We start from the raw sequence: 71,184 nt of genomic DNA, 5'->3' as shown, positions 1-71,184 counted from the left end.
CATCCCGAGACGTGGCCCTTTGAGACTTGGCCCAGCCCCGCAGGAGAGGCACAGGTTGCCCACAGCAATCTCCACGGGGGAAGCTGCCAGCAGGAGCCAGCCCCGAGGGAGACTCCCCAAATAGGAGGACCTGCCCTGTGGCTGCTTTCTTCCCAGATGGTGCACTAATGGATGAGCACTCAAACTACTGATGTGCACCAGCAAATGCCAAAGGCCACGGTGGGTAAGGAGAGAAGTTGCGTACAGCCTTGCTGCTCCTCCCTCTCTGCTCTCCCTTCTGGCAATTGAGAGGTCTGCAAAGAGCAGCAGACACCAGGACAGACACTCTGCTCCTCACGTAGCCTCCTTTGCCACCAGACAGGAGCATGACACAGCCCGTCACAGCTCCACTACAGCAGGCAGTGAGTACCATCGCTGGGCTGCATCTCGGCTCTTGGCCTGCCATCCTGCCCCGCCGATGGATGCGGGAAGGGTGGGGAGGCGTTCCTCTACCGCAGGAAGAGCCTGGCATTTGCTGCGCCTGAGCAAAGCTGAGGCAGCAGGAGAGGGCCCGTGCATCCACCTGCCTCAGCAAGTGTGTGGTAACACCTGAGGGCAGGAAACGGACAGCACAGGCCCATCCTTGCTCTGCAAAATGCCTTCTGCTTTGAACCGCAGCCACAAGAGGACGTGTCCTTCCCAGGGCTGCCAAGGCAACCAAAAGTGAAAAGCACCCTCAGTCAAATGCCTGTGAGTTTACTCCTCAGCCACCTTGAGGCCACCCAGCACCCTTGGGGCTGAACTACGCACTCTGAGAACGAGAATTCTGAGAATGAGAATGGACAGATTTCCATAGAAGACGACCTTCTTCTTCCCCCCTCCCCTTCCCCTTTTTTCCTTTGGTTTGAGGCCACCACAGACCTTCCTGGCCACCTCTAGGAATGGTCCCAGTGCCCCCATCCCTTCACACAGCGGTGCTTCTCTCCATCGCACAGAGGGTCCTTCTTTGGCCTTCACCTTCCAACCACCTGTGGGGATGTGAGTCCCCTCCTTTCCGTGTCCCTCAGCCAGACAGGCGTCCAGCCGGGGCTTGGCTGATTGCTGAACCCTTCCACGGCCCTGCAGGGCCTTGTGTTTCTCCGGGTCAGCCTCAGCCCTTCAACAGGAGACCCACGTGAGTGCCCTTCATCAGCAGTGCTCCACAGCTGAAGGCCTGACTGAGAGCGGTAGTCACGTTCCCCAGCAAGGATGTGCACAACCCACACACAGGGCCTGGAGCTACTGAAACCCTTTTCTGGGAACTGGCATGGGACCTCAAATGACCGTTGCTTTGAGGAGCCAGCATCTAGTGCATCACTGCACTCTCACCCAACAGGGAAATGCAAGCCAGACCTTTCAGATGAAAGAGACAAGCTCTTCATCTCTTGGCTGTGCTATGCAAGCCTCAAATTGCTGCTTGTTGACGTGCTTCACAAAGAAGGCGTGTTCCAGGTCTCCTGAGGCGCTGGCTCACCATATAAAAACGACTGTGCCACTCCAGGCCCTTCCATCCACATCTCTTCCCTTGCTCTCCACGGTGAACTTGGTAAGTCAGAACTCACTCCTTCTCTTCCCGCTGATAGGATTTCTGTCAGGGGGACTGCTTCCCTTCTGCGCGTAGTCCTTCTGATACGTGGTCCAGGCTTGAAAATACACTCTGCTTCCCTCTCCCGGGAGGTGAGGTGGCGAGGGAAGAGGGAAGGCTTTGTTCCCTTCCAAGAGGGAGTCGCTTGGGCTCTTTTGTAGCAGTGTCTCTGCTGAACTCTGAGGCTGGACGATCAGTACCGTCTAACCGGTCACCAGGTGCTTCCTCACCCATCCATAGTGCAGCGACCTGCCTTGGTCACTCTTGCCTCGGAAGGGAACTTGCCGGGGACATCTGGCCCTACCCAGACACCGTTTGTTCTCAGAGGAGCCAAGCTCGGGGTCTGAAATGGCCCGACAGCTAATGCCCTCTGCCGGGCCCAATCCTCAGCTCCTTCCCGCAGAGCACAGCCGTGGGATCCACCGCGTCGGCTGCCCTGGGGAGCTCTCTCAGCGCTGGCAGTGTGCCCATCGCTTCTGGGGGCTCCCTGGGGCTTGGGGGCTTTGGGTGGTCCGGTCTGGGCCGTGGGCTCTGCGGGCCTCTGGGACGGGGCAATCTCTTCTGCTGAAGCCCGTGGATTGCCTGCCCGTGGTTGAGCACCAGAAGCCTCGAGGGAAGCCCTGGAGCCAACCCTGAGAGCGCGGCCACGGTCCACAGAGGAGCCGAGCTCCCACCACTCCGCCTGAAGGAAGAAGGGGCCTGCGCTGGCCTCCCGTCTCTTCCCGGGGAGCCTCTCTCTTTCCCCCTCTTGCTCTGCTTTACCTTATGCTCCCCATGAAATACCTCCTCCTTCCTTCTGTTGCAGCGGGTCTAGGTGATACATGATTGCCAGAGCCTTGAAGGGGAATTGGAAAAGGAGCATCGCTGGCGTGGAGGTTTTCCTTCAGATGGCAGCGCTGCTCTGAGCTTTACTCAGCCTCCAAAATGCATTGCTTAACATCTCGCCTTTTCCATTTTCCTCTGATTTTCTCATTAAAGACATTGGGCATCAGCTTTGCAAGAGAGTCATGTTTCATTCTCTCCTCTTCTCCCATCCCAACCAGCTGAGTATCCAAAAGAGCTCCTCCCTTGGCAAAACTACGGGCTTCTCCGTAGTTCCTGGGCTTGAGAGCGCCTCGTCTTCCGTCCCTGACATCCCATAGCAACGGAGACAAGGCCAGTTTGGCGCGAGAGCTCTTGTGGAAGGAGCCCCACTACGCATCGGCACACCTCGAAAGCCACAAAACAAAGTGTGAAGGAAGCCCGAATCTTCATAGAATCATAGAATCACTCCGATTGGTCAGGACCTCGAGAGATCCTCTGGTCCAACCTTTTGTGGGAAAGGGAGCCTAGATGAGATTATCTAGCACCCTGTCCAATTGCATCTTGAAAACCTCCAGTCATGGGGACTCTACCACTCTACCTGGGGAGGTTGTTGCAGTGACTGATTGTTCTCACTGTAAAAAATGTCTTTCTTTTATCGAGGCGAAACCCCTCCCGGTTGCTCCCTTGCCTCTCCACGTGGCTCTTTGTGAAGAGCGAGTCTCCGTCCTCTTTGTAGCGGCCTTTAAGTACTGGAAAACTGTGATGAGTGCAGGGGAAGAGCATCACAGGACAGCACGAGACTCAGTATGGGATGTTTTGGGGGAGGAACCAGAGGTATGGGAAGGGTGGCTTCAGGGTGGTACCGGGAGGAAGAAACATGACAAAACTAGAGGGAAGATGGGGTAGCATGGCTGTCACTCAAGAATTGGTTGCTGTTCAGGATGTTGCCTGGGCATACTCTGCTTCTGACGAGTGCAGCCTCCCCTGTCTTCTTCTTAAGTTCTATTCCTAACTATTTTCCCTGCCAAGGGGCTCTCCGTTCTGTGTGTATGTGGGTGTACGGCAGTCTAGGGGCCAGCGACTGGAGTCAAACCACAGGTTGCCGTGGTTCCTGTCTCGGTGGTGCCAGTCACTGAGTGGGACCAGAGGTCACTGGGACTGTTTGTCTGGGGTGCTGGCACCTGGACAGACCAGGGTGAGTGGAAATAATGTGCCAGCAAGTGGAGTGTGTGAGGGCATGCAAGTCAGTGTGTGATTGCTCTCAAGTATCAAGCCAGATGATGCAGCGAGTTGGTAAAGTGGCTTGGGAGCCACGTACGGGTGTGTGCCTCTAAGGGTGAGGTCACAGAAGGAGTTGGCTACAGGAGGCACCAGAGGGTCCTGGCCAACTGCCAGAGACACCGTAGGGGCTGTTTGTGTCTGTGTGCGAGTCTCTAGGGTCGAGAGAACCGGAGGAGCTGGCTACCAGAAGGACCAGGGTTTCCAGGCCAACTGGAGCCAGGGACCAGCTACAGGGTAGGTGGGGTGTCTCAGCCCAGCTGATGGAGGGATCCACGTTGTACATGTGTGTGATATTTTCCCACTCACAGACCTTCATTGTGCTCCCCAGACAGGGGACCTGGACGAGGCCCTCAGTGCCCTTTGTTGAGTGCTGAATGTTTCTGCCTGGGTGGATCGGTGTGGTCAGCCGTGTGATTATGGGTTGTATACGTGGACTTATGTGTGTGTGTGTGTGTGTGTGTGCCTCCCGGGAGGCACGCTCAGCCTCGCTGCTGGCTGGGCCTGGGGGTGTGGAGCTGTGGCAGCCTGAGCTCTGCTGGGCTCCTGGGTTCAGCAGCCACCGAACAGAAGGGGATCCTTCTGGGCTGTGCAAACCACCAAGCTCGTCTGTCGATGAGAAAGAGTCCTGCTCTTCTTCTCTTCCCTGAGGCTGGCCAGGTGAGATTAAGGTGCCGATGAAGAAGCTGACCTCTCCGCAGCAGGCAGCCCCTTTCTCATCTCCCACAGACTCTCCCGCTGGATTCAGACCCAGCTGGGCTGGCAGTGGGGGCAGAGGTCCCCTTTACCTGGCTCACAGGCCTTAGGGATATGCAAGGCTGGCGGCGGGGTGGGTAGGGGGGTGGGGTCAGCAGCATTCTGAGCTCTGAGCCCCTTGGCCAAACCCCACTCTCTTCTCCTCGCATCTTGTTTGCATGCTGGTGTGTCCAGGCACGCTGCTCACAGGCGCTGATCACCATGAGCCACGAGGCATCCTTGGAAGTGCAAAACTACTGGGAAGTGCGCCCAGAGGAGAGCAGGGTGGAGAGAGCGAGAGGCCCACGGTCGTGGGGTAGAGATATCCCAAGGAAATGTCCAGGGATTGGGAGAGGGAGGCAGGTGGCCAGAGAGGGAGAAGTGCAAATGTGTGCACGAGAGGGGAGGTCGTGTGGGCAGGAAGAGGCTCCAGCTACCTCTGTGCCTTTCGTACCCACGATGGATCGTCCCTGTCCCTCTGACTCCTGCCAAGTCGCTCGTGACCACCCGGGACAGCACATCCCTTGGTGGTGCGGCTGGCTGCTGGCTACTCCTGCCTCCACACGCCTCATCCCTGCAGATCCCTGCTTTGTTGAAAAAACTGGTTAAGGGCTTGGTGTGTTTGAAATACGAGGGGAGGCTGTGAGAGCTGGGATTCTTCCCATACCTGACGGAAGGGGATGAAGAGGGAGCCAGACTCTTCTCATTAGTACCAGCTGGCAGCGCAAGAGGCACATGGGCACAAATTAGAACACATGAAATTCCGTCTCAAGGCAAGAAACCACTTTCTTACAGTGGACCGGGTTGCCCAGAGAGGTTGTGGAGTCTCCGTCCTTGGAGATACTATGTCCTAAGCAACCAGCTCAAGTTGACCCTGCTGGAGCAGTTGGCTTGCACTAAAGTTTCTCAGGAGGTCCCTTCCAACCCCAGCGATTCTGAGATTCTGTGAACAGACAAGAGCAATGTCTCCCAGAAAAAAAAAAATCTTACTTGAAATGTTCTGTGACAGAAAGTGGTTTACACGTATTTTGTTTTTCGTTCCCGTGGCTGGCTGAGCCATACTGAAGGCAAGGTAAACAGCATCCACTGCTCTTCCCTTCTCCACCAAGCCAGTCAGCTCACCGGAGAAGGCTACTAGCTTGGTTAAGCATGACTTCTGCTTCGTAAATCCATGCTTACTACTCCCAACCACCTTCCTGTGCTTAGCTATGTTTGGAAACTGCTTCCAGGATGTTTTGCGCTATCATCTTCCCAGGGACTGAGGAGAGGCTGACCGTCCTGTGAGTTCCCTGGATCTTCCTTCATTCCCTTCTTGTTCCTCTTGCCTATGTGGAGACAGAAGAGGTTGAGGTGTGTCCTGAGCCACTTCAAAACCTTGCAAGTTCTTTCCAGGCAACTCTCATCTCAAAACAAAGTCTTGCTTGGGGGCACACAACGAGCTCCTCACACTCAGAATCTCTGACCATTGTTGGGCTGACCGACGAGGATGGGATTCGAACCCATGCGTGCAGAGCACAATGGATTAGCAGTCCATCGCCTTCACCACTCGGCCACCTCGTCAGCATGCTGCTCCTGCCGCTGCCACTGCTCCTGCTGCTGTTTCTCCGGCTCCTGCCGCTGCCGCTGCCGCTGCCGCTGCCACTGCTGCCACTGCTCCTGATCTTGCTGCTCCTGCTCCTGTTCCTGACGCCTACACCGTTTTATACTCTTTGACATGGGAGAGAAGGAGCCAGCCTCCAGCTTTTGCCTTTGGGAGTGGTCCACTCTCCCAACAGCTGGGCTGAGCTGCGGGAACCTTTGGGATCTAGGTCTCGGTGTTCACATCAGAAAATGACTGAACAGCAAAGCCCCACGCTCCTTCCCAGGAAGGAACACGGGAGAGTCACCCTGGAGTGCTCAGCACCTCCAAATGACTTGAGCCTGACTTTGAGACTAATTTGTCACCAGCCACGTCCCCCTCACGTTCTGGAAGGATACCACCAGCTCATATGGACAGGAGTCACTCACACTTGGCTGGAGGACTTTTCACCAGGACAGAGCATGTGCCTCAGGCTTGGCCGTGGCGTCTCTGTTCTGTTCTCCCTGGCGCTCACCCAGCATCTCATCACAGGCTGCTTCTCTCCCAGCACAGCTACCAGTCAGGAATGAAGAGGGAGCTGAGGGGCACCAGCCCCACTGCACACAACCCCTCTTTTCACCTGCCAGAGCTCCAGTGCTGCACAGAGTTGAAACGACTGCACTGCTCCCCTGAGCCCAGACCTCTCTGTGCCTTGAAGGTCAGACCTTGAGCTGGGGGAAATGGTGCAGAGGCCAGGCTTGCTGCCCCTGGTGGGTATGGGATTGCGCACCGTGGGATGGACACTGATGGCAGGGCTCTGGGAGCCCCTCTTTCTCCTCCGCCTGCTTCATTCCTGTCTTGGATAAGGGGAGCAGTGCACAGCCTTGGGGGCTAAGACCAGAACCACTTGCACCCTGATCATTCGGAGTGGTTTCTCCAGCTCCAGCCCACCCCGTGGCCGTGTAATTGCAAAGACATGTGAACAAGGAGGACTGGCAGATTCACAATTGCCTCCGGGGCAGGAGCCCACGGTCAGAGGGAGGACTGGCCTGGGAAACGCTATGCTCTGCCGAGCTCCTTCCCCAGACTGCTGGCACTGCCCGCTGTGGATATGAAAAATTCCTGGGATTCACTTTGTGGGTTCTTAACAAAGACTATCCTAACAAAGTAGCCAGGGCCATCATTGGCTCTCATTCATCCAGCGCTCTGTTGAGTCCCCGATGAAATCAATGCAGCACAAGGGCAGTCAACAGAAATTTTGGGCTTCCTTCATACTTTGTTTTGTGGCTTTCGAGGTGTGCCGATGCGTAGTGGGGCTCCTTCCACAAGAGCTCTCGCGCCAAACTGGCCTTGTCTCCGTTGCTATGGGATGTCAGGGACGGAAGACGAGGCGCTCTCAAGCCCAGGAACTACGGAGAAGCCCGTAGTTTTTCCAAGGGAGGAACTCTTTTGGATACTCAGCTGGTTGGGATGGGAGAAGAGGAGAGAATGAAACATGACTCTCTTGCAAAGCTGATGCCCAATGTCTTTAATGAGAAAATCAGAGGAAAATGGAAAAGGCGAGATGTTAAGCAATGCATTTTGGAGGCTGAGTAAAGCTCAGAGCAGCGCTGCCATCTGAAGGAAAACCTCCACGCCAGCGATGCTCCTTTTCCAATTCCCCTTCAAGGCTCTGGCAATCATGTATCACCTAGACCCGCTGCAACAGAAGGAAGGAGGAGGTATTTCATGGGGAGCATAAGGTAAAGCAGAGCAAGAGGGGGAAAGAGAGAGGCTCCCCGGGAAGAGACGGGAGGCCAGCGCAGGCCCCTTCTTCCTCCAGGCGGTGTGGTTGGAGCTCGGCTCCTCTGTGGACCGTGGCCGCGCTCTCAGGGTTGGCTCCAGGGCTTCCCTCGAGGCTCCTGGTGCTCAACCACGGGCACGCAATCCACGGGCTTCAGCGGAAGAGATTGCCCCGTCCTAGAGGCCCGCAGAGCCCACGGCCCAGACCAGACCACCCAAAGCCCCCAAGCCCCAGGGAGCCCCCAGAAGCGATGGGCACACTGCCAGCGCTGAGAGAGCTCCCCACGGCAGCCGACGCGGTGGATCCCACGGCTGTGCTCTGCGGGAAGGAGCTGAGGATTGGGCCCGGCAGCGTCACTGTCACTGGCGAGGGCTGGATCGCAACGCTGGAGTCGGCACACCGCATGATGCACGGCTCGTTGCAGCTGTTGGCAAGCGGGGTTGGGCCACAGGCGGCTGGCAGGCACGAGCTGTAGCACGACATGTCTTGCGGAGGGAGGCGACCCTGCAAGACCGGGAGGGAGCAGAGGGCATTAGCTGTCGGGCCCTTTCAGACCCCCAGCTTGGCTCCTCTGAGAACAAACAGTGCTTGGGAGCTCAGTGGAGAGAGCTGAGTAGTTGGGATGGGGCACGAGTCATGAAAACTGTGTTCAGCGGGAAGGCCCGCAACGGTGCCCTGCTGGGCTTTTGGCAGGACACACAATGCACCCTCCTCTCCGCCGCCCTAACCTGCCTGGTCACACCCTGCCGTATCTCTTCTCTCGCCAACCTGGGATGTCTCGCCCACAGGGATCTAGCCTAACCTGGCCAGAGTTACTTGCAACGCCCTCGTGAATGCAGGGTCTCACTTGGTAAACATTCTCAAAGGCGGAAGCAGTGGCATGGCCCAACAGTTGATGGACCTCCAGTGTGTGCAGGGAGGGGGTTTCTGAGCATTTTGGTGGGCCTGCGGTGGGTATTTGTAATTGAAGGGTGATCTGAGAGGATCCGTCCAAACGCAAGGAAGCTCCACCTGTCCAAGTCAAGCTCCTTCGCAGCCTATGCCTCAGCTGGCCTTGCCACTCCCAGGCATGCGTGCCGCACGGAGGCACTCTGCTACCTCCAGTTGCTCCATTACCAAGGGTACGTCTGCAGGCTGCGGGGATATTTCACAACAATCCTTTGCTCAGCCTTGAAGGCTGCCGTTGAAAATCGGGTAGGGCAGGCGTCCCAGAGAGAGAGTTCTCAGTAAGCCCCCTCCCAGCATGAGGAAAGGGATGCCAGGTTTTTCAGACGGGTTGAGCGTAGCCTTGATGCTGTGGCCTCAGTCAGGGAAAGATTTTCTACAGCAGACCAAGAGGCTCCCTCTTCTTGGCATCGGGCTGTGTACTTCCTGATCATCAGCCCCTGTACCAGCATCAACTTGTTCACTCAGCCAAACGGGTCTCCTTCTCCCCACCCCCCGCCCACGAGACCCCTGGTCTTGTCAGCTCAGGCTCCTCTCACCCACTTCTCTCCAGAGGGGACGTGTCTGAGTAAAACTCAACAGGGCCTCTGAAGACAGCAGCCCCTATGGAAGAAGACGTCTGTGGTGGGACTAGCTCTCCTGAGGAAGCTCCTCGTCATGTCAAGAATGCAAAAGGAGCATTGCTGACCTGCGAATGGTGGAGGAAGTGCCCAGCTGTTGGTTAGAGAGTGCTGGCCGTACGTCCTGAGCCTTGGAAAGAACCACGGCTGGCAAAGAAACCAACCAATGCCCTGCTTCACATCCTAGACCATTCACCAAGGACAAGGGAGGCAAAACGCATGCAGCCCTCTCCACGAAAACTGTCCTGCCAACGGAGGAGACGAGAGGCAAAATGAACTGAGACTTACCGACTTCACAGAGCAGAGGAAGGCACGAGGAGAGGATAGAGGAGCTGGGAGTTGGGCACACTTTTATACTGCGGCCCAGAGCCCCAGGGGAGCTGAGAAATGACACAAACATGAAGCATGTTGAGAAACAGCAATTTTGGCTTCTCAGAGCTCTGCTGGCAGATGAAAGACATGCCTCCTTCGCCTGAAATGCTTGGCTCCCTTCTCATCCTGGGTAGCACTGAAGTGATTTTGTAGATAGCAATTATGTTTCTTCCCCAGACCAACGCTCGCTTGAGGTCTCATTCCAGTTGCTGGTGAAGCCTTGCAGCAGATTCAGGCCATGAGCAGGTGTTGTGTGCATCCTGCCCTTCCTGGGGAACATGGCCACCACTTACTTAGGACTTTGCCCGTGGAGCATGCCTGAAGGCCACTCAGAAGGGTCTCTCTTTGACGGGCTGAGGCCGACCCTGGGCAACACCAGTGCCTGCAGGCTACGCAGTTGCTCAGAGCCCAGCCAAGCCTCTGCAGGATGGCTGTTCTGATGAGGGACAGAGAACGGACGAGACTCAGATCCCCAGGGTGATTGGAAGGGGATGGTCAAACAAGGCCCTCCTGCGGTCTGGAGAGAAACCCCGTTGTGTGCAGGGATGGGGACACTGAGGCCATTGCTGGGGTGGATCAGGCTACTCGGTGGCAGATCTCTGCTCCCCTCGGCCCGTGGTGATGCACACACTTTCCAGCCATGCAAAGGGAGCCCAGCAGTTCAGCTGTCGTCTTCAGTCAGGAAAGGCCAGAGTGTTTTCTTTGGGAACTGCACAGCCCTTGCCTTGCCTGCCCGGACTTCACTCATTACTCTCCTGAGGAGAAGCAACGGCTCAACGTGGCCCTGGAGAGCGATGAAGGAGCCTGCTGACTCATGCCCAAAAGTGAGCCATCACCCAGTGCACCTGTTTGCTTTGGCGCAGTCTTCCCAAACAACACTCATCTTTGCGTCATTGCCCGGTGGCTTGTTCAGGGTCACCGACCCAAGAGGGTCTGGCTTGTTTTCCCTGGCTCAGGGACGGATTGGCACATTCAGGGCCCTTTAATTGCAAGGTGGCACCAGCAGACCACCTCGGAGTCACCTGTGAGTCACCAAAAAGTGCTGAGGCAGTACGAGAGACCTCAGCTCCACCTCGGTGCGAATCATCCGTGCACTGGCATCAGGGGCTCTGGGGGAAATGGATTCAGACCTGCAGAGGACCCTAGGCGCAACCTCATGTCCACATTCCTGCAGAAATGCAGCTTTTTGTACAGTGTTGTCATGGCGGTTAGCATCTTGCCCAACCACTTGGTGACTCCTTGAAATCCTGTCATGCTCCTTGGTGAAAGAGCAGCCAGAGGAGGACAGCATGGACATGCCCTGACCTTCCCACTCCCGGACATTTCTGGAGCACAGACCAAATTGAGGAAAGTTGCCACCCCTATGTGTCCAGGGCCTGGGGAGCCTGCTCTTTTGACAGACCGGTGTGACAGACCACTGGACAGAGGCTGCAGCCGCTGAGTGGCACCAGATGGTGCTCCCTGCTACCCTGGGAGACATAGAGGAGACTGTGCCTGTCTGGAAAGGTCTGGGGGGAGGTCAAAGGCCAGGCGCGTGTCGCCAGCCCTGAGAGCTGCCTGGAAAAAGCCTCTGACTGCCCGTGCTGCTTGGGATGCTGGGCCACGCTCTCAGCCAGGGGGCCATGCCGTTTCTGGGAAGGGTCTTGGCCAGGGGGCTCTTGTCTTCTCCTGCAAAGGACTGATGGCTCTGTCTCACTTCTGCCATCGTTTCCAGCAGGGCCGTGCTCTGGGGCTGTTGTGCCACCCTGCCGGGACGGTCGACCCAGTGAAACAGCTCACAGCAGAAACGTGCTCACTCCATACAGCAGAAACAGGTCCCAGGAGTCAGTATGGCGCCAGCGTGGCAGGCAGCCACCCGTGCCTCTTTTGCAGGTGGAACTAGCAGTGCACTGACAAAGCAGCCGGTGATGCTCCCTCCTGAAAGGCTCTGAGGCTCTGTGAGGAACTTGTGAGGCACTCGACCCCCAGCGTGTCCTCAACTGAAGGGCAGGGAAGTGGCTGCCTACCTCTTCCAGCCCCCAACGTCCCGAGACGTGGCCCTTTGAGACGTGGCCCAGCCCCGCAGGAGAGGCACAGGTTGCCCACAGCAATCTCCACGGGGGAAGCTGCCAGCAGGAGCCAGCCCCGAGGGAGACTCCCCAAATAGGAGGACCTGCCCTGTGGCTGCTTTCTTCCCAGATGGTGCACTAATGGATGAGCACTCAAACTACTGATGTGCACCAGCAAATGCCAAAGGCCACGGTGGGTAAGGAGAGAAGTTGCGTACAGCCTTGCTGCTCCTCCCTCTCTGCTCTCCCTTCTGGCAATTGAGAGGTCTGCAAAGAGCAGCAGACACCAGGACAGACACTCTGCTCCTCACGTAGCCTCCTTTGCCACCAGACAGGAGCATGACACAGCCCGTCACAGCTCCACTACAGCAGGCAGTGAGTACCATCGCTGGGCTGCATCTCGGCTCTTGGCCTGCCATCCTGCCCCGCCGATGGATGCGGGAAGGGTGGGGAGGCGTTCCTCTACCGCAGGAAGAGCCTGGCATTTGCTGCGCCTGAGCAAAGCTGAGGCAGCAGGAGAGGGCCGTGCATCCACCTGCCTCAGCAAGTGTGTGGTAACACCTGAGGGCAGGAAACGGACAGCACAGGCCCATCCTTGCTCTGCAAAATGCCTTCTGCTTTGAACCGCAGCCACAAGAGGACGTGTCCTTCCCAGGGCTGCCAAGGCAACCAAAAGTGAAAAGCACCCTCAGTCAAATGCCTGTGAGTTTACTCCTCAGCCAACCTTGAGGCCACCCAGCACCCTTGGGGCTGAACTACGCACTCTGAGAACGAGAATTCTGAGAATGAGAATGGACAGATTTCCATAGAAGACGACCTTCTTCTTCCCCCCTCCCCTTCCCCTTTTTTCCTTTGGTTTGAGGCCACCACAGACCTTCCTGGCCACCTCTAGGAATGGTCCCAGTGCCCCCATCCCTTCACACAGCGGTGCTTCTCTCCATCGCACAGAGGGTCCTTCTTTGGCCTTCACCTTCCAACCACCTGTGGGGATGTGAGTCCCCTCCTTTCCGTGTCCCTCAGCCAGACAGGCGTCCAGCCGGGGCTTGGCTGATTGCTGAACCCTTCCACGGCCCTGCAGGGCCTTGTGTTTCTCCGGGTCAGACCTCAGCCCTTCAACAGGAGACCCACGTGAGTGCCCTTCATCAGCAGTGCTCCACAGCTGAAGGCCTGACTGAGAGCGGTAGTCACGTTCCCCCAGCAAGGATGTGCACAACCCACACACAGGGCCTGGAGCTACTGAAACCCTTTCCTGGGAACTGGCATGGGACCTCAAATGACCGTTGCTTTGAGGAGCCAGCATTTAGTGCATCACTGCACTCTCACCCAACAGGGAAATGCAAGCCAGACCTTTCAGATGAAAGAGACAAGCTCTTCATCTCTTGGCTGTGCTATGCAAGCCTCAAATTGCTGCTTGTTGACGTGCTTCACAAAGAAGGCGTGTTCCAGGTCTCCTGAGGTGCTGGCTCACCATATAAAAACGACTGTGCCACTCCAGGCCCTTCCATCCACATCTCTTCCCTTGCTCTCCACGGTGAACTTGGTAAGTCAGAACTCACTCCTTCTCTTCCCGCTGATAGGATTTCTGTCAGGGGGACTGCTTCCCTTCTGCGCGTAGTCCTTCTGATACGTGGTCCAGGCTTGAAAATACACTGTGCTTCCCTCTCCCCGGGAGGTGAGGTGGCGAGGGAAGAGGGAAGGCTTTGTTCCCTTCCAAGAGGGAGTCGCTTGGGCTCTTTTGTAGCAGTGTCTCTGCTGAACTCTGAGGCTGGACGATCAGTACCGTCTAACCGGTCACCAGGTGCTTCCTCACCCATCCATAGTGCAGCGACCTGCCTTGGTCACTCTTGCCTCGGAAGGGAACTTGCCGGGGACATCTGGCCCTACCCAGACACCGTTTGTTCTCAGAGGAGCCAAGCTGGGGGTCTGAAAGGGCCTGACAGCTAATGCCCTCTGCTCCCTCCCGGTCTTGCAGGGTCGCCTCCCTCCGCAAGACATGTCGTGCTACAGCTCGTGCCTGCCAGCCCGCCTGTGGCCCAACCCCGCTTGCCAACAGCTGCAACGAGCCGTGCATCATGCGGTGTGCCGACTCCAGCGTTGCGATCCAGCCCTCGCCAGTGACGGTGACGCTGCCGGGCCCAATCCTCAGCTCCTTCCCGCAGAGCACAGCCGTGGGATCCACCGCGTCGGCTGCCGTGGGGAGCTCTCTCAGCGCTGGCAGTGTGCCCATCGCTTCTGGGGGCTCCCTGGGGCTTGGGGGGCTTTGGGTGGTCCGGTCTGGGCCGTGGGCTCTGCGGGCCTCTGGGACGGGGCAATCTCTTCTGCTGAAGCCCGTGGATTGCCTGCCCATGGTTGAGCACCAGGAGCCTCGAGGGAAGCCCTGGAGCCAACCCTGAGAGCGCGGCCACGGTCCACAGAGGAGCCGAGCTCCCACCACTCCGCCTGGAGGAAGAAGGGGCCTGCGCTGGCCTCTCCGTCTCTTCCCGGGGAGCCTCTCTCTTTCCCCCTCTTGCTCTGCTTTACCTTACGCTCCCCACGAAATACCTCCTCCTTCCTTCTGTTGCAGCGGGTCTAGGTGATACATGATTGCCAGAGCCTTGAAGGGGAATTGGAAAAGGAGCATCGCTGGCGTGGAGGTTTTCCTTCAGATGGCAGCGCTGCTCTGAGCTTTACTCAGCCTCCAAAATGCATTGCTTAACATCTCGCCTTTTCCATTTTCCTCTGATTTTCTCATTAAAGACATTGGGCATCAGCTTTGCAAGAGAGTCATGTTTCATTCTCTCCTCTTCTCCCATCCCAACCAGCTGAGTATCCAAAAGAGCTCCTCCCTTGGAAAAACTACGGGCTTCTCCGTAGTTCCTGGGCTTGAGAGCGCCTCGTCTTCCGTCCCTGACATCCCATAGCAACGGAGACAAGGCCAGTTTGGCACGAGAGCTCTTGTGGAAGGAGCCCCACTACGCATCGGCACACCTCGAAAGCCACAAAACAAAGTGTGAAGGAAGCCCGAATCTTCATAGAATCATAGAATCACTCCGATTGGTCAGGACCTCGAGAGATCCTCTGGTCCAACCTTTTGTGGGAAAGGGAGCCTAGATGAGATTATCTAGCACCCCTGTCCAATTGCATCTTGAAAACCTCCAGTCATGGGGACTCTACCACTCTACCTGGGGAGGTTGTTGCAGTGACTGATTGTTCTCACTGTAAAAAATGTCTTTCTTTTATCGAGGCGAAACCCCTCCGGTTGCTCCCTTGCCTCTCCACGTGGCTCTTTGTGAAGAGCGAGTCTCCGTCCTCTTTGTAGCGGCCTTTAAGTACTGGAAAACTGTGATGAGTGCAGGGGAAGAGCATCACAGGACAGCACGAGACTCAGTATGGGATGTTTTGGGGGAGGAACCAGAGGTGTGGGAAGGGTGGCTTCAGGGTGGTACCGAGAAACATGACAAAACTAGAGGGAAGATGGGGTAGCATGGCTGTCACTCAAGAATTGGTTGCTGTTCAGGATGTTGCCTGGGCATACTCTGCTTCTGACGAGTGCAGCCTCCCCTGTCTTCTTCTTAAGTTCTATTCCTAACTATTTTCCCTGCCAAGGGGCTCTCCGTTCTGTGTGTATGTGGGTGTACGGCAGTCTAGGGGCCAGCGACTGGAGTCAAACCACAGGTTGCCGTGGTTCCTGTCTCGGTGGTGCCAGTCACTGAGTGGGACCAGAGGTCACTGGGACTGTTTGTCTGGGGTGCTGGCACCTGGACAGACCAGGGTGAGTGGAAATAACGTGCCAGCAAGTGGAGTGTGTGAGGGCATTCAAGTCAGTGTGTGATTGCTCTCAAGTATCAAGCCAGATGATGCAGCGAGTTGGTAAAGTGGCTTGGGAGCCACGTACGGGTGTGTGCCTCTAAGGGTGAGGTCACAGAAGGAGTTGGCTACAGGAGGCACCAGAGGGTCCTGGCCAACTGCCAGAGACACCGTAGGGGCTGTTTGTGTCTGCGTGCGAGTCTCTAGGGTCGAGAGAACCGGAGGAGCTGGCTACCAGAAGGACCAGGGTTTCCAGGCCAACTGGAGCCAGGGACCAGCTACAGGGTAGGTGGGGTGTCTCAGCCCAGCTGATGGAGGGATCCACGTTGTACATGTGTGTGATATTTTCCCACTCACAGACCTTCATTGTGCTCCCCAGACAGGGGACCTGGACGAGGCCCTCAGTGCCCTTTGTTGAGTGCTGAATGTTTCTGCCTGGGTGGATCGGTGTGGTCAGCCGTGTGATTATGGGTTGTATACGTGGACTTGTGTGTGTGTGTGTGTGTGTGTGTGCCTCCCGGGAGGCACGCTCAGCCTCGCTGCTGGCTGGGCCTGGGGGTGTGGAGCTGTGGCAGCCTGAGCTCTGCTGGGCTCCTGGGTTCAGCAGCCACCGAACAGAAGGGGATCCTTCTGGGCTGTGCAAACCACCAAGCTCGTCTGTCGATGAGAAAGAGTCCTGCTCTTCTTCTCTTCCCTGAGGCTGGCCAGGTGAGATTAAGGTGCCGATGAAGAAGCTGACCTCTCCGCAGCAGGCAGCCCCTTTCTCATCTCCCACAGACTCTCCCGCTGGATTCAGACCCAGCTGGGCTGGCAGTGGGGGCAGAGGTCCCCTTTACCTGGCTCACAGGCCTTAGGGATATGCAAGGCTGGCGGCGGGGTGGGTAGGGGGGTGGGGTCAGCAGCATTCTGAGCTCTGAGCCCCTTGGCCAAACCCCACTCTCTTCTCCTCGCATCTTGTTTGCATGCTGGTGTGTCCAGGCACGCTGCTCACAGGTGCTGATCACCATGAGCCACGAGGCATCCTTGGAAGTGCAAAACTACTGGGAAGTGCGCCCAGAGGAGAGCAGGGTGGAGAGAGCGAGAGGCCCACGGTCGTGGGGTAGAGATATCCCAAGGAAATGTCCAGGGATTGGGAGAGGGAGGCAGGTGGCCAGAGAGGGAGAAGTGCAAATGTGTGCACGAGAGGGGAGGTCGTGTGGGCAGGAAGAGGCTCCAGCCACCTCTGTGCCTTTCGTACCCACGATGGATCGTCCCTGTCCCTCTGACTCCTGCCAAGTCGCTCGTGACCACCCGGGACAGCACATCCCTTGGTGGCGCGGCTGGCTGCTGGCTACTCCTGCCTCCACACGCCTCATCCCTGCAGATCCCTGCTTTGTTAAAAAAACTGGTTAAGGGCTTGGTGTGTTTGAAATACGAGGGGAGGCTGTGAGAGCTGGGATTCTTCCCATACCTGACGGAAGGGGATGAAGAGGGAGCCAGACTCTTCTCATTAGTACCAGCTGGCAGCGCAAGAGGCACATGGGCACAAATTGGAACACATGAAATTCCGTCTCAAGGCAAGAAACCACTTTCTTACAGTGGACCGGGTTGCCCAGAGAGGTTGTGGAGTCTCCGTCCTTGGAGATACTATGTCCTAAGCAACCAGCTCAAGTTGACCCTGCTGGAGCAGTTGGCTTGCACTAAAGTTTCTCAGGAGGTCCCTTCCAACCCCAGCGATTCTGAGATTCTGTGAACAGACAAGAGCAATGTCTCCCAGAAAAAAAAAAATCTTACTTGAAATGTTCTGTGACAGAAAGTGGTTTACACGTATTTTGTTTTTCGTTCCCGTGGCTGGCTGAGCCATACTGAAGGCAAGGTAAACAGCATCCACTGCTCTTCCCTTCTCCACCAAGCCAGTCAGCTCACCGGAGAAGGCTACTAGCTTGGTTAAGCATGACTTCTGCTTCGTAAATCCATGCTTACTACTCCCAACCACCTTCCTGTGCTTAGCTATGTTTGGAAACTGCTTCCAGGATGTTTTGCGCTATCATCTTCCCAGGGACTGAGGAGAGGCTGACCGTCGTGTGAGTTCCCTGGATCTTCCTTCATTCCCTTCTTGTTCCTCTTGCCTATGTGGAGACAGAAGAGGTTGAGGTGTGTCCTGAGCCACTTCAAAACCTTGCAAGTTCTTTCCAGGCAACTCTCATCTCAAAACAAAGTCTTGCTTGGGGGCACACAACGAGCTCCTCACACTCAGAATCTCTGACCATTGTTGGGCTGACCGACGAGGATGGGATTCGAACCCACGCGTGCAGAGCACAATGGATTAGCAGTCCATCGCCTTCACCACTCGGCCACCTCGTCAGCATGCTGCTCCTGCCGCTGCCACTGCTCCTGCTGCTGTTTCTCCGGCTCCTGCCGCTGCCGCTGCCGCTGCCGCTGCCACTGCTGCCACTGCTCCTGATCTTGCTGCTCCTGCTCCTGTTCCTGACGCCTACACCGTTTTATACTCTTTGACATGGGAGAGAAGGAGCCAGCCTCCAGCTTTTGCCTTTGGGAGTGGTCCACTCTCCCAACAGCTGGGCTGAGCTGCGGGAACCTTTGGGATCTAGGTCTCGGTGTTCACATCAGAAAATGACTGAACAGCAAAGCCCCACGCTCCTTCCCAGGAAGGAACACGGGAGAGTCACCCTGGAGTGCTCAGCACCTCCAAATGACTTGAGCCTGACTTTGAGACTAATTTGTCACCAGCCACGTCCCCCTCACGTTCTGGAAGGATACCACCAGCTCATATGGACAGGAGTCACTCACACTTGGCTGGAGGACTTTTCACCAGGACAGAGCATGTGCCTCAGGCTTGGCCGTGGCGTCTCTGTTCTGTTCTCCCTGGCGCTCACCCAGCATCTCATCACAGGCTGCTTCTCTCCCAGCACAGCTACCAGTCAGGAATGAAGAGGGAGCTGAGGGGCACCAGCCCCACTGCACACAACCCCTCTTTTCACCTGCCAGAGCTCCAGTGCTGCACAGAGTTGAAACGACTGCACTGCTCCCCTGAGCCCAGACCTCTCTGTGCCTTGAAGGTCAGACCTTGAGCTGGGGGAAATGGTGCAGAGGCCAGGCTTGCTGCCCCTGGTGGGTATGGGATTGCGCACCGTGGGATGGACACTGATGGCAGGGCTCTGGGAGCCCCTCTTTCTCCTCCGCCTGCTTCATTCCTGTCTTGGATAAGGGGAGCAGTGCACAGCCTTGGGGGCTAAGACCAGAACCACTTGCACCCTGATCATTCGGAGTGGTTTCTCCAGCTCCAGCCCACCCCGTGGCCGTGTAATTGCAAAGACATGTGAACAAGGAGGACTGGCAGATTCACAATTGCCTCCGGGGCAGGAGCCCACGGTCAGAGGGAGGACTGGCCTGGGAAACGCTATGCTCTGCCGAGCTCCTTCCCCAGACTGCTGGCACTGCCCGCTGTGGATATGAAAAATTCCTGGGATTCACTTTGTGGGTTCTTAACAAAGACTATCCTAACAAAGTAGCCAGGGCCATCATTGGCTCTCATTCATCCAGCGCTCTGTTGAGTCCCCGATGAAATCAATGCAGCACAAGGGCAGTCAACAGAAATTTTGGGCTTCCTTCATACTTTGTTTTGTGGCTTTCGAGGTGTGCCGATGCGTAGTGGGGCTCCTTCCACAAGAGCTCTCGCGCCAAACTGGCCTTGTCTCCGTTGCTATGGGATGTCAGGGACGGAAGACGAGGCGCTCTCAAGCCCAGGAACTACGGAGAAGCCCGTAGTTTTTCCAAGGGAGGAGCTCTTTTGGATACTCAGCTGGTTGGGATGGGAGAAGAGGAGAGAATGAAACATGACTCTCTTGCAAAGCTGATGCCCAATGTCTTTAATGAGAAAATCAGAGGAAAATGGAAAAGGCGAGACATTAAGCAATGCATTTTGGAGGCTGAGTAAAGCTCAGAGCAGCGCTGCCATCTGAAGGAAAACCTCCACGCCAGCGATGCTCCTTTTCCAATTCCCCTTCAAGGCTCTGGCAATCATGTATCACCTAGACCCGCTGCAACAGAAGGAAGGAGGAGGTATTTCATGGGGAGCATAAGGTAAAGCAGAGCAAGAGGGGGAAAGAGAGAGGCTCCCCGGGAAGAGACGGAAGGCCAGCGCAGGCCCCTTCTTCCTCCAGGCGGAGTGGTGGGAGCTCGGCTCCTCTGTGGACCGTGGCCGCGCTCTCAGGGTTGGCTCCAGGGCTTCCCTCGAGGCTCCTGGTGCTCAACCACGGGCAGGCAATCCACGGGCTTCAGCGGAAGAGATTGCCCCGTCCCAGAGGCCCGCAGAGCCCACGGCCCAGACCGGACCACCCAAAGCCCCCAAGCCCCAGGGAGCCCCCAGAAGCGATGGGCACACTGCCAGCGCTGAGAGAGCTCCCCACGGCAGCCGACGCGGTGGATCCCACGGCTGTGCTCTGCGGGAAGGAGCTGAGGATTGGGCCCGGCAGCGTCACTGTCACTGGCGAGGGCTGGATCGCAACGCTGGAGTTGGCACACCGCATGATGCACGGCTCGTTGCAGCTGTTGGCAAGCGGGGTTGGGCCACAGGCGGCTGGCAGGCACGAGCTGTAGCACGACATGTCTTGCGGAGGGAGGCGACCCTGCAAGACCGGGAGGGAGCAGAGGGCATTAGCTGTCGGGCCCTTTCAGACCCCCAGCTTGGCTCCTCTGAGAACAAACAGTGCTTGGGAGCTCAGTGGAGAGAGCTGAGTAGTTGGGATGGGGCACGAGTCATGAAAACTGTGTTCAGCGGGAAGGCCCGCAACGGTGCCCTGCTGGGCTTTTGGCAGGACACACAATGCACCCTCCTCTCCGCCGCCCTAACCTGCCTGGTCACACCCTGCCGTATCTCTTCTCTCGCCAACCTGGGATGTCTCGCCCACAGGGATCTAGCCTAACCTGGCCAGAGTTACTTGCAACGCCCTCGTGAATGCAGGGTCTCACTTGGTAAACATTCTCAAAGGCGGAAGCAGTGGCATGGCCCAACAGTTGATGGACCTCCAGTGTGTGCAGGGAGGGGGTTTCTGAGCATTTTGGTGGGCCTGCGGTGGGTATTTGTTTGTAATTGAAGGGTGATCTGAGAGGATCCGTCCAAACGCAAGGAAGCTCCACCTGTCCAAGTCAAGCTCCTTCGCAGCCTATGCCTCAGCTGGCCTTGCCACTCCCAGGCATGCGTGCCGCACGGAGGCACTCTGCTACCTCCAGTTGCTCCATTACCAAGGGTACGTCTGCAGGCTGCGGGGATATTTCACAACAATCCTTTGCTCAGCCTTGAAGGCTGCCGTTGAAAATCGGGTAGGGCAGGCGTCCCAGAGAGAGAGTTCTCAGTAAGCCCCCTCCCAGCATGAGGAAAGGGATGCCAGGTTTTTCAGACGGGTTGAGCGTAGCCTTGATGCTGTGGCCTCAGTCAGGGAAAGATTTTCTACAGCAGACCAAGAGGCTCCCTCTTCTTGGCATCGGGCTGTGTACTTCCTGATCATCAGCCCCTGTACCAGCATCAACTTGTTCACTCAGCCAAACGGGTCTCCTTCTCCCCACCCCCCGCCCACGAGACCCCTGGTCTTGTCAGCTCAGGCTCCTCTCACCCACTTCTCTCCAGAGGGGACGTGTCTGAGTAAAACTCAACAGGGCCTCTGAAGACAGCAGCCCCTATGGAAGAAGACGTCTGTGGTGGGACTAGCTCTCCTGAGGAAGCTCCTCGTCATGTCAAGAATGCAAAAGGAGCATTGCTGACCTGCGAATGGTGGAGGAAGTGCCCAGCTGTTGGTTAGAGAGTGCTGGCCGTACGTCCTGAGCCTTGGAAAGAACCACGGCTGGCAAAGAAACCAACCAATGCCCTGCTTCACATCCTAGACCATTCACCAAGGACAAGGGAGGCAAAACGCATGCAGCCCTCTCCACGAAAACTGTCCTGCCAACGGAGGAGACGAGAGGCAAAATGAACTGAGACTTACCGACTTCACAGAGCAGAGGAAGGCACGAGGAGAGGATAGAGGAGCTGGGAGTTGGGCACACTTTTATACTGCGGCCCAGAGCCCCAGGGGAGCTGAGAAATGACACAAACATGAAGCATGTTGAGAAACAGCAATTTTGGCTTCTCAGAGCTCTGCTGGCAGATGAAAGACATGCCTCCTTCGCCTGAAATGCTTGGCTCCCTTCTCATCCTGGGTAGCACTGAAGTGATTTTGTAGATAGCAATTATGTTTCTTCCCCAGACCAACGCTCGCTTGAGGTCTCATTCCAGTTGCTGGTGAAGCCTTGCAGCAGATTCAGGCCATGAGCAGGTGTTGTGTGCATCCTGCCCTTCCTGGGGAACATGGCCACCACTTACTTAGGACTTTGCCCGTGGAGCATGCCTGAAGGCCACTCAGAAGGGTCTCTCTTTGACGGGCTGAGGCCGACCCTGGGCAACACCAGTGCCTGCAGGCTACGCAGTTGCTCAGAGCCCAGCCAAGCCTCTGCAGGATGGCTGTTCTGATGAGGGACAGAGAACGGACGAGACTCAGATCCCCAGGGTGATTGGAAGGGGATGGTCAAACAAGGCCCTCCTGCGGTCTGGAGAGAAACCCCGTTGTGTGCAGGGATGGGGACACTGAGGCCATTGCTGGGGTGGATCAGGCTACTCGGTGGCAGATCTCTGCTCCCCTCGGCCCGTGGTGATGCACACACTTTCCAGCCATGCAAAGGGAGCCCAGCAGTTCAGCTGTCGTCTTCAGTCAGGAAAGGCCAGAGTGTTTTCTTTGGGAACTGCACAGCCCTTGCCTTGCCTGCCCGGACTTCACTCATTACTCTCCTGAGGAGAAGCAACGGCTCAACGTGGCCCTGGAGAGTGATGAAGGAGCCTGCTGACTCATGCCCAAAAGTGAGCCATCACCCAGTGCACCTGTTTGCTTTGGCGCAGTCTTCCCAAACAACACTCATCTTTGCGTCATTGCCCGGTGGCTTGTTCAGGGTCACCGACCCAAGAGGGTCTGGCTTGTTTTCCCTGGCTCAGGGACGGATTGGCACATTCAGGGCCCTTTAATTGCAAGGTGGCACCAGCAGACCACCTCGGAGTCACCTGTGAGTCACCAAAAAGTGCTGAGGCAGTACGAGAGACCTCAGCTCCACCTCGGTGCGAATCATCCGTGCACTGGCATCAGGGGCTCTGGGGGAAATGGATTCAGACCTGCAGAGGACCCTAGGCGCAACCTCATGTCCACATTCCTGCAGAAATGCAGCTTTTTGTACAGTGTTGTCATGGCGGTTAGCATCTTGCCCAACCACTTGGTGACTCCTTGAAATCCTGTCATGCTCCTTGGTGAAAGAACAGCCAGAGGAGGACAGCACGGACATGCCCTGACCTTCCCACTCCCGGACATTTCTGGAGCACAGACCAAATTGAGGAAAGTTGCCACCCCTATGTGTCCAGGGCCTGGGGAGCCTGCTCTTTTGACAGACCGGTGTGACAGACCACTGGACGGAGGCTGCAGCCACTGAGTGGCACCAGATGGTGCTCCCTGCTACCCTGGGAGACATAGAGGAGACTGTGCCAGTCTGGAAAGGTCTGGGGGGAGGTCAAAGGCCAGGCGTGTGTCGCCAGCCCTGAGAACTGCCTCGAAAAAGCCTCTGACTGCCCGTGCTGCTTGGGATGCTGGGCCACGCTCTCAGGTGGGGGGCTGTGCCGATTAGGGGAAGGGTCTTGGTAGGGGGCTGTTGTCTTCTCCTGCAAAGCGTTCATGGCTCTGTCTCACTTCAGAGGTGGGGGAAAGTCGGCTTCAGGGTGGTACCGGGAGGAAGAAATGTGACAAAACTAGAGGGAAGTTGTGATGCTCCTCTACTCGAAGGCTCAAGTCCTTACTTGAGATAGTGGCAGACTAGGGCACTTTGGGCTACGATGCATGGCCATTCTCAGATTTTTTTGCTTTTGCGAAAGGGAACAGCCCTTTCATAGGTCCTTGCTATTAGGGAATCTAGCACGCATCTCCTACAGCACCGGTGGGACACACACCGCTGTGCTCCCCAGGAGAGACCTGAGAGGATCTGTTGTTCACCCATGCACAGTCCAGCCAAGGGCAGGTCAGAGGTGCTGGCCTAAGGTCAAAGTCTCTCAGGGGGGTTGTTTTGAATCACACCCGTGACAAGGACTGAAAGCAGATAAGCCTGGAGACCTTCATTTTTGCTGTGAACATTTCTGTTCACAAAGGATTTCTGGTGCCTGGGAACACGGGTAAAAACACATGGGAGGTTAGAGGGCAGGACACAAAAGCCTAGTGCCCTTCTGCACTCCTTTACCAGAGCTCATTAAGGAGACACAGGCAGGCTGGAGGAGGAGGAGAGAAGTCCGCGTCTTTCCCGGTAACTTAGAGCCTGCAGCACAGAGGGGTGGCACCAGGACCTATTTAGTGAGGCAGGCACCGCTCACAGAGGAGAAGGGTGAAATCCTGCATGGCAAAAGGACCCTTTTCCCTGGCTGGGACTGAAGTTCAGGTTGGTGCAGAGGGAGGGCAAATCCTGAGCACTGGAGCACCAAGATGGGGTGGGGAGACCAGACCTTCCCACACCCAGGGGTGGAGAGCCACCCAGCCCCAGGAGGACAGACCCCTGGAAAAACACATGCCAGGAGAAGCTGAAAAGGGACGAGTGCCAGTGCCTTTCTAGAGCACTCAGCAGTGACTCAGATCACAGCCTGAGAGCACCAGAGGGGGAAGAGCGCTCCTGCCTGGGGAGCTCAGGAGCCTGCTTGAGGGGGAAGGACATGGGCACCACAGGCGTGTAGACACTCACAGCAAATGGTACTGAGCCCTGCCCTGGGCTTGGAGACTCACTCCCTGAGTGCCCAAAGGAAGTAGGGAAGGAGGACTGAGGATGGTACAGGGAATGCCTGGCTGCCCTGTCCCCGCAATTGAGCTGCGACTCTGCCACAATCGGGGCTGTGTCAGCTCCTCCTGTAACCACCCTCCCATCTCCTTTCCTGCTTCCAGGAATCACGAGTGTGGCCCAGGGAGGGCTGGGACTCTCATTCTTGAGAGTCGGATCACTGTTCCAAAAAAACCCAGATGTGCCGTCTCCTCTTGCTCTCCCCACAGAGGCCTCTGGCCCCCACAGCAACCTGCAGGGAGCAGTTCCACAGGTGCCTTGTGCATGGAGTGACTCTGTCTGATGATCTCACCAGCTGCCCTGAGACACTGGGGCTGGCTACTGCTGCTGCACTTCTGCACACCATTCCAGCTTTCCAGGCCAAGTTACAAGTGTCATTCCTCAGGTGTCGAGTCTGATGCTGATCATTTTTGTGTCTCCGTCAGCAGCCTGGACAGTGGGGCAAACAACACTCTCAGCAAGTTCATGGGCAACAGCAAGCTGGGGCAGATCCCAAGGGGCAGAAGATATGCTGGAGGGGAGGGCTTTGAGAATCCAAAAGAGAGGGCTGACAGGGCACCTGCAAAGTTCAACAACACAGATGTGACATCCTGCAGTCTACTTAGAGCAACCCCATGGAATGGTACAGGACAAAGCCAGACTGGCCAGGCTGCAGCCCCACAGGAAAGGATCTGAGTTGTCCTGGTGAACACGGAGATGAGCCGAAGTCAGCAGTGCAGCCTCACAGCAATGAAGGCCACTCACGGAGTGGCTGCAAAAGGGAGAGCAAAACCAGCAGGTCAAGGGAGCTGATCATTAGCCCCTTCTGCCGCTCTGGGTTTTCGCAACGTGACATTCAGTGTCTTGTGTCTGCTCTGTTACCACCAGTTTAAGAAGGACACTGACAAAGTGGTCAGTGACTAGAGGAGGCCATCAAGATGGCTAAGGGTCTGGAGCACATGGCATGCAACAAGAGGCTGTTTGGACAGACCCTCTGGGATCACCCTTAAGTTACAAACACCCACCAGGGTATTTGTTGAGCCTTGAAAAGAGAAAACTGAGGAGAGGACACTGTGGTTTCCCTCAGGTGCCCACAGGGAGGCAGAGAGAAGGTGGAACCTGATTCTTCTCCAATATGCACAGCAAAGGGACAGAAGGCAATGATTACAAGCTGCAGGAAGAGCATGAGAAAATAAGTGCTCTTACCACAAGGGATGATCAAAAGGAGCACAAGCTTCCCAGACAGACTGCAGCGCCTCCATCCTGGGAAACATTCACAGCTCAGCTGGACAAGGCCTTCGGCAACCTGATCAAGCTTTGCCTTTGAGCAGGACTGGTGTCCAGATGACCTCCAGAGGCCACTGCCAATCTGACTTCTGCTCTCATTGCTGTGTTACGCAGGTGCCAGTTCACGCTTTGGCTGGAGCGCAGAATTTTGTCTCCTCCCTTTCCCTGTCGCTTTGGCTCTGTGCGGTAGAGGTTGCAGCAGCAGCAGCCCTGTGAGTACCAGGGGCTCACGGCTTCACAGGTATTGCCACTGTCATCTCCTGAGTGGTCACAGTAGGGACCAGACCTGTATTTTCAGCCATAACTGAAAAAGTAAGTGCATTAAATCCCTCTTTTGCTGCTCAGGGTTTAGTCCCCTTCGTAGATGTGATGGGGGGAGTCCTTCCCCATCCCCAAAGAGCACAACCTCTTTGATTCCTCTAGGTTTGACAAGGCAAGTTTTAAACAGATGAGCTTTAACTGCTCCCATTAGACACTGACCTCATTCTGTGCCTCCCTGCTGGAATATTAGTGCATGCAAGGAAGGGGAGATATTCAACACACACATGCACACACACACGCACGTGCGCGTGCACACACACACACACACACACACACATGCGCATGTGCGCATGCGTGTGCGCACACACACACACACAGTTGAAGCAGGAAAATTTCTGCATGTGATAAGAGCAGGTGACGAAAGGACTTTTTTTCAGGGCAAAAGTAGATTGAATAGAATTTATCAGGTTGACAATACCTGTGAATCAGCCAGGGAAACATCTGCCAGTGCTCTGTGCTGCTGGTTATGCCAAGTGCCCTACAGCAGCTGAAGTAGAAAACCAGACACTAAATCCAAAGTGCTGGGGAGTGCAGTCTTCCCGATTTGGGCTTTTTTGTTCTTGTTTCAAAGGTATGAAATTCCCCGTATTGATTTGACAAGGAGGTGGCTGAGGAGAAGCATGCATAGACTTGTGATCCACTTTTGTTCTTCAGACCTGCCCCTCTCACAGCCTCCTCCTGCCAAGTCTCAACCCCAAGGGGAAGGTGTCTGGGAACTCAGTCAGGCCCTCGTTGGCTGCCTCCTGCCCTCAAGGGTTTCCAGGCACGTGCCCAGAGCTGTCTCTCCAAGCCTGCTGAGTTAGGTAGAGAGGCGTGCTCTCTCCTTTCCCCTCGGCTCTGCTCAGCCTCAGCAAAACCCAAGCTTCTCTGAGGCATCTCTTGAGGAGTTTGACCTTGGACAGCCAATCTAAGCTTGGGTCAGCATAGATACAGCACGGCCTGCCTGCTGGCCTTGAGGTGGAAAGAGTTGTGTTATGCTCTCATCTAATGGGAAAGGAGGGGAGGGGCAAGAAAAGGTGTCTCTGTCCTGGTTTTATCTCTTTGCGAGGTTCCTGAATTGCACTTTGCAGGGAGGGCAGGGGGAGAGAGGAGCAGGAGGGCTGTACTCAACTTCCACCCTTACCCATGGCTTTTTTGGCACTGGGTGCCTGGCAAACATTGCTGGTTAGAGCATGTAATAGGATGCAGGCTTTAATGGGACTTGAATTCTTGGCTGGTGGTTACGGCACAAGTCCTCTAGCAGGTGGACTGTCATCCCCCACCCATCCTGTCGGGGGGGGGGGGGCATACACACCTTTTCTCTTCCTTTTCTTCCCCATCAGATAAGAGCATAACACAGGTCTTTCCAGCCGAAGAACAGCAGGCATGCTGCCCCCCAGCTCAGCTGGTCACCCTGCGAGACCCAGCAGTGTGTCCCCCAGTGACCTCCAGGCTCACAACCAAGGACTTGGCTCCCTAGGAAGAGGTGCCACAGGAGGAGCTTGAATTTTGCAGCAAGCAAGCAAGAGTGAAAGGAACAGAGAGGGCAGGCAAGTATCCCTGACTAAACAGGTTTTTCTTGCTGGTTTGGGGTTTGTGCCTGGCAACACTTTAGGGCAGGAAGCAGTGGCCATAGCCCTAACAATGCTTTGTGGCCTAGAAAGGCCTTGGGGTTTTTTATGATTGTTTCCATAACCATTTGCCTCTTCTCTCCTCCCCTCCCCTCCCCCTGTGATTTTATACACAGGACCTCTTCTCTGGCCCCAGCCCATGGACACATTCCAATATTTCTCACTAGGAAGGACAGAAAGCAAGCTGGGAAAGCTGCTGGGACACCACCTTCTGTGAGTGAAGATAGCTTGTCTGGGAGACATCTTCGCTCCCTGCCCTTCACTTAAGAGAGGGCTGGCTCTTCAAATCCTTCCCCACCACACTTCACCCTGGAGGAGGACTTTGACTGTTTAACATGGCATTACAGAATCACAGAATCACTACGGTTGGAAAAGACATGCAAGATCATCAAGTCCAACCATCAACCAACACCACTATGCCCACTAAACCAGGTCCCACAATGCCTCATCCACACGTTCCTTGAACACCTCCAGTAATGGTGACTCCACCACTTCCCTGGGCAGCTTATTTCAGTGTTTCACCACTTTCTCAGTAAAGAAATTTTTCCTAATATCCAGCCTGAACCTCCCCTGGCGCAACTTGAGGCCATTTCCTCTTGTCCTGTCGGCTAGTCACTTGGGAGAAGAGACCAACACCCACCTCACCACAACCCCCGTTCAGGTAATTGTAGAGAGCGATAAGGTCTCCCCTCAGCCTCCTCTTCTGCAGACTAAACAACCCCAGTTCCCTCATCTGCTCCGCATAAGACTTCTGCTCCAGATTCCTCACCAGCTTCTTCTCCCTTCTCTGGACACGCTCCAACACCTCAATGTCTTTCTTGTAGTGAGGGGCCCAAAACTGAATACAGTATTCGAGGTGCGGCCTCACCAGCGCTGAGTACAGGGCCACGATCACCTCCCTAGTCCTGCTGGCCACACTGTTTCTGATACAGGCCAGGATGCCATTGGCCTTCTTGGCCACCTGGGCACACTGCTGGCTCATATTCAGCCGGCTGTCAATCAACACCCCCAGGTCCTTTTCTGCAGGGGAGCTTTCCAGCCACTTGTTCCCAAGCCTGTAGCATTGCATGGGGTTCTTGTGACCCAAGTGCAGGACCCGGCACTTGGCCTTGTTGAACCTCATACAATTGGCCTCGGCCCATTGATCCAGCCTGTCCAGATCCCTCTGCAGAGCCTTCCTACCCTCCAGCAGATCAACACTCCCTCCCAACTTGGTGTCGTCTGCAAACTTGCTGAGGGAGCACTCAATCCCCTCATCCAGATCATCGATGAAGATATTAAACAAGACCGGTCCCAAAACTGAGTGCTGGGGGACTCTGCTTGTGACCGGCCGCCAACTGGATTATGCTGCATTCACCACGACTCTCTGGGCTCAGCCATCCAGCCAGTTTTTTACCCAGCGAAGAGTGCACCTGTCCAGGCCACAAGCCACCAGCTTCTCCAGGAGAATACTGTGGGAGACAGTGTCGAAGGCTTTACTAAAGTCCACTTAGACAACATCGACAGCCTTTCCCTCATCCACTGGGCGGGTCACCTGGTCATAGAAGGAGATCAGGTTGGTCAAGCAGGACCTGCCTCTCATGAACCCGTGCTGGCTGGGCCTGATCCCTTGGTTATCCTGCAGATGCCCTGTGAGCTCCCTCAAGATGAACCTCTCCATAATCTTCCCCAGCACCGAGGCCAGGCTGACAGGCCTGTAATTCGCCGGATCCTCCTCCGGCCCTTCTTGTAGATGGGCGTCACGTTGGCAAGCCTCCAGTAGTCCGGGACCTCCCCTGTTAACCAGGACTGTTGGTAAATGATGGAGAGAGGCTTGGCAAGCTCCTCTGCCAGCTCCCTCAGTATCCTCGGGTGGATGCCATCAGGCCCCATAGACTTGTGAGTGTCCAGGTGGCATAGCAGGTAGGTAACTGCTTCCTCCTGGATCATGGGGAGTTTATTTTGCTCTCCATCCTTGTCTTCCAGCTCAGGGGACTGAATCCCCTGAGGATACCTGGTGTGGCTATTAAAGACTGAGGCAAAGAGGGCATTAAGTACCTCAGCCTTTTCCTCATCCTTCATGTTGATGTTCCCACCCCCGCTGCGTACAGTAAAGGATGGAGCTTCTCCTTGGCTCTCTTTTTCTTGTTAATGTATTTATAGAAGCATTTTTTGTTATCCCTTACGACCGTGGCCAGGTTGAGCTCTAGCTGGGCTTTTGCCTTTCTAATTCCCTCTCTGCATGACCTAACAAGGTCCTTGTACTCTTCTTCAGTTGCCTGCCCCTTCTTCCAAAGGTGGTAAACTCTCCTTTTTTTTCTGAGTCCCAGCAAAAGCTCCTTGTTCAGCCAGGCCGGTCGTCTTCCGCGCCGGCTCTTCTTATAGCACATGGGGACTGCCTGCTCCTGCGCCTTTAAGATTTCCTTCTTGAAGAAGGCCCAGCCTTCCTGGACCCCTTTGCCCTTCAGGACCATCTCCCAAGGGACCCTCTCAACCAGTGCCCTGAACAGGCCGAAGTCTGCCCTCCAGAAGTCCATCGTAGTGGTTTTGCTGACACCCCCTCCTTACTTGGCCAAGAATTGAGAACTCTATCATTTCATGGTCGCTAAGCCCAAGACAGCCTCCAACCTTCACTTCTCCTAACAGACCCTCTCTGTTTGTAAACAGCAGGTCAAGCAGGGCACCTCCCCTGGTAGGCTCGCTTACCATCTGTGTCAGGAAGTTATCTTCCACACACTCCAGGAACCTCTGGGACTGTTTCCTCTCTGCTGTGTTATATTTCCAGCAGACGTCCAGTAATTAGAAGTCCCCCACAAGAACAAGGGCTTGCGATTGTGAGACTTCTGCCAGTCGTTTGTAGAACGCTTCGTCGGCTTCTTCATCCTGGTTGGGTGGTCTATAACAGACACCCAGCAGGATATCTGCCTTGTTAGCCTTCCCCCTCATCCTTACCCATAAGCACTCAACCTTGTCATCACAATCGTTGAGATCTATACAGTCAAAACACTCCCTAACATACAGAGCCAGCCCACCGCCTCTCCTTCTTTGCCTATCCCTCCTGAAGAGCTTACAGCCCTCCATCGCAGCACTCCAGTCATGCGAGTCATCCCACCATGTTTCTGTGATGGCGACTACGTCATAGCTATCCTGCTGCACAATGGCTTCCAGCTCCTCCTGTTTGCTGCCCATGCTGTGTGGATTGGAGTAGATGCACTTGAGCTGGGCTATGGATTTTGCCCCCAACATGGGCACGCCACCCCTAGGCTCATCTCTAGGCAGCCTGCCTTCATCCCCTTCCCCCTTCAAATCTAGTTTAAAGCTCTCTTGATGAGGCTCGCCAGCTCATGAGCGAGAATCCTTTTCCTCCTTGACGATAGTTGAACTCCATCTGCCGCCAGCAGGCCCGGTGCCGTGTAGACTGCCCCATGGTCAAAAAACCCAAAATTCCTCCGATGGCACCAGCCCCTGAGCCACGTGTTAACTAGGTTCGCTTTCCTGTTCCTTTCAGTGTTCCTCCCCGCCACTGAAGGGATTGACGAAAACTCTACCTGTGCTCCCGATCCCTCAACCAGTCTCCCCAGTGCTCTGAAGTCCCTCTTGATCTCTTTTAGGCTAATTTGTATAACCTCATCGCTGCCAACCTGCAAAACCAACAGTGGATAACAATCAGTGGGCCATACCAGACCAGGGAGTTTCCTAGTGACCTCTCTCACCCGGGCCCCAGGGAGGCAGCAGACTTCCCTGTGGGTTGGGTCTGGTCGGCATATTGGGCCCTCTGTTCCCCTCAGAAGGGAATCGCCAGCGACAATTACCCTCCTTTTTGTCTTCGTAGAGGTGGTTGTGATGCGTGGGGCAGACTGACTTGCCCTAGGCAGCCCCCTGGAAGGACTTTCACCCATATCCTTGTTATCCTGGCCCTCTGCCGCATTAAAAGGAATGCAGTTTCAAAATTTGTCTGTCAGAGTCCCAGGACTTTCACTGATCTATTTATCAGAGCCCCAGAAAAGGACTTGCACTGAGCAGATGCACAAAAATCAAAATTAGTTATTTTATTGACAGCGACACATATATGTTTGAGATTGCCGTTGATAAATTCACTAACTACAACAGTGCTACTAATTAAGGTTAATATTGCTAGCAAACTTGTTAGTAATACAAGAACCCAGGGATATCTTTCATCCAGAGGGCGAGAGGCACAGTGCTTACCCAGAGAGGCGTCCCTGCCTGGGGTGGAGGAAGAGAACGCAGCCCATTGACTGGTCTGTCAGGTATCAAGGTTCTTCTCTCCCACCTTAACAATCATTTTCTCTGTCTTTTATCCCCAAAACTATGAGGTTCCCCCCCCATATGTGACGTGTAGCATGATTTGGGTGCAGAGATGAGTGCTATAGTCATATATGTTTAGCATGACCTCTATAATCTTCATTAGCATACACAGGGGTGTGAGTTGTAATATGCATTTCACCAGTAATGAGGCAAAGGTCAGTTATCGGACACGAAGCCTTTTCAAAGAAACAAAGAACCTCTCACATTCCTGTTATTTTACTGTCTTTGCTGACCATAAGCAGGCCTGTCCTGCCTCCTCAGGGCCCCCTCCTTATCTGCATCCTGTGTTAACCAGGCAGGTCTCCACTCCTCCGGGTCGCAGAAGAGATAGCAAGTGCAGTCTTAATGGTTCTTTGTGCACAGGAATCCCACCTCATTATCCAAATTCCACACCCTCAAGTTCCAGAGCCCCATATCTGTTGTGTAGGGGAAGCTGGGAAGGTGAGGGAGGCCGGGATGGGATTCGCCTGCTGCCCCGAGCAGGGACCTTTTTCCATTCTCCTTCACCTCTTAGGTCCCCTCCTTCTGCCCGGTGGCAAGAACAAAAGGGATCCTCTGCTTCTCCTGGAGCCTCCATCCTCTGCCTTTGCCTCAGGGATGGTAGGGCGTGGCTCCACCAGTCTATCTCCCTCTCATACTCCCTGATACTCCTCAGCCTCTCCACTTCCTCTTTCAGCTCTGCCACCAGGCTGAGCAGATTGTTCACCTGGTCGCACCGCACACAGGTGTTGTCTCTCCCGACCCCCAGTATGAGCGACAGGCTTAGGCACTCCTGGCAGCCAGAGACCTGGACAGCCGTGTGCTTGAGCGGGAGCTCCATCTGGGTCGCCACATTCCTTCTGGCAACGGCTTTCGGCTGGGTGGAGACCATAGCTGGGCCTCTTCTGGGAGGGCACCCTCTCTCTCCCTGCGCTTTCGCCTTCACGGTTTGCCACCTTAGGAAGGGTCCCTGTTGCGATCCTCTGCTCCGGAGCCCTTCGCCTTGGTGACTTTGCCGAAAATTGCTTCATTTCCTTTGGGTTTCAGCTAAAACTTCTGCTGGAGCTCCTAAGCTGTCAACACCTTGAAGCAATCATGGTCTTGGTTTCCTCTCATGCTTTTCTTTTTATCCCTAGAGAACATGTGGGTGTTTAGTTTAGTTTACTCTGAGGGTTTGGTGGGCACACCTGAGTGGCACAGTTCCTGACTGGTGACTCCACAAGAAGCTTTTGGCCTGTGCCAAAATTTCTTCACATGTTTTAATGCCTTTGACACCCTACCCCACACCTCTGGTAAGGCCAGGGTGGTTCTGCTCCTCACGTTCTCCACAGACCCCTGTGCTGCCACACGACCAGCCCTCCACCCTGTCTTCCCCACAGTTGTCTTGGCAGGGTATGAGCTCTCAGCACAGAGCTGGGCCATGCGGTGTAGCCCAGGAATACAATATTGCCATAGTTGGTAAGGGGCTACCAGCCTGGCACTGACTGTGCCAGGCTCAGGCTTGTCAAGCTTGCTTTGCATGAAATTGTTTCGATCTGCCCAGAGCTCTGGTTTCACATGGCATAGCTGTAACCGCAATTTTTCTAACAACCAGGTGGCTGTCTAATTTTGTTTTAGTTTTGCTTTGTATGGTACAACCCTCTTTTTGTTAGGGGGTTGTGTTATTGCAAGAATACAACTCAATTGTATTATTGTGGTGTTGTTGCTCCTGTAATTTTGTACATTTATCACAATAATAATAGAGCTTTCCTGCATGGAATGAGACACTCGGGACTCAGGTAATGACACAATATAAAGGAATATGAGACTGAGACAGCAAAGGCCTTGAGAAGAGGAACATGGCATGCAATGTGGAGGAGTAACAGGCATAGGATGAGAGTTGGGGCACAGGGCGGCTCTGGACACCAGGAGCCTAAAAATATCTCACCTTTGGACAGTGAAAGAAATGCAGCCCTGGGGCTGGACAAAACCAGTTTCAGGGAGGTAACAAAGAGAACAAAGAACAAGTGACCAACTGTGCTGGTTTTGGCTGGGAGTTCATATTCTTCATAGTAGCTAGTACGAGAGACTATGTTTCGGATTTGTGCTGAAAACAGTGTGGGTAATTCAAGGATGTTTTAGTTACTGCTGAGCAGTGGTCACACAGAGTCAAGGCCTTTTCTGCTGCTCCTACCACCTTGCCAGCTGACCCCAACTGACCAAAGGGATATTCCATACCATATGACGTCATGCTCAGCATATAAACTAGGGGGAAAGCTGGCTAGGGAACCGCTGCTCGAGGCTGGGCATCGGTTGGTAGGTGGTGAACAATCATTTTCATTTGCATCACTTGTCTTTACTGGGTTTTATTTCTCTCTCTTTATGTTATTTTCCTTTTCATTACAATTTTTTTTTTTATTATTATTATTATTATTATTATTATAATATTTTATTTCAATTATTAAACTGTTCTTATCTCAACTCACGAGTTTTCTCACTTTTACTCTTCTGATTGTCTCCCCCATCCCACTGGGGGACAGGGGGAGTGAGCGAGCAGCTCCGTGGTGCTTAGTTGCCAGCTGGGGTAAAACCACAACACCAACCTATGTAAAATGCAGCATGTATAGAACCCGTAGGGATAGCGTGAACTTGCAGACAAATGAAGAATGAGCAAGGTGTGAACACATGTTAGCAAACATATGAAAATGAGACCAAGAGGATCCTAGGAAGAATCCATCATCATCACTATCACAAGCTTACTCCTCCTGGGGGAGGACAGGAAGTGCTGCGGACTTGCCAATCCTTTCCCTACCAGACAGATACCACCAACCTCAGCAATCAGCTGAGCAGTGGAAGGGTGGGCACAACAGTACAGAGAGACAGAGGCACTAGCAAGTGTGTGTATATCCACCTGAACTGTGTGGAATTATTCAAAATTTTTCCATAGTACTATTCTTCTTCTCTTTTACTTTTTCTCCCCCACCACCCCCCCAAAAAAAAAAAAAAAAAAAATTGATCTGGACTAATAAGAAATCTTTGATTAGACTTGATTTTAAGTTTACTAAGAATAAATCCTTGGCTTTACATATAAGGTGTTTCCTTTTTCCCCATTAGACTTTTTTGAACATAATAGCACCACAGTGCATATTTTCAGTAATCAGTGCTTGCAAAACATGAGTTTGTCATTCACATAGGACAGCTCAACAGAAGACATACACAGCCTTCTCTTGAAGAAAGCAATCCAGAGAACTCTACCTCCTTTAACTGAGGAATAAACCATCGTAAACATCAACTGGCACCTGCCTGGTGAGAGAAAGTGGATTAGATAAATTTTCTCATTTAACAAGTACCTAGGGCATCAAGAGCTCTGACCACATTCCATGGGTCCAACAAAAGGTGAATGATCTGCTCAGCCTGGTGGCAGAGCTGAAAGAGGGAGTGGAGAGGCTGAGGAGTATCAGGGAGTGCGAGAGGGAGATAGACTGGTGGAGCCACGCCCTACCGTCCCTGAGGGAAAGGCAGAGGATGGAGGCTCCACGAGAAGCAGAGGATCCCTTTTGCTCTTGCCACCGGGCAGAAGGAGGGGACCTAAGAGGTGAAGGGGAATGGAAAAAGGTCCCTGCTCGGGGCAGCAGGCGAATCCCCTCCCGGCCTCCCTCACCTTCCCAGCTTCCCCTACACAACAGATATGGGGCTCTGGAACTTGAGGGCCAGGATAACAAGGATATGGGTGAAAGTCCTTCCAGGGGGCTGCCTAGGGCAAGTCAGTCTGCCCCACGCATCACAACCACCTCTACGAAGACAAAAAGGAGGGTAATTGTCGCTGGCGATTCCCTTCTGAGGGGAACAGAGGGCCCAATATGCCGACCAGACCCAACCCACAGGGAAGTCTGCTGCCTCCCTGGGGCCCGGGTGAGAGAGGTCACTAGGAAACTCCCTGGTCTGGTATGGCCCACTGATTGTTATCCACTGTTGGTTTTGCAGGTTGGCAGCGATGAGGTTATACAAATTAGCCTAAAAGAGATCAAGAGGGACTTCAGAGCACTGGGGAGACTGGTTGAGGGATCGGGAGCACAGGTAGAGTTTTCGTCAATCCCTTCAGTGGCGGGGAGGAACACTGAAAGGAACAGGAAAGCGAACCTAGTTAACACGTGGCTCAGGGGCTGGTGCCATCGGAGGAATTTTGGGTTTTTTGACCATGGGGCAGTCTACACGGCACTGGGCCTGCTGGCGGCAGATGGAGTTCAACTATCGTCAAGGAGGAAAAGGATTCTCGCTCATGAGCTGGCGAGCCTCATCAAGAGAGCTTTAAACTAGATTTGAAGGGGGAAGGGGATGAAGGCAGGCTGCCTAGAGATGAGCCTAGGGGTGGCGTGCCCATGTTGGGGGCAAAATCCATAGCCCAGCTCAAGTGCATCTACTCCAATCCACACAGCATGGGCAGCAAACAGGAGGAGCTGGAAGCCATTGTGCAGCAGGATAGCTATGACGTAGTCGCCATCACAGAAACATGGTGGGATGACTCGCATGACTGGAGTGCTGCGATGGAGGGCTGTAAGCTCTTCAGGAGGGATAGGCAAAGAAGGAGAGGCGGTGGGCTGGCTCTGTATGTTAGGGAGTGTTTTGACTGTATAGATCTCAACTATTGTGATGACAAGGTTGAGTGCTTATGGGTAAGGATGAGGGGGAAGGCTAACAAGGCAGATATCTTGCTGGGTGTCTGTTATAGACCACCCAACCAGGATGAAGAAGCCGACGAAGCGTTCTACAAACGACTGGCAGAAGTCTCACAATCGCAAGCCCTTGTTCTTGTGGGGGACTTCTAATTACTGGACGTCTGCTGGAAATATAACACAGCAGAGAGGAAACAGTCCCAGAGGTTCCTGGAGTGTGTGGAAGATAACTTCCTGACACAGATGGTAAGCGAGCCTACCAGGGGAGGTGCCCTGCTTGACCTGCTGTTTACAAACAGAGAGGGTCTGTTAGGAGAAGTGAAGGTTGGAGGCTGTCTTGGGCTTAGCGACCATGAAATGATAGAGTTCTCAATTCTTGGCCAAGTAAGGAGGGGATGTCAGCAAAACCACTACGATGGACTTCTGGAGGGCAGACTTCGGCCTGTTCAGGGCACTGGTTGAGAGGGTCCCTTGGGAGATGGTCCTGAAGGGCAAAGGCGTCCAGGAAGGCTGGGCCTTCTTCAAGAAGGAAATCTTAAAGGCGCAGGAGCAGGCAGTCCTCATGTGTTGTAAGAAGAGCTGGTGGGGAAGGCTGTCGATGTTGTCTAAGTGGGCTTCAGTAAAGCCTTCGACACTGTCTCCCACAGTATTCTCCTGGAGAAGCTGGCGGGTCATGGCCTGGACAGGTGCACTCTTCACTGGGTAAAAAACTGGCTGGATGGCTGAGCCCAGAGAGTCGTGGTGAATGCAGCATAATCCAGTTGGCAGCCAGTCACAAGCGGAGTCCCCCAGCGCTCAGTTTTAGGACCAGTCTTGTTTAATATATTTATCAATGATCTGGATGAGGGGATTGAGTGCTCCCTCAGCAAGTTTGCAGACGACACCAAGTTGGGAGGGAGTGTTGATCTGCTGGAGGGTAGGAAGGCTCTGCAGAGGGATCTGGACAGGCTGGATCAATGGGCCGAGGCCAATTGTATGAGGTTCAACAAGGCCAAGTGCGGGGTCCTGCACTTGGGTCACAACAACCCCATGCAATGCTACAGCTTGGGTATGAGTGGCTGGAAAGCTGCCCCTGCAGAAAAGGACCTGGGGGTGTTGGTCGACAGCGAGCTGAATATGAGCCAGCAGTGTGCCCAGGTGGCCAAGAAGGCCAACGGCATCCTGGCCTGTATCAGAAATAGTGTGGCCAGCAGGACTAGGGAGGTGATCGTGGCCCTGTACTCAGCGCTGGTGAGGCCACACCTCGAATACTGTATTCAGTTTTGGGCCCCTCATACAAGAAAGGTGTTGAGATGTTGAGGTGTTGGAGCGTGTCCAGAGAAGGGAGAAGAAGCTGGTGAGGGATCTGGAGCAGAAGTCTTATGAGGAGCGGCTGAGGGAACTGGAGTTGTTCAGTCTGGAGACGAGGAGGCTGAGGGGAGACCTTATCGCTCTCTACAATTACCTGAACGGGGGTTGTGGTGAGGTGGGTGTTGGTCTCTTCTCCCAAGTGACTAGCCGACAGGACAAGAGGAAATTGCCGCAAGTTGCGCCAGGGGAGATTCAGACTGGATATTAGGAAAAATTTCTTTACTGAGAAAGTGGTGAAACACTGGAATAAGCTGCCCAGGGAAGTGGTGGAGTGACCATTACTGGAGGTGTTCAAGGAACGTGTGGACGAGTCATTGTGGGACCTGGTTTAGTGGGCATGGTGGTGTTGGTTGATGGTTGGACGTGATGATCTTACAGGTCTTTTCCAGCCATAGTGATTCTGTGATTCTGTGAAAAGGCGCTTCCAGACACTGCAATTTTTAATAATGCTGGCAGAAAAATACTGTACTTCAGTAAGAATGTGGGCATTGAGTCACAGGTCCAGTGTATGCCTGAGAGCATTTGCTGCAACTCTATTCATGCAACAAGAGAATGGCCAGGTGCCACCTTGCAATTAAAAGGTCCTGAATGTGCCACTCTATCCCTGATCCAGGAAAAAACCAGGCATGGCCATCTGGATTGCTGACCTGAACAACCCTCTGCAGCACAATATAAGGGTGTGTGTGAGGTCTGTGGCATGAATGTCCTTACGCAAAAAACCAGCTTGGTTTGGGATGACTTTCAAGCAAGCACTCAGCAGTCTCTTATCCCTCTCTGATGCTCAGTGGCTTTCCCTCTCACAACTTCTCCACTTCCCAAGCGGGATGGGTGCCCCCACTTGGAAGAAGTCAAGAAAGCCAAGTCTATAGAGCAATGGCTATGCAATTTTCAGAGAACAGTTTGACCTTTCTTCACTTGAAGAAGTCACAAAACACCTTGCATGGCAGGAAAATGTGTGAACCACAGAGGCTGGAGGTAAGCAGAGGCCCACTGTGAAATGGCCTGGGGATCTGAGTCTCCTTCATTCTCTGCCCTTCAGGCAGACAGGCATCCTGCAGCGGCTTGGCTGTGCTCTGAGCTCTTCCATGTCTCTGCAGGGACTTGTTTTTCTCAAGTCAGCCTTGAGGTCAGCCTCAGCCCCTCAACCTGAGCTGCATCAGGAGTGCTTCACATCTGAAATCCTAACTGAGTGGTGGTCAGATTCCTGTGGTGGGTTGGCCCCAGCCAACAGCCAAACACCCACACAGCCACTCGCTCTCTCCCCTCTTCTGCAGGACAGAGAGAAAATAGAAGGAAGGCAAGAAGACTTGTTCGTCAATATAATAGGAGTTTAATAGGTGAAGAAAAAGTTAATCAGCACTGTCTCCATTGCTGCCCTTTGGGCATGGGTCTGAGGGAAGTATCTCTAGCTTTGAAAAGTCCTCTTCTCTTTACACTTGCCCCAAATGTGTCTCAACACTTACTATTCTTAAAGTCTTTCTCTGAAATCAGGGACAGCCTTCAATTAAATTCTGAAATAAAATAAACACTATCCCTTAGCAAGGGCTCAATTCCTGAGGTAATCAGAGTCATTATTTTAACACAGTAGGCCTGTAATTTTCAAATGTCCTATACTTTCAGCAACTAGAGCTCAGAGAAATGAAGATGAGAAAGCCTGGTTCATTAACTCAGGTCATCCACTCCCATAGCCTTTCCATTACTCCTTAGGGGCATTTCCTTTGGAAACAATTCATTTTAGTGACTCTGTTTGAAGTCGCTCAGCTCCCATTCTTTTTCAGATGATCATCCAACTAACTTTGTGTTTTATGACACAATTATGCAATGACACAGAGACCTGGACTTCATTGTAATTTCTCTGTTGAGTGACCTTAGGCAAATTCACCTCTTTGTTTTTCCTCCAAAGTTAAAGAGTTGGTTGGGATATGATCCAACAGTCATCCCATGGGCCATGTCTCAGTACTGACATGCTGTGGTGGGTTGACCTTGGCTGGACGCCGGGTGCCACCAAGCCACTCTACTCCCCTCCTCAGCAGGACATGGGGGGAAAACTCGTGGGTCAAGATAAAGGCAGTTTAATACAGCAAAAGCAAAGGCCGCACGTGGAAGCAAAGGAGAGCAAAAGATTTATTCTCTACTTCCCATCAGCAGGCAATGTCCAGCCACTTCCCAGGAAGCAGGGCTCAGTACGCTTAGCGGTTGCTCCAGAAGACAAACATCATAAATAATGAATGCCCTCCCCATTCCTTCTTCTCTTAGCTTTTATTGCTGAGCAGATGTCATATGGTATGGAATATCCCTTTGGTCAGTTCGAATAAGCTGTCCTGGCTATGTTCCCTCCCAAGATCTTGCCCACACCCAGCCTACTGGTGAGGTGTAATGTTGGAGAGACAGCCTTGATGCTGTGTGAGCCTTTCGTTATATATTCTCTCCCCTGTCCAGCTGAGGAAGGGGAGTGATAGAGTGGCTTTGGTGGGCACCTGGCATCCAGCCAGGGTCAACCCACCACAGTCCTTTTTGGTGCCCAACGTGGGGCATGAGGAATTTGAGATAAGGATAGTAATTGGGAAAGGTAACAGGCAAAACATGGCCTGAACAATGTTAGAGAGTGAAATTATCGTGGGGAACTTCTGTTGTTGTAATGTGAGGAAAGGACGAGGGGTGGATGGCATGTAAAGTGTCTACTTTTGTTTGGTGTTGTGATCATGTTATTTTGATTTTGGTGTGGGGAATTCGTTTTGTTGCTGTGAGTGAAGTTTGTGAAGATTTTGTGATGAATGTGGATTTTCATGATAATTCTTAAAATATGTGATTCACAGAGGCAAGGGGAGGAATATATTGGTTTTGCATGGCAAGGTTTTGGTAGCGGGCGGGCTAGAGGGGTGGCTTCTGTGAGAAGCTGTTAGAAGCTTCTGCCATGTCTTATACAGCCAATGCCAGCAGGATCCAAGACGGACCCGGCACTGGCCAAGGCTGAGCCAATCAGCAACAGTGGTAGCGGCTCTGTGATAACATATTTAAGAAGGGGGGGAAAAACTGGGAAATGGCAGCCAGGAAAGAGAGGAGTGAGAATATGTGAGAGAAACAACTCTGCAGACACCAAGGTCAGTGAAGAAGGAGGGGAGGAGGTGCTCCAGGCGCCAGAGCAGAGATTCCCCTGCAGCCCGTGGTGAAGACCATGGTGAGGCAGGCTGTCCCCCTGCAGCCCATGGAGGTCAGTCCACGGTGGAGCAGGTATCCACCTGATAGCCCGTGGAGGACCCCATGCAGGAGCAGGTGGATGCCTGAAGGAGGCTGTGACTCTGTGGGAAGCCCACGCTGGAGCAGGCTCCTGGCAGGACCTGTGGACCTGTGGAGAGAGGAGCCCATGCTGGTCAGGTTTGCTGGCAGGACTTGTGACCCTGTGGGGGACCCACGCTGGAGCAGTCTGTTCCTGAAGGACTGCACCCTGTGGAAAGGACCCATGCTGGAGCAGTTCATGAAGAACTGTAGCCTGTGGGAAGGATCCACGTTTGAGAAGTTTGTGGAGAACTGTCTCCCATGAGAGGGACCCCACGCTATAGCAGACGAAGAGTGTGAGGAGGAAGGAGCGGCAGAAACAATGTGTGATGAACTGACCGCAACCCCCATTCTCCGTCCCCCTGCGCTGCTTGGGGGGAAGAGGTAAAGAAAATCAGGAGGGAAGTTGAGCCCGGGACGAAGGGAGGGGTGGGGGGAAGGTGTTTTTTAAGATTTGTTTTTATTTTCTCATTACCCTACTCTGATTTTGATTGGTAATAAATTAAACTAATTTCCCCAAGTCGAGTCTGTTCTGCCCATCGTGGCAATGGTGAGGGATCTCCCTGTGCTTATCTCGACTCATGAGCCTTTTGTTATATTTTCTCTCCCCTGTCCAGCTGAGGAAGGGGGGTGATAGAATGGCTTTGGTGGGCACCTGGCATCCAGCCAGGGTCAACCCACCACAGATGCTTCCATCCATATTCATGTTTTGTCCTGGAGAAAAAGGGGAGTGGTTGCCTCAGTGTGTGTGGAGGTTGGGTGAGTTTCTGCAGCAGAGGAATATGGCCAGAGGAAGAATCCCAAAATTCAGCTCCTCACCCACACAAGTTGTGTTTGCAGCACCAGATCTACAATGTTAGCTCTTTGGGTAAAAGTTGTTCCCTGAGATGTGTTTTACAGTGGCCAGTGCAGTGCAGCTGCAGCTTATATGAAATCTGAAATACTGATCAGGTGCAAATTCTGGAACAATCAGATTCACCTAAAGGTGGGATTTTAGCTGTTCAGTAGATACTAATATAGGCCGAACACAACTGTCACTCTTGAAGACTTCTACTAGCTGTTTCTAGGCCCTGAAAAAAGAAGAGCTGACAATGGAAGTTACTGTTTGAAGTACGTTCAAGGTTCTATAGAGCTTCAGCATGATAAATGTCAGGCTATGAACCGTATTCTGAAACTTCAGTGGACAAAACAATGTCTGCTCAGCCCTGCACTGAGGCAATGACCAAATGTTTGCATCAGGATGAGCAGAAGGATAATATATGAATTTGTTGAGGTTGAGTTTTGTTAAAGATGTTGTGAAGTTAAGTAGAAGTTATGTAGATAGTTTGTGTAAATCATGGGAAGGGCTGAGGATTTTCTGGAGTTTGGGTTTTATTGATAAACATCTCTTCAATTTTTGAGGAAAAAAAAAGGATTTTGCCTGCCAGAGCATTTTAAAGATCAGTTTTCAGTTCTCAGTTCAAACCTCCAAGGCTATGCTCTCCTGTGAGGTGTTGAAGATTAGCAAAGACAGCTGGAGGGCTGGCACCTGCAAAAATCTGTTCCCTAGTCTATTCCAGTGCGTGCTTAACAGGGGGTAATATCCACAATGGCCTTGAGATTCATCTGTTTGAAGTGACCCTTCAGAACACAAATTATTTTTTAATGAGGCTGAGGTCTCTGAAATGCACAGAACAGAACTGTATTCATGGCAGCTTAAGTCTCTGCAGTGCTCCCCTAATGCAGATTCTGCCCTTTTCTGGCTTTGCACTTCAGGGACTCAGAACAAAGAAGGTCATTTTTCTATTTAGGTTGGGTGTCCCAAACTCTGCAAACACAGTCTATGCTGAAATAGATATTTCCGTACTGCTACCATTTGGAAAAAAAACTTTAAAAGTGTGGGGAGAAAAAAGTTGGTTTTTTCCTACTTTTTCAGTTTTTAAGCTCCTTTTCCAGTAGGGAATGGATAGGTTCATGAAAAAAAAGAGAAAGAAGGATTTCTGCCACTTGCCCAAACTGAAAACTGATGCATTTCAACTTTGAAAACAGCAGCAAATCCTGCCACATGCAAAGAAGAGGCCAGTCCTGTGAGCTGTACTCAGAGGCCCCTGCAGAGGGCCTCCCAGCCCTACAGCATGACCATGCGGTATTGCTGGGGCAGACTTTGGGCTTTGCACAGTGCTGCAAGGAACAGGCAATGCTCTCTGCAAAAACGGAAAACCAAACCAAAATGCCAACTTCAGAACAACATGCGTGTGGGGACAATAAGGAAAAGACCTGGAAGGAATCCCAAAAAAAGAACTGGCCGATGGGTCTGTGAACCATAAACTGGATTTCAAGGTCAGTGTCACATAGAGAGGGCAGGTAATGGTAGGGGAGCTCCCCTTCCCCATGGTTGTGGGGCATCCTGTAACATCATTATGGCAGCAGGCTGGTGCTATTTTTATTTCCTTGTCCTTAGGCTGATGACCTTATAGAACATTTTAGAAAGCTCTGGTTGACTGACAGAGTGGAGAAGTCAGGAAATGTGCTGGGACTTTTCTGCCTTACCATTTGGGCCGGCAGCAGCTCAATAAAGACACAGAATTGACAGTGGCATTCAAGGAAAAAAGGGAAAAGGTCTAGAAAAGTCTAACCAGCAACCAACTCCCCTCATTCCCTGTCAGTAAATTTTCTGTGTAACTAAGTTAAATTTATTTTCTAGTGTTTCATTTTGTATGAAAGTAGCAGTGTGTCAGCAGACATATCTATGCCACTGCTTCTGTTAAATGAGATTTACAGTGCTCCTCGGGAGGTGCGGAAGCTTTGGGGGTACAAATCCCCTTTCTGAAGCTGCTAAAAGGCAAATTGCTGATCTGAACTGAAGCCAAGTTGCAACTTGGCTTGCAATCCAGGATGCTTACAGCTTACACAAGGCTGCAGGAAGGCACTTTGAAAGAAACAGGGTGATTGTGGCAGAGGTGGATGCACAATGGCAGGCAGACTTAGTGGATATGCAACAGTTTTCCAAACACAATGATGGTGTTAAGTACATCTTAACAGTGCTAGATGTATTATCCAGGCATGTGTGGACCATTGGTCTAAAAGGCAAAACTAGTTCTGAAATTGTTGGGGCTTTTAAAGTAATTTTTAGCAGACTGACCATGGAAAACAATTTTTAAACCAGCCTTTTAAAGAAGCTGTTAAAGCAGTGTAAGGTTCATCATTTTGTTAATAATAGTGAAGTAAAAGCCTCTGTCACTGAGCATTTTAACAGGATGCTCAAAAACAAGATATGGAGATATTTTACAGCACACAACAATTTTCACCACATTGATGTGTTGTCAGCATTTATAAAGAGCTATAATGAGAGTTTCCACAGAACTGTCAGAGCCAGGCCTGAAGATGTGAACACTTTGAACACCGCAAGTGTTTGGAAGACTGCATCTGGGAATGTGTTTAAAATTAAGGAATCTGCTTCTGATACCTTGCTCCCTGACACCCTGTCCCTTAAACAACATCATTGTTGGTGTAGACAGACTGCTGACACCTTGCCACTGACACCCTGCCCCTTGACCAAGATCAGCAGCGTATGCAGGATGCTGCCCACATTGTCCGTGTAAGGTAAGATTCTCTCAAATCACACTGCCATTGTTGGAGCCAAGGAGCGGCACAATGCTTACCCGCATTCAAAAGGCGTTTGCATGCTTAGCTGTTGCTGCCAGATGACCTGGACACTAAGTGTCCCTGGCAGTCCAATGGAGCCATGGCATCGTTTATGATCGTGTGTTTGCTATTGGTGATCAGATGAATCACCGTATAGGCGTGTCATTGCACACCATTCTTAGTGCCTCAATAAAGCTTTTTTTTTATAATACATTCTCAGACTCCCTTGCTGTTCAGTCCAGAGAGTTTGTGGCAATTTCTTCCCAACCTGGCTTCCAGTAGAAGATTTCTAATCAAATCCTAAATGGAGTCATTAAATGCAGACACCTTCTAGCACAGGATGAAATTTGTTCAGACCCTCTGTGTCAACACACTCATTTAATAACTTTTTGTGGTGCTTTTGCTGTTACTGGAAATGTAATTTAACAAGGGAGAAAGGGGAGGAATGTTTTGAGTTTATTCTTAGTTATTCAGGTCTCCCACATGGGAGCTAAGTGGAATGAACAGTGGCAAGCACTGTTCAGCAGTAGACAAAACGTTGGTGTGTTATCAGTCACATTTTAGCCACACATCCAAAGTATAGCACCCCGGCTCCTATGAAAAAAACTAACTCCGTCCCAGGCAGACTCAGTACGCTCCCTTCCCTTGTCAACAAGGGAAGCTTGAGATATAAAGCTTGAGAAACAGAGGGGTCAAGGATGCCCTGATGAGAATTCTAAGAACAGATGAATCATCTATCTGCTTACGAGAGTTATACAAAGGAATAAAGCTCACAGAGGGCTTACACTAAAAGTATTATTCTAGACTACCATATACACGCCACTGTAGCCTACCCAGAGGAAACTTATTTTATAGCTCTGTCCTTTTTACAGAAGGTTGCATGGGAAAGTTAATAGCAATTCCTACTGGAACATTCTTGCCTCTAAATTGGAGATACAGATTTGATGGATGGAGTATTAGATGGATAAGGAACTGGCTGGATGGCCACACCCAAAGAGTTGCAGTTAATGGCTCAATGTCCAAAGGTCCGTACTGGGACAAATACTATTTAGTATCTTCATAAATGACATAGATAGTGGGATGGAGCACACCCACAAGTTTGCAGACAACACCAAGCTGAGTGGTACAGCTGATATGCTATAGGGCAGGGATGCCACCCACAGGGTCCTTGACAGGTTTGAGGAGTGAACCTCTTGAAGTACTACAACTCGGGTTGGGGCAATCCCCAATATCAGTCCAGAATGGGGGATGAATGGATTGAGAGCAGCCCTGCAGAGAAGAACTTAGGTATACTGGTGGAAGAAAAATTGGATATGAGCTGGTACTGTGCACTTGCAGCCCAGAAAGCCAATCATATCATTGGCTGCATAAAAAGAAGCATGGCCAGCAGGTTGAGGGAGCTGATTCTGCCGTTCTGTCCTGATCTCATGAGACACCACCTGTAGCACTGAATCCAGTTCTGGGATCCCTGGTACAAGAAAGACCTGCTAGAGTGGATCCAGAGGAGGGCCATGAAAATGATCCGAGGATTGGAACACCTCTCTTATGAAGAAAGGCTGACAGAGCTGGGGTTGTTCAGCCTGGAGAAGGCTCTGTGGAGACATTACTGCAGCCTTTCATTACTTAGAGGGGCTTATAAGAAAGATGGAGAAATACTTTTTACCAGGGCCTGTAGTGTCAGGACAACGGGCAACAGTTTTAAACTGAAAGAGGGTAGATTTAGAATGGACATAAGGAAGAAATTTTTTATGATGAGGGTGGTGACACACTGGAACAGATTGTGCGGAGAACTTGTGGATGTCCCATCATTGGAAGTGTTCAAGAGCAGGCTGGATGTGGTGTGCTCCCTTCCCCCCCTGCTTAAGCAATAACCACGAGTGGGGGGTCCTGATGGCTGCATCCAGCTTAAGTTGGACCTTGGGGAGACAGTAGCCAAGGGCAGTCTGGAGCAGTGACCAGACATCTTGCTGGTATGCAAATATGACTATAAGTCAATCATCTTACTCTATAAAGACAGCCCAGGGCCCATTGAGCTCTCCTGAAATGCAGGATGCATGCCAGCACCTCCCCTTGAGTAGGGATGCCTCTCAAGGTTACTCCTTGAGGTTAAGAGATTCCTTGCTGCAACAGATTCTCGGAACATGTCCAGAGAAGGGCGACAAAGCTGGTGAGAGGTCTGGAGCAGAAGTCTTATGAGGAGCGGCTGAGGGAACTGGGGTTGTTTAGTCTGCAGAAGAGGAGGCTGAGGGGAGACCTTATCACTCTCTACAATTACTTGAAAGGGGGTTGTGGTGAGGTGGGTGTTGGTCTCTTCTCCCAAGTGACTAGCCGACAGGACAAGAGGAAATGGCCTCAAGTTGTGCCAGGGGAGGTTCAGACTGGATATTAGGAAAAATTTCTTTACTGAGAAAGTGGTGAAACACTGGAATAAGCTGCCCAGGGAAGTGGCAGAGTCACCATTACTGGAGGTGTTCAAGGAACGTGTGGATGAGGCATTGTGGGACCTGGTTTAGTGGGCATGGTGGTGTTGGTTGATGGTTGGACTTGATGATCTTGCATGTCTTTTCCAACCGTAGTGATTCTGTGATAGCGTGCTAGACTTTGAAACCTTAGCTAAGTGATATAAAGGATTGATTGCACATACATAATCTTTTAGATATAAACCATTGACCAAGCCTGGGACTAGGATTGGATCCAGCCACACCTAGACTCCTCTCTGAGAAGGAATTTAGAAAGCAAGGGGGTCCTTTCTGAACCTCAGGACTCAACGGGAGGGTCTCCCTGATGGTTTTGTCTGACCCTGTCCTCTGTGCGGTAAATAATCCAAGTATACCTTGCCATCGAATCTTGTTAAACCACTGTCACAGTTACCACTGAACTTCATTAACTCCCTGGTTTATATCAATAAAGTATATTGCTTGTCTCTTACGAGTCAAGTGTGCTCTCTCTTACTCTATCCACGACAGATGGGGCTTTGAGCAACCTGATGTAGTGAAAAATGTCCCTGTTCATGGCAGGGGCAGTTGGACTAGATGATCTTTAAAAGGTCCCTTCCAACCCAAACTATTCTTTGATTCTACCTGGTGGGCAGCCAGGCTCTGCATCAGTGTAATTTGGAGCAGGACAATAAACTTGCTGTTTCCACTCTACTTGTGCCAGACTTGTGCTTCCAGGAGCTTCCTTGCATGTTTTCCTTAGTTGTGGTGAGGGAACACCTGGAGCTCTTTTCCTAACATTGACAAGGAAACAGCCAGAGGGTACCACCACCATCCCTTCCCTAACTCCTTGCCAGTCACACTACTGACAGTGGAAATACAGATACAGAAAAGAGACCCATGCACCATCCCAAGTCACAGGTACAGGGTTGCTTTGCCAGATAAAACACAGGCTGAGACATCGCAGCAGGTGTCCAGATGCCACTGGTGGGTCCTACAGCACAGATCAACTCTGGCATGGTCACATTACCCATCAGAGCTTTTAGCAGGAAGACAGCACCCCAAGGGAGAAGTGGAGAGCATGTAATCATGGGCTGCAGAAGGCCATATCTTGGCATCTTGCATCCAAAGGGCAGGGGGTGAATTAGATACATCTATACAGTGTCTTCTTGAGCCTGAGGATCTCTGCCACACAGTCTGGCTTTGCATGGCCTCTCACTTAAGCTTAGCTCTCACAAGTGGGAGGAAGGAATTTATGACAGGCAGAGGCAAGATAGGAGATAGGGACTTTCTTTAAAAAGGCTGGGCACAAAAACAGAAAGACAAGCTATAGGCTCAGCACCCCTTCCCCTGAGCCATGAGGTCTTGTGCAGTGCTGCCTCTCATATAGTGCAGTGCACAGCATGTCCCTGTTCAGAATAAGGATGTATGAGAAGCCCAAAAGAAAAACAAGACTCGCCAATCTGGTTAAGACTGACTTAAAGACCTCAGTGGCAGGAGACAATGCTGTAGCTCTGACCAAGCAGCCTTTATGTCAAACAGCCTCAGGGTAAAAAGCCTTGGAAAGCTTATGAGGTCATCTTTTACACAGAGCTTTCTTTCTGAACTCTGTTACTTATATGAGCACTTCAGTTGCACAAGAGTTTACTTCTGAAGAAAAACTCCCCTCTGATGTACTGTCTTCCAGTGGAGCAGTCCCAGTGCCAGGCCCCAAGTCACAGCAGCTTCTCCGGTTTAAGAGATGCTTTTCACTGAAAGAAACCTTGAAAAGCAGCAAAAACCATCCACTGAATACATTTAGGTTCTTACACAAAACCATCAATTTAATGTCTAGTAGCTGGAACCTGGATGAAAGGAACAGAGCCGGAGCCTACGTACTAGAAGAACTGAGAGCACCCTTGGAGGACAGCTAGCAGGAAGAAAAGGTGTATCTGCAAAAGACTGTTTGCTGCTGGGCTCCACTGATTATAGATCTGCACTGCAAACTCAGTGCAAGAACTGATCATCAAATTGCAGAGTGAATGACACAACCACACCTTTGTGGTGGAAGGGCTGAGAACATCCTTGGGCACTACCACAAACCTGCTGCAAAAGGCAACATTTCAGCCGGAAGCAGGGGGTGGTGGAGAGACAGTGGGTCTCTGAAAGACCATGAATCATAGAATCACAGCATGGCTGAGGTTGGAAGGGACCTCTGGAGGTCCTCTGCTCCAACCCCCCTCCTTGGTCCACCTCAAGCAGGTTGTCTAGGATGACGTCCACAACCTCCCTGGGCAACCTGTGCCAGTGCTCAGTCACCCTCACAGTGAAAAAGGGTTTCCTAATGTTCAGTGGGAACCTCATGTGTTTCAGCTTGTGCCCATTGCCTCTGGTCCTGTCACTGAGCACCACTGAAAAGAACCTACATTTATCCTCTTTGCACACTCCCTTCAGGTATTTCTGTACATTGATGAGATCCCCCTAAGCCGCCTCTTCGCCAGGCTGCACAGTCCCAGCTCTCTCAGCCTCTTCTTGCATGCAAGAGATTGAAAAGTCAAAGCTGAAAAACTTCCCAGCATTTGTCTTCAGTATCCCATTGACACTGCATACACTGGGTTGTGCGAGTCTAGGAAAGTGGGAGACTTTCTCTGTAACTGGCCTTAATATTAACTGTCCTTTAAAAAACCAAAACACTTTTTATGACTTGAAATAGCATACTGATGAAATAGCACACATCCAATAACTGTACTGAGGGGCAGAAAAACATCACTCCAGGCTGATACTTGTCTTCATGTTTGGACTTGATGATCTTACAGGTCTTTTCCAACCTTCGTGATTCTGTGATTCATCTAGGAGCAAAGGCTTTGAAGAGAAAAAGGACATCTGAATTCACTACTCTCTTTGTCCTTTATGCAACTGATCACACAGCAGGTCCTGCCTCCATACATGGTTGCCACAATAGGCTTAGTCAATCAGTAAAAAATAAGTAACATGGATAGGGGATGGGGGCAGGGGAATTTTGTTAGTATGAGAGCAGGAAGATTCCCTTCACCACAGCATTAGCTTCACAGAAGTTTTTATAATGGAAAGACTTCCAACCATTTTTAGTTTTTAAAACAGGGGAGAACACCAGTTTACGTAATCAAGAAACTCCACCCCTGTGGTTGGAGCAATACTTATTGATGTTACCTATCTGGAGGTCCTGGAACAAACTTGTTTTCATGGTCTTCCAGTGCAACTGAGCACCCTTCAAGATGAAAGGAGTCCAGTCCAGTCCACTGTTTGACACAAAATGAAAGAACCATTTGATCATATTGGCTCAGGATGCAGTCTTTCAGAATTATCCCAGTGAAATGTTCCAATGCATTGCTCACAAATGTTTCTTCTTGAATCTCAAACAGTGAAATACATTCAAGTTGTGAATCACTCCACCAGAACATGAAGTCATTCCTTGGCCTATCTGAATCCACTTCAATAAGTCTTCCTTAACTCTAGGTGACATTTTACACCCAGTTCTTTCTATCAGGTACTCACTTGTTTCCTCATTTAACAAGCCAAACAGGAATCGTACCACTAATGTCCAATTTGTATCATACTGACTATATTTTTCTAACACTTTCTTTATATCCTTCCCCATCGTCCCCGATTCTCCTGTTTCCTCGTTGTTCTCCAGTGCGTAGAACAATGCTGCAAAAAACTTGAATGCTCAGGTGAAGGAAGCTGTAGACACTCACGCACTTTATACGGTTTCTTAGAACACTCTAATTCAGAAAAAGGGAGAGGAGGACTGGGTGATTTAAGCCATATGCCTCAATCTCCTATTCATGAAACAGGATCTTCTGCTTCCAGATTCCATCAGCGGCCATGCAGTAAAGTCAGCTAAGGAACTTCTTCATATCCTGCTTCAAATCATCATTCTTACACTTGACTAAGCTGGAAAGGTACAGCATGTACAGCTCTGTAGTTGTTCTAGAAGTCTGGACAAGATCTTTCCCTTCATTAAGTTCTTGTTTGAGGACAGTGCAGATTGTCCAACACATGATGGGTACAAGGCACGTGGCAAAGACAGTGTCATTTCTTTTGACAAAGGTAATGGCTTTTATTGCTTTCTCTTCATCCCCAAAGAACTTGTGGAAATATTCCTCCTTCTCAGCATCTGAAAAGCCCGTTATTTCTGCATAACGCTCCTCCTTTAAACACTGCCCCAGCCTTTGAAGAGCTGTTGGCCTTGTAGAGATGAGCAAAGAGTACTGAGAGAGGAGAATATTCTGAAATAAAGTGCTCAGAATGATTTCCACTGGCTTCCTTTTGCCACAGTCAAAACACAGTTTATTTTTTGGCTGATCCAAGGAAAACCTCAGTTCATCAAAGCCATCAATGATGAACAGGAGTTTTTCGGGACTGGCTAGGATTGCTTCACATGGTGCCTTTCCACAAGGATGGCAAGCTGAGATCAGATCCACCAGACTCAGCATATCTGCCTGCTGAGAAAGGTTGATTTTTCTACAGTTTATGTAGAAAGCATAGTCAAATTGTGCATAAATGGCTCCTCTTGCCCAGTCTAGCATGTTCTGTCGTGCCGTCACTGTCTTTCCAATCCCTGTGCCACCCACCAACACAATGATCTGTGGCATTTGACCTCTTTCATCAGGCTGAAAGTGTTTCTACAGTAATTGCAGGGTGAGCATTTTCCCTTCCGACTTCTGCATGTCTTTCCCTTAGACCCAGGACTTCATGTTCTCATCCACTTCTCCCTAGAGGGTTCATAACCATGACCAGCTTCGTATATCTACTGCTTAGAGTCACATTCTCACCCAGACAAGCGTTCACCTCTTTAAATGTACAGAACTCTCTTGCTGTATGCTCTCTGTATTTCTGCCTGTAATTTAAACCAGTAAGAAACATAAGTACAAGTCCCTTATAAGTGCAGATCTCCCATTAGGTCCTTGTCATTAAAACTATTCCAACAACACACTACCATTACACTGCACTTGTTTTACACAACTTCCAAAGACCTTAGCAATGGCTCATGCTGAACACCCCTCTGAACAGGCATCTCCACACTTAACTTAAGGAAGGTGGGGGGTGACCAGCTCCTCTTTACACGTTTCCATTAGGTACAGTCAGGTTGGGAGGATGGGACCCACTGGGGAAGAAGGCCTTCATGGGAAAGATGGCTGAGGATTTAGTTGGAATAGAGTTGCTAAGCATACTCTTCTTTGTATAAAGCATTGTGGCATCTCTACTAAAGAAGGGGCCTTCCAGTTTCATTTTTCAAATGGCAGATGAAAGATTAACAGTGCTCTGGCTAATCTCCACTGCAATAAGTAGGTGATAATGCAAGTTGCTTAGCTATCGCCCATCATATCACCTCTCTTCTCTCAAACTCTGCAAGGGAAGGATAATCTGATGCATCCTTTTCGTTCCCTAAGTGGACAGATGATTGTGCACTGTCATCTCCTGGCTGAGACAGCAGCACACAGCCTAATGGTTTCTGCTGAAGTGGCACTTACCTTCAGCTGACATTCCAGGACCCAGAGCTGAAACAGGACTTGAACATGTGTATTAGCATTGTCATGCAGCAGCATCCTACGGACAATGCTTAGGGGCAGCAGATTCCTCCAGGGCTCAGTTCATGCCTAAGCTTGCCTAAAATCCCAGAGGACACTGCAAAGTCAGTGATTTGCTAGTGACGCTGGCACATCAGCACTGTGAATGCTCCCCACACCCTGAAATTCCAGGCAGATCCCAGAGATCTTCTTTCAACATGCCAATATTTCTCCCCAAGAAACATCAGGCCTGACACCTCTGCTCCATGTTGCCTTTCCTGGAGGTCTCAGCTGAGACCGGCTCTAAGAGCTTTCTTAGTTCCATGAGCAACTCTCCACTCTTGCTGTCTCAGCATGAAGCCCTCCACACTGGGCTCATTCAACAGGGCTTTGTAAAAGGTACCTATGCAGGCACCACTGGACACACAGCAGGTACCCAAACTGCTCTGTGACTGAAGGTCTGGGAAGGGGTCTGGCCTCCAAGCCTCACACAGCATGCAAGACTGCCAGACACAGTAGAATCAAAAGGAAGGCCAGTAAAAGGGACACTCTGCAGTCATTATGAAGAGGGGAAGGAAAAAACCATTTCACTAAAATTCTTCCTCTGCCATTGCTTAAGTCCTCCCTCCATGTCTTGGCTGGTACTAGCCCCTAGACCTTCATCCTCCCTACCTGAGTTCTTTAGTTAAAACCAAGAGCACCAAATTCTGGTGTTTCAAAGAAAAACAAAAGCCTGGATAACACGCTGTATTGTCTTCCTACCTCACTCAGGACGCAAAGGCCAGGGAACTTCTATTTCTCCTCTTCCACAAGACTGGGCTACTGAGACAAACAGAGTTCAAGCACTGCATATTCTCATAAGCTATTCACCTGAGACACCCCGTGAAGAGCTCCCACAGGCATCAGAGCCCTGGGCTTTAGGCCATAAAGGCTATAAAGACCCAAAAGCAAGAAGTCTGTTTCCTGTCTGTCCTGAAACAGTATCAGGATCCACACTTATGCTGAGCACAATAGTCTGGGAACCCCTACAGCCTCTCTTTCCTCTCTGCTCATGCTCCTGGGGCCAAAGGCATCATCCCCGGGCTCCTGCAGACTCCTGCAGCACAGGGCCCCAGGCAGGTACAACCAGAGCCTCCTCAGACACAACCAAAGTAAAAGCGCGTGGGTACATGCCCTAACACGTACTGTCCATCCCATATCCCAGTACCCTCTGACAGACAGGGGTGAAGGCAGCAGACACCCACTGCACTGCCCACACATCAGGAGGGAAACCTCTCCTACTGAGGAACCTCAGCTGCCAGACGGGGCCACACTTCAACACTTCTTTCCTGAAGCAGGACAAGAGCCTGGGCTGTGGGCCACAACCCACCCCATCCGATCAAGAGGGTCTCCTGCTGTTAAGGACAAACACTGTGGGTCAGGCATGGGAGACCCCAAGGGGAAAAAGAAGGATCAGAACAGTAGCCCCTGAAATGGGCATGTAGAGCAGCAGCAGGAAGGAGTCCCTGCAGTTCCTCTCCTATGAAGGAATGCACTGGATTTCTCTCCTCCCACTTCCCCAGGACTTGAAAATTGTTCTCTCTCACCACTGCTAAAAAGTCACTTGCGCTTTGTCCAGAGACCAGTCAAAGAGAAAGTAAAAGTATTGATAGCCTCCCGTTTCCTTATCTTGCTGTTTCTTCTGCTTCAGTTTAGCTGCAGTGTCTCTTTGACCAATCCTTTCCAGCACACAGATGGCTACCTCCACAGCAATGTCTGGTCCATAGCACTCACACATGCAGTCAGCAAACCTGACTGCATCATTGGTTTCTTCAAGTAAACCTCTGGACAGATTGTGCATGCCTTCATAATCAATATGTGATAATTTTAGCTTGAACTTCTTGAACATGTCCAACACAAGATCCTCCACTGCTTCCAAAAGGATGTCCCAGAAATTCATCTCTCCTGCCATCACTCTATGTTAAAAATACCCTGAAAAAAAGCAGACATTTCAAGCTAAACTATCTCCCTGAGACCACAGTAGTTCTCTCAGCCTTTTCATGCAACTCCTGCCTCAGACATAGGGCTGACATATGAAGTCAGGTTGTTGCTGCAGCCCCGTATGCACCACACAGAAAGATAGGCAGCAACCCCAGGGCACCTGAGGAATGCCTGGGCTCCCTGCCATGCTAGTCATGGCAGCAGGGCTAGGGCTGCACCCGCTGTATTTCTGGAGACAGTGGCTAGTATGGGTGGAGAGCGGCTATCTCTGCGGTACTAACACCTTCAGGAGATGGTGCACTCACCCACAGCACCAGAGCCACCACAGCTCTCACTGCATGTACAGCATATGCCTGCTTGCAGCTCTGCATCTCACAGGAACAAGAGTGACATCCAGGGAATGCAAAGCCCCTTCCTACAGGTACAATGCATCCATACAGAAGCATTTCATCACGAACTTGTAATGAGAGAAGTTGAGTGAAACGGCACGAGAAGCGGGCTCTGTTTTTATCCTTGAAAGACCAATTTTACATCTCATCTTCCTGTCAAGCCAAACAGAAACCCCACATAGTCTTGCCCCAGGAACTCGCTATGTGCTGAGTGAAAGAAACTTTCCAACACATCGCCTTATTATAAGGCTCACATCCTTCAGTTTCTACAGGCTGCAAATATTTGCCTCTCTACCTTTCAGCTCAGTCCTCTACTTCTACCTTTGCAGGCCTGTGTGTTGTGTAAGGAGCAAACAGGTGAATGAAAGAGCTAGAGGCTCAGCCAGGAGCAGGGAGGGGGATAGCAGCTGTTCCCCTTGCAGGGCTCAGTTAACAGCACCTGCTGTGGTGCAGCCACAACCCCAGAGGACCATCTCTGCCCCGCCTCCCCAGGCCATGCACATTTCCCTTGGGACTACAAGGACCTCTGTCCCCTACAAGGGACAGAAACTGCTTGCACATCTGTGCCTCCACACCAGGGCCAGCTTCTGCCCTAGTGCAGCTGCTCTACAGGCCCATGCCTTCCCGGGCACCCCTGCCAGCCAGCTGGGCAGCCCAGCGTCCCCCAGCCTGGCTCTGGCACTTGCCTCCCTTTTCCACGAAAGGGCTGCTTTGTCTCCACAGCGGCCCCTCCCCAGCCCCCAGGTCACCTCCCCAGCCCCACTCTGCTTCCCCAGCCCCGCTCCCTGGGTCACCCCCCAGCCCCCCTCCGCTTCCCCCAGCCCCAGGAGCACCCGCAGCCCCACTCCTCAGGACACCAGCCCAGCCCTGCTCCCCCAGGAGCCCCCCCAGCCCCACCCACTCTCCTTGCCTGCAGCCCACGCCTGGCCAGGAGCTGCTCACCGATTAGCACTGCAGGCCCTGCTGCCGCACTGTGGTCTTACTTCTGCAGGGCCGCTGGACCACCCCACCCCTGCGGCAATCCCCGTGGGTGGGGCAGGTTGTGACTGGGGCCAGTTCCAGCAGTAAGCAGGAGACTGTTACCACCTGGTGCTGATGGACTGCCCTAGATTTTTACTCCCTTCTGCACAAACTAACTCATAAAAGGGAAGAGTTATACTCTAGGGAATAGCATACAGGGGCAAAACATGTGTCGTGGTTTAGTCCCAACCGGCAAATAATCAGCACACAGCCACTCGCTCACTCCCCTTCCTCAGCTGGAAAGGAGAGAGAAAATGTGACAAAAGGCTCGTAGGTCGAGACAAGGACATAGGGAGATCTCTCACCAATTACCATCACGGGCAAAACAGACATGACTTTGGGAAATTAATTTAATTTATCACCAATCAAAATCAGAGTAGAATAATGAGAAAAAAACCCAAATCTTAAAAAACACCTTCCCCCCACCCCTCCCTTCGTCCCGGGCTCAACTTCCCTCCTGATTTTCTTTACCTCTTCACCCCAAGCAGCACAGGGGGACGGAGAATGGGGATTGCGGTCAGTTCATCACACGTTGTTTCTGCCACTCCTTCCTCCTCACACTCTTCGTCTGCTATAGCGTGGGGTCCCTCTCATGGGAGACAGTTCTCCACAAACTTCTCCAGCATGGGTCCTTCCCATGGGCTGCAGTTCTTCACAAACTGCTCCAGCATGGGTCCTTTCCACAGGGTGCAGTCCTTCAGGAACAGACTGCTCCAGCGTGGGTCCCCCACAGGGTCACAAGTCTTGCCAGCAACCTGCTCCAGTGTGGGCTCCTCTCTCCACAGGTCCACAGGTCCTGCCAGGAGCCTGCTCCAGCATGGGCTTCCCACAGAGTCACAGCCTCCTTCAGGCATCCACCTGCTCCTGCATGGGGTCCTCCACGGGCTATCAGGTGGATATCTGCTCCACCGTGGACTGACCTCCATGGGCTGCAGGGGGACAGCCTGCCTCACCATGGTCTTCACCACGGGCTGCAGGGGAATCTCTGCTCTGGCGCCTGGAGCACCTCCTCCCCCTCCTTCTTCACTGATCTTGGTGTCTGCAGAGTTGTTTCTCTCACATATTCTCACTCCTCTCTTTCCTGGCTGCTATTTCCCAGTTTTTCCCCCCCTTCTTAAATATGTTATCACAGAGCCGCTACCACTGTTGCTGATTGGCTCAGCCTTAGCCAGTCCATCTTGGAGCCAGCTGGCATTGGCTCTGTCAGACACAGGGGAAGTTTCTAGCAGCTTCTCACAGAAGCCACCCCTGTAGCCCCCCCCCACTACCAAAACATTGCCACACAAACCCAATACAACATGCCTCAGCACTATCGGCTGCAATCTGTGGCACTGAGCTCTCCTAGAATCTTGTTCCAAAATGGGTGCCCGGAGTCTTACTGTGATGGATCAACGGAGGCATAGAAGGTGCACTCTACTATCCCAGGCATCTCATTGTGACCCGGGGTCTCAGCACTCACCAGTAATGAAAAAAAGGAAAATCCACAAACCTCTATCAAGAATCAGCAGTTTATGTTATCTTTTATGTTCATGCTGTCTTCATCACTGTCTTCTTCAAGCATCTCCCCCTCTGCAGAAGACTTCTTAGCTCTTCTAGGTACTGCCTTAACCTCAAAACTGGACATGGGAAGAAGACCCATTTAAAAAAATGGTTTCCTTTGCTAGATTAATGCTCAGGCATCTGTAAAGAGTCAGGTACACAATCTAGGCCACTAATGGAACCACTGAGCAGTGCTGGCCTCAGAAGGAGCACAGCAGCACCCCACTAGACAGAGGCTTTGTTATTTTACCTCAATCCTCCTGTTCCATCTTGACCCAAGACGACTTTTTGAAGACTTTTTGACTCACTCGAGACATGGAAATACCACAGATAGAGGACGTGCATCCGTCTGGTCTTTCATCCACCCTCTAAGAGATGTTTTTATTGGTATATACAAAACAATGGAAATATTAGGATTTTATTAAATATTTTGGCAGTCTCCACCAAAAGAAAGTGATTGAGCAGATGAAACCCTATGAAAGATGCCTAAATTCCTCAGTATACAAAACTAGTCCCATCTAATTTGAATAATGGTAAAATGGAAAATGGAATCAGGAAGTGAGTATGCATAAATCCAAAGTAAGCAAAACCAAGCCTGAAATTAACTGGAAAATGTTAATTTGATACAAAGCATGAGCGAAGAAGGACCTGACCTCATCAGACAAGGATGACTTTGGAAACAGGTGGACACAGCCAGAATGGGTTGGAAGGATTTCTTTTTCCAGTATGACCAATTTTCTCTGCAACAGTGACAGAAACATCTGGCATGACTCCAAGGAAAAGATACCAGTGCTCACACAGACCTTTCTATTGCTCAGTGAGTTAGCTGCTTCTCAGTAAACTTCTTACCATGTACTCTTGCTTTAGCCCGTTGCTAAAACAAGCTGCATAGTATATAATCTGTTAGGGCTAGTAACATTGCTAGCCTGTTTGCAAGTACAAGAATTAACAGACTCAGTCAGGAGTCTGTTTACTAATGAAGAAATCAATGGAGGCAAAGATAAGGGAAGTCACACTATGAGCCTGGGTTTCTGGCTGCTGATTTCAGTGGGGTTACTTTGCTTTGACTATTCCTGAATGGAAAGCAAATGGTTCAGATAATGGTTTTATGCGCAAATTCTTTTCTAGGAGTCAAATGGCTGCACCTGCAATGCAGAGGAACCCAATGACCAGCCTTTCGCTTTCTTTCAGGTCAGGCAAACTACACTGAAACCATTCCAGCAGCAAAAAGGGTCTGGTCTCAGCAATGCCTTTGTCTTTTTGCACCTCAGCTTCATGCCCAGAACATGGGATGAACATCATCACCCCTGCCATTATTTTGGTCCTTTTCCTATTTATGGCAAAGCCCTTCAAGGGCTATTCCTTGCCCAGCAAGGGTATTACTATATATATTGCCAGCACCCCTGAGCAGCAGCAAATAACAATACAGAAAACTTGCGCTGCTGCAGATCATGTATAATGGCTTGGCAGGTCATGGCAGGCCAGTAGGGCTTGGTTCAGTAAGCCTTAGGTGGGATTTAAAAACAACTCTAAGTAGCACTGGAAGAACAATGAACTTACAGTAAGCAACTGTTGTACCACATATCTAGATTTGTTCAGACATTGTAGAAAATTTTTGAAAAATGTCATTGTCACTTTTTTCTCTTGAAGAGCAAGAATGCCAAGGTCCTTTAAGATAAAGTCATTCTCTATTTATGATGATGCGACAGAAATAGCATGGGGTCTCCTGAACACAGCTCTGCTCTATTTCCTGACAGTACGGAATGTCCAACTGTATCTTCTCATATTCCACTGCCACTTTCTTTATCTCACCTGGAAAAAAGGTGGAACCACTCCCACAGCTGAGCAGACTCAAATGAAGCATCTAACCACATGATACAGTTTCTTAAAGGAGCTTATGTAAACAACTCCTATAGGAAGTTCAATGCACACCTGACAACTGATGTGCCACATGCACAGCCATGATTTCTTCGGAACAGAAATGGGAAGAGTCTGAGCCATCTGGTGTGACTACTACACAGGGCAGCGGGACAAGGTGGGGAGAACAGGGGCAGGCTCCATGAGAAGACTGGAGTGTGCCAGGCCATGGAACTGGGCCCACATTTGGGCCCACATTTCAGCCAGATTGTTAATGAAGATATTAAACAATATTGGTCCTAGTACTGATCCCTGAAAGGAAGTGGCTAGTCAGTATCTGCCAGCTGGATTTTGGTTGCATCTGTTTGCTTTTCTTGGACATTGATTTGCTGTGCCTCATCTGGTAAGCCTAGAGTTCCTTCATAGTCCATAGAAAGCAACAGGCATTTCATGGCCAAAATGCATATCAACCCAAAGCCAATGTATGGAGTAGGTCAGAAAAATCACATCCCAGCAGCAGCTGTTTCTCTTCATGCAAGTGAAAGCAACCTAATATATCATAAATGAAGGCAAAATATGATTAAAATATACATTCATTACACACTCTTCACAAACTTCACTTACACCAACAAAAAGAATTCCCCAGACTGAAGTAAAAATAACATCATCACAACACTGACCAAGGTGGACAATTTACACACACGCCACCCCTTGTCCCATAATTACAATAAAAATTCCCCACAATTAAAAAATTAAGGCAACTTTACTTGACAAGCTCAGCTGGACAGTGTGATACTGATAACCCACAGGACAGACAAATCTCATCCCAACAGTAAGCTCATAGTTACAAGTTAAGTCTCAAGTTTTGGCACTTAATCGAGATGTTCAAATTCCCAGTCTGTCACCCTCAGATATTCTTAAAAGCAGTGCAGAAGGATCAACATCTGCAAAGTGCCATTCAGAGAAATCTGGACGCATCCTGCTCTTTTTCCTACCCCATTCAATGAAAGTAGGAATTGCTTACATCCGTTCCAAAGTTTGTGGCAAGATCACTTAAATGGGATTTAAGTTATAATTGTGATATAAGAAGGATGCTATAGTTGCCAATTCTGCTTTAGCTGGGTAAAAGGGCTATCTATACCTGTGTGCATTCTCAGTGCACTTACTCATAAAGTTCTGGGGGATTCAGGAAGTCCACCAGTGTCCACAGAGATGAGACAATGAACTTGATTTAAGACAATGGATTGATTTGCAAAAAGGTAATGAATTGAACTTTTAGGGTAATTCACAACAAGAGAACAGCTCCTAGCTGGCTTCGCAACTGACAAGTTGTGAAGACCTATGCATGTGGGAATTTTGGAAAGGCACAGAGATACCCCCAAGCATCTCCTGCTGCGTATATTTCAATGGATAGCACCGGTCAGAAGCGTAGATGCATGTTAAGTCTGTGTGGAGAATCTGGATTCCCCCCAGGCAATTTCTCATGCAGATGAAGGAATTGACCAAACTGTACATTGATCATTTTAAATGGTCATTGCAAATGGTTCTTGCAGATTCAGGAATGGCCATGTGGGAGAGACTTTCATTCATATCTAAGATATTTGAGAATTTTTTGGTATGTAGCTGAAGATAACCAACAGAAACAGTTTAGCATGCTCTGGAGTGGTCATGTAGGACCAAGGGCCAGCTGGATATAAGAACTCAGCAGAACAATGGTTTGGAGAGTCTCATCTGATAACCTGCAATGGCAACTCCTACTGCCATCCAGCCAGCACTAACCATTCTGTTTGAGAGATCTGATTTCCCACATTACTTCTCTTCCAACAGACTCATTATTATTGTGACACACTGAGTGTTCCTCTCATATGAGAAAAGACAATGAAATCTGGGTTAATTCCCACTCAGGATGGAAAGGAGTGCCAGAACACTCTGCTCTGCCCGGGGGGAAATGATGGTTCCTGAGAACCTCTGTCAAATACACTTTGACTGTGCAATGAAGAAGAAGAGACTCTGTGAAATGACCTGCCACTGCTCAGAGTGGAAAACCTGGGGAAACATTTCAGATGCAGATTCAAGCAAAGTGGAATAGGGAATCGACCTCACAAAGGGAACAAATGGCTAATGGGGTATGAAAAAAAATATAAATCACCGGTCAGGTTAGAAATCTGCACCTTGGCCACTCTCTGGATCTGGTCACTCCTGTTTACTCCACTGAATGAAACCATGTCTCAAGAATGCAACCTTTCTTGTTTTTCTTGTTGGTTTTGTTTTTTGTTTTTGTTTTTTTTTTCCACAAGATCTGTAATGTGAACTTACCAGTATGAGGACTTTGGAGGGGAAAAAAGGTGAGCAAAAGGAGACACAGACTGAGTTTCAGCTCCCTCCCAAATCCATGCCATAGCTATTAGGCCCGTTTGTGCCTGTGTGTGCATTCACAATAGGTGAAGAATGCAGGAAACGTGGCAAGAACCTGAGGCATTTTATGGTCATCACAGAAGACCAGGAGCATAGATAACTATGGTCCAGTTGAGTGTCTCACTTGAAGTGTAACATTTTGGTTTTTATCCACTGAAACAAGCCTCAGATGACTTGCCACAAAACTGAAAGGAAGCAGGAAAGGTTTTGAGAGGCCTTCATCTCACTGGCAAGATGAGGAACTCAAACAACCCTTTAAACATCTTTGTCCAAGACCCCAAGCAGCTCTTTGCCTGTGGATGAGAGCTCTACCAGACAAGCCTAGAACAGCCAAGAAAAATACCTCTTTGGAAAACTGGGGCTGCATCTGGTCAAATTCAAGAAAATAGGTTTTGGTACATTGCTCCAATTTCATGAGACCTCCAGATAAACTCCCTGTTTCTTTCTTACAACACATCCAAGTCCCTGTTTCTGGGCAGGGTGATTTTGTCAAGTGAGGCAAGGAAAGGAAAGCCAAGCTTGCCCCTAGAAGATCAAAGAGAACAAGTCCACCCTCCATCAGCTTTAGCTGAAGATCTGGAACTGAACCAACATTTCCAGTAATAATGCAAGAAATACAATCCCTAAAGGGTGTGGAGGAAGACCACCATGCCTGTGATGCTGAGACACCACAGATAACAGTCCCATCAGGACATAGTCACAGCCCTTACTCAAACACTTCTTCAATGAGATGCCAAGTCATGGGATACAGAGATATGGGGCATGATACAATGATTCTCACCTGTATAGGTACATGCAATCATTACCAGTGGAAGCCTTGCGTTGTGAGAGCTTTTGAAGAACGATGTAAAATTGAAAATGGTATCATTCAGAAGACCAGAAGACAAATGACAGTGGAGAAACTTGTCTAGGGTGGAGAAAGTTGTTATCCTCTGCCTTGTAAATCCAAGATATAGCCAAGCCCTGCATAATGACCAAACTGCATTTATGGCAGCTGCAGCAGATGATAGCCTAGCCCCAGGAGTATGGATAGCATTAGCCTCCAAGGACGTGAAGTCATCACCATGGAATGAGCTGAAAACCCAGAGAGGAGAAGCAGGAGCAGTCACAAGAAAAATAATCGATGTGAAACAAAACAGAAAGTGTAGTGGCTGGAATAACTTAGAGATTATAAAAGGAAAAATGGCAAGTGAAGGGTGGCAAACCAAAAATGAACCTCAGTAGATTCATAAAACCATGAAATTGCACGGAGCAGAATTCACACCAACAGTCTCTTCCCTAAAATATTTCTGCACAAGAGAACACCTGTGGGAATGGTGTGGTTTTGGTTTGCTGTTTTTTTTTTTTCCAGATGTGATCAAAAACACACAGGATGACACAAAATTAAGTGTAGACATGGGTGGTCATCATCAGTAAAGCATGACTGAACAGTGTTTTTTAAGGAGTGTCTATCACTTTGCAAAAGTGGGATGACACTCAGTTGCAAGGATAAAACATTCCCAGCATCAAGCTTCAGTCTAGCTTCTCTCCTAGCAACACTGATAACAGGAGAACAATAATTCAAACACTCCATGTGAAGCAGATATGCACATGATCTGCTTTCACGACTTTTAGCCCTCCTTGGGAATGTCTCCATCACAACTGGGCAGCCCAAGAGCACAAGCTCCTCTATGCTCTCCTCTCACAAACAATATATTGGAAAGGACAACCTCTGTCTCATACTATTCAGCAACAGTCAGCCTGGGGATCAGTAAGAACTCTTCTCCCAACTTCTCCCTCACCAATCACTCCTTCCAACGTGGCTGCCCCAAATTTACATCTAGGAAAAAAAATACCGTAGGTGGTGAACACACTTGATGCATAAAACTCGTCTATTTAATTTCCAAAACCAACCCTGGCTGCTTGGCTTTGATAGGTTTCTCAGCCTATCATCCTTGAAACACGAAAGAACAGCAAAAATAAGCATGCTTCTTCCTGTAGGTGGGGGGTCTGCAAGAAGCAGAAAGCAAAAAGGACAAAATAAACAAACATTGAAGTTGAGCCTAATTTTATTTGATTGTAAAAACCCAAAGCAGGACTAAGTCAAGCTTTTAGGCATCACTTTGAAAGCTTTTTCAGTTTTTAATGGGATCCCAAACCCTTTTTTGGTCGTCGGTTTAGGCACAAGATCACTGCTTTATGAACAGTGAAAGGTAAAGCCTCACTGATCAGATGGCAGAAACACTGTGAGGGGCTAGATCTGAAATCTTGTCCCCTGCACCCCAGTGACAGCCCTCGACTGCTGCTTCCAATCTGCAGCTGCTCTGCTCAAGGCATGGGCACAGGCCTAGCTCAGCCGCACACCTGCAGCTGCTCACTCCATTGTGTGGTAGGTTTGGACATGCGTCAGTTGCTGTTGACTGTGCTCTGCCCCACACCACACCACTCCCTACCCACCCCACACCCAACTGTTTCCGTGCTCTCTGCTGCTTGCAGCCCTTCTATGCTGCATGGTTCCAGTCAGCTCTCACACCACACCAAGCTCCACGGTGGCACCAGGACCAAGCACTGGCTGTTCAAGGTAACCCTTGTGTGGACTCTGTGTATGGAAAGGGCCTGCTTCACAACAGCTGCATCCTGTTGGGAGATGGGAGATGACAATGCAGTGATCAACTGAGATGTGTCTTAGAAGAGCAAATCCTACAGTCCCCAACACCAGAGAGAAACTGTGGAGGAATGGTTTAGTAACAAGGGACACGATCTGATTCCCGTGAGCAACCCAGTCTCTGATGAGGGGGAAGGCTCAGAGGAAACTGTTAACTGTCCTTGAAAGCCTGTTGTGATAAGAGACAGTGGAATGGTAAACAAGAAGAAGGAACTACATTCGCGAAGAGGAGAAGTGCACGCACAAGAGCACTGTACCAATCACACTCGCTGCCCTGGCGTGTGAACAGAGGCTGTAAGCCAATCATACAACTGTTGCGGACGCGTGTTCTTGGCATCTGTCTGTATATACTCTGTAAGCTTGAATAAAGGGGAGAACGACTATACTCATATTGAGATTCCATCGTTACTCCGGGTCCGTCTCCAACTCCAACATCTGGTAGCAGAGGATGGTTCAGCTCGACTGAGGTCTCCGAGACTGCGGTAAGCAGCGTGGGAACCCTTAGATTGGAAGATATTAAAGGAGACTAAGCAAGCCATTACCCAGTACGGATTAACTTCTCCTTATACGAGAGAAGAAAAAATCCGCGCCAGCAAGTGGCGCGAAGTGGGGAGTGGGGAGAGGGTGAACATCTGTCTGCCGCAGCCCGGGCCCGGCTGTGCCGCCGCCGCGCGTGCGCCCGTGCTGCGTGCGCCCGGCACCCCCGCCCCCCCCCGCCCGCCCTCCCTCTCTCCCTCCCTCCCTCCCTCCCTCCCTCCCTCCCCCCGGCCCCCGCTCCTCCCACAAAAAAAAAAAACAAACAAAAAAAAACCTCAATTCAGAAGTTGCAGCATTCTCAACCCCCCCCAGTCTCTTCAGCACTCAAGTAAAGCATCACCTTAGTGCTTCTGAACACAAACAGGCAGAAGCAATAGATAAAGTTAGTTATAAAGGGTTTACCGCTCAAAATTTTATTTGACAAAATAGACTTATAGAAAGCAATTTGTATTAAGTGGTTTGAAAAGCAACTGAAGTGTTTTCTCCAGGAGAAATTAAGAACAAATCTATCAGGAGCTTATGTGAAACAAAGAATGAACCAGTCTGTCAAGTACTTATCCCAAACTTCAAGTTTTCCTACATATTTCATACATCACAAATCTTGGTTTCTTCCAGCAACAGGTAAGAAGGACAGGCTTGGCCTGTTTCAAGGATCCATACATCCTCTAAGCTTAAGTTTAGACAGTTCCTGCTTGTGTATCATTACATGGATGATGTTTTAGTTGCAGGGAAAGATTTAGATGTTGAAAAAACATTGCAAGATTTGACCGTTACGGTAGAGAGAAAAGGTTTAAAAATTGCACCTGAAAAGGTTCAAAAGGGTCCTCCATGGCATTATTTGGGTTGGATCATCACACAAAGTACTGTGAGGCCACAGAAAATACAGCTGGCCACGCAGATAGCAACATTAACAGATGTGCAGAAATTATTGGGGGACATTCGGAGTAATGGCGTTTGTCTTCCCAAGTAACCGTTACGCGTGATGGAGCCCTGCTTTCCTGCAGATGGCTGAACACCTACCTGCCGACGGGAAGTGGTAAAGGAATTCCTTGTTTTGCTTTGCTTGCCTGCGCGGCTTTTGCTTTAATGCCTCTGTTAGGGACTTCTCCATCTGCTGATGCATCGAGAACTTTATCGATGCAGCAACAGCAAGCTTTGCAAAAGATAACTGAGAAATTAGTCGGCGGGGTGTCACAACGATTTATTACAGAACTACCTATACACTTGCTTATTGTTAATTCCAGTAAAAGTAGGAACCTTGTGTCCAGCTGAATGGCTTGCAAAAGCGCTGTATGTGTTAAATTTTTTATGCTTAACGGGCAATTGCCAGTCCCCCCCAATAGTGATACATCATTTATCGCTGAAATCTGGCCTGCACCCTCGACACCTGTGTGGGTACAGTTCAAGGACCCAATTTCCGGGGAATGGAAAGGTCCTGCTGAAGTTAAAATGACTGGGAGAGATTATGCTTGTATCTTAATAGATCAGGGTCCACGGTGGGTCCCAGCGCGGTGGATTGGACCATGGAGAGAACCTCCTCCTTCGATTGACCCTGTCCAGTTGAATGACAACTGAATACGTGCCCTGTGCCACCTGCGGATGACAAGAATTTCGTTGTCGAGGATTAGCGGGACATTGGTGTCATGACTGTTTAGAAGGACAATACCAAATCGGTTCGCAATGCTTCTCGCATCGTGGTAGCAACAGGTCACGAGCCTGAGGCCAACTCTGACAGACTGCTCCAACAGTCTCAGTTATGGTATACGTGAATCTGGCAGCAAATGAGTTCCGGGAACTCATCCACATAAGACTGCCCTTTTTAGAATTCTGATGAATATGTATGATTTTTCTGTATATGAACTGAGGTGTTTTGCTAACCCGTTGGAGCACTCATGGTGGACAAATCCCCAGTACTGCCCAGCACTGTATTAAAGAATGCCTGCTTAATAACAAACTAGTTGTTATTAAGTTATTAATCTCGGAAAACCGTCCTGATCGCAGGCTCGGTACCGACTTTGTTGTTTCAGTTTTAGATGGGACAATCTCTGTCTGGCTGCAGGAACCTCTGAATCGGCGACTCCCTAGGCTGGCCCGGGAGATTTCTCTGGAGGGACTCACCGATTCAGCGGATTCTCGCGGGGACAGACAAGGACCTCTGGTAAGAATAAGGCATTCTTTTTTGTTAGGGACCGGTCATTTGAAGCTGCTCATAAGTTGTGGTTCACGAGAACCCCGCCGGGTGGCATACAGTTGCATGTATGATTTGTATTAATCACTTGGTTACTACGTTGCATGATTTCTATTGATCATTTGGTTAGTACGGTCATTTGGTTGTGCATGAATGGGAACAAACTAAATCAAAGTGTGCTGATTTGTTAATTACTGTTTTAGTATGCTTAAGCTGTGCTATATCTTGTATAAAAAGGTTAATTTTGCAGCTCCCTCACCAAGCCTGGATTGCTCAAAAACAAGAAGGGGGAATTGTGGAGGAATGGCTTAGTAACAAGGGACACGATCTGATTCCCGTGAGCAACCCAGTCTCTGATGAGGGGGAAGGCTCAGAGGAAACCGTTAACTGTCCTTGAAAGCCTGTTGTGATAAGAGACAGTGGAATGGTAAGCAAGAAGAAGGAACTACATTCGCGAAGAGGAGAAGTGCTCTTGTGCCAATCTCACTCGCCGCCTTGGCGCGTGAACAGAGGCTGTAAGCCAATCATACAACTGTTGCGGACGCGTGTTCTTGGCATCTGTCTGTATATACTCTGTAAGCTTGAATAAAGGGGAGAACGACTATACTCATATTGAGATTCCATCGTTACTCCGGGTCCGTCTCCAACTCCAACAAGAAACAGGACTGGGATATGCAGCCTTGTCAGGAGAAGAATCTGCTGCCCAAGGCAAGCTCTGCAGCATCTTGGCACCTGCAACTGAGATGAAGGACAAGAGTGTGCTGCAGTTTGAGAGGGTGTAATTTCTCTCATGTTGCTGCCTGAAGGGTAGATGGGATAGACCTTGCCTTGTTGCCATGCTGTGTTTCAGTTACTGGCACACAAGCACCAAATCCATCTGAGATGCCCTGTGGTGTCTGCCCAGCACCCACTCCAAAAGGGCAGGGCCTTCTTGTAGGGCCTGTGTCTTATCTGCCAGCTGCATGCAATTGTGCTGTACACTCCAGACACTTGACCTGGCCATAGAGGCCTGACTTCAGACCATTAAAATGAGTGTCTGCACTGCATGATTTGCATGCAATGTTGGGGTAGGTTAGGGGTGCCTTATTCTTCATTGCCATCAGGGGAGCGCTAGTGAATATAGTTGATGGACCTTAGACAGCCCTAGCTCTCCTAGTGGTACACACCTTGGTTTGGTCAGCTGAACATCTCTGCATCCCCCACTGAGTATTTGCCACCTAGCCCCCAGCTAATACTCCAGAAGGATGTAGGTCCCTCACAACTGCTCAATCAGAGCTTGCAGCCATTTGCATGTGTCTAGAATACCTTATGGCACCTCCAAAGTCACCAGGTGTTTGCATGTTAGTAACTTCTGCCCCCTATCTCCACTGATTATGTGGCAGCATAGACAGGGGGCTCTCATGCAGACATCTATGCTGTGCATACCTAAAGCTGGACAAGACAAATCCCTCCTCCTGTGTGTCTGTGGTGTGTATGGGAGGGAGCTGTAACGCCTCCAGCATCAAACACAGGATGATGCCAAGGTAGGCCCAGCAGAACCACTACACTAATTATGCATAAATGATCCCCCTCTCTGTTACTGTCTATGTATCCACTCTATTTATGGAACAGGAATAGGGACTTGCAGCAGGGAATAACTCCACCGCTCTTGGAGCCCCCTACTGTGCTAGGACCAATTGTGCTGCAGGGATCTGTCTTGTTTAGAGGGGGGAGAAAGGTGGTTAGTTTGTTCAACTTCTGAATTGTTCCCATGTGTGACTCTGCTGCCTTGCAGGAACTGTGAGCCCTGCGGGTATCCTGAGGGTGCACATGGGCAGGGACAGTAATGTCTTCCCCTAGGCCTCCTCTGGCCTGAGTTGGGCCAGGTCCCTGGGTCTAAGCGAGCCCATAGCAACCAGGCAGCACTGGAGAAACAGGTCCTCTGCAAAGAGCAGCAGGCCTCAGGGCACTGCCTGGAGGTGCCAAGAGGAGAAGAGTGAGACAGAGTGAGACTACAGGCAGTCTGAAGTCCGAGGACAACTGAGCTTGTTTGAGGAAAACTCTCCACAGCCCTGTGGAATTTGGATAATGAGGTGGGATTCCTGTGCACAAAAAAACATTAAGACTGTACTTGCTATCTCTTGTGCGACCCGGGGGAGTGGAGACTCGCCTGGCTAACACAGGATGCAGATAAGGAGGGGGCCCTGAGGAGGCAGGACAGGCCTGCTTATGGTCAGCAAAGACAGTAAAATAACAGGAATGTGAGAGGTCCTTTGTTTCTTTGAAAAGGCTTCGTGTCCGATAACTGACCTTTGCTTCATTACCGGTGAAATGCATATTACAACTCACACCCCTGCGTATGCTAATGAAGATTATAGAGGTCATGCTAAACATATATGACTATAGCACTCGTCTCTGCACCCAAATCATGCTACATGTCACATATAGAGGGGAACCTCATAGTTTTGGGGATAAAAGACAGAGAAAATGATTGTTAGAGTGGGAGAGAAGAACCTTGATACCTGATGAACCAGCTGACGGGCTGTGTTCTCCTCCTCCACCCCAGGCAGGGACGCCTCTCTGGGTAAGCGCTGCACCTCTCACCCTCTGGGTGAAAGTTATTCCCGGGTTCTTGTATTACTATCAAGTTTGCTAGCAATATTAACCTTAATTAGTAGCACTTTTGTAGTTAATGGATTTACCAACGGCAATCTCGAATCTGTTTCTATCACTTTCAATAAAATAACTAATTTTGATTTCTGTGCATCTGCTCAGTGCAAATCCTTTTGCTGGGGCTCTGATAAATGAATCAGTGAGAGTCCTGGGCCTCTGACAGACAAATTTCGAAACTGCATTCCTTTTAACGCGACAAGCCCCTAATATGGCAAGTCTCTGGCTGCTATGCAATGTGCCTGAAGTTCCCAGCAGGGCCTTCTAAAGCTAGCACGTCATCACAGAGCTGACAGTGTTACAAATCTGTAATATAAAAACTCATCTACACAATGTATGTAGGTGAGCAGGCACTTCTTTATTGCAGCGCTGGACGCACGGGGGATCGCTCCACCTAATGTGCGTGCTTAGCTTCTCTGCTACCAAAGTTATATACAATCAAAGTATACATATTCATCATATTTTCCAAGAAACAATTAACATATTCATACAGTTTCCGAGAACTCATTAATATATGTAAATGCTCGTGACGCATGCGCCTTCAGGTACACAGGTGGTTGTCTAAGGTCCTCTGGTGGTCGTCCATAGTCTTCCTCATGGTGTCCTTTAGTTGAACCCAATCTTTGTGCATGCTCAGGTTGGTTGCAAAATCCCATTCTTGGAATCTTCTTAAGTTTGCCCTGGTTTACTGACCAGGCCTACAACTTATCATTCTCCTGACAAGCAAATTCTACCACTTCACAATGCTACATTGTTCATAGCTAGTTTATGTTTAAATCAGAGAGACATCATACTTAGTTACCCTTATAGAGAATATATATATATATAAAATTTAATCTTTTTATTAATCACTTTCTAGCTTATACTTTTCTGTCAATTTCCATGCCTAGGAATAATCAATGGTTATTTCTATTAATATCTATTGATTGGCATTCTTGATATTCATATCAAGGTGGGAAGGGTAAGGGGATTTTCAAGCAGCATCACTGGTGCATATCAGGTCACACTGTCACAGGACTCAAACAAAACTTTTCTATTCAATTCTTCATCGTTCCATCTCGTTACTGTTAGTTCCTCAGTATGGAATGGCGACTCCCTGGTGAGGTTCCTATGGTTATTGTTTCTAACTTAACAATCCTAACTTATTTATTTATTAATTAAATTTAACCTTTTATATATATATATAATCATATTTTGATTAA

General features: G+C 50.7%; 1 protein-coding gene and 2 non-coding genes across 3 annotated transcripts; all 3 read right to left on the bottom strand.

Moving 5' to 3' along the window:
• Positions 1 to 5,898: 5,898 nt before the first annotated feature.
• TRNAS-GCU (transfer RNA serine (anticodon GCU)) lies at positions 5,899 to 5,980 on the bottom strand. The gene has a single exon. It is a non-coding gene; the product is annotated as a tRNA-Ser (tRNA).
• Positions 5,981 to 17,793: 11,813 nt separating this feature from the next.
• Positions 17,794 to 17,875, bottom strand: TRNAS-GCU (transfer RNA serine (anticodon GCU)). Its single transcript has one exon. It is a non-coding gene; the product is annotated as a tRNA-Ser (tRNA).
• Positions 17,876 to 19,809: 1,934 nt separating this feature from the next.
• LOC104256265 (NACHT, LRR and PYD domains-containing protein 12-like) lies at positions 19,810 to 54,715 on the bottom strand. Its single transcript, XM_059828229.1, is given in 7 exon segments — positions 19,810 to 20,160; positions 22,652 to 22,706; positions 50,405 to 50,615; positions 50,618 to 50,913; positions 50,915 to 51,954; positions 51,986 to 52,101; positions 54,433 to 54,715. Coding segments are annotated over 7 exon segments (2,352 nt in total).
• Positions 54,716 to 71,184: the final 16,469 nt, after the last annotated feature.

The sequence above is a fragment of the Gavia stellata genome, chromosome 22 (assembly GCF_030936135.1).
Source record: "Gavia stellata isolate bGavSte3 chromosome 22, bGavSte3.hap2, whole genome shotgun sequence".
NCBI lineage: Eukaryota > Metazoa > Chordata > Aves > Gaviiformes > Gaviidae > Gavia > Gavia stellata.
The sequence above is the reverse complement of the archived record's forward strand: the minus strand, read 5'-3'. Positions and strand labels throughout refer to the sequence as shown.